Below are 63,440 nucleotides of genomic sequence, written 5' to 3'. Positions count from 1 at the left end.
GATTTCAATGGATAATAAACAAGTTATACTGAATCTTTATCAAACAAACCTATATAGCATTCTGCTCAGCTTCCCCTACTCTAGACCGGGCTGTCAATAGATCGGACAGAATGAATAGTGTCACAGGTGCCTATTTTTCTGATTCTAGTGTCTGACATTCTCGTGACCTCCTACCATGATCATATGTAAGATGCTGCAGGGCTGGGAGCCACCTAGTACACCTATCCAACCTGTCCCCTCCCAGATGCAAAACATCACAGTAATCTGCAAAATCTTGTTAAAGCAACACATAATATGTTAACATGATAAGCATTCACATCGCAGACACAAGCTAGGCGTAACCAACTATCCTAATTATTATTCATCTTAACCCCTTAAATGTATTATCAGAAAATTACCTATTATTTGGTGTTTGTGTTACATGGATTTTTAAACATTTTTAGCAATTTTTTTTCACATCACAATAAATAATTTAAAAAAATCTTGCAATTTTTACACAGGCCACTGGGGCTAATTCCTGTTTTTCTAGAAAGAATTTTCAGCAGTCTCCTTATCATCAGAGGCAGGATTTTAATGATCGGTAACACCTCTATACAGACATCTGATAACACAGGATCCACCATCACAATAGGCGATTTCACAGCTCCGCCTCCCTTCACAATGACCTTATTTGCACACACTTATTGAATGGTTCAGTACAGGCCCGGAATGCTAATCTACCCTTCCTGGCACTTTCCTGGTGGGCTGCGGTGTGGCACTGCTTAGGGGGCCGCCAGCCCGTTTTTCCGGTTGCCAGCCCCTTTATTTTCCCAGTGCCTTGCAGTGGTGGTTCAGTGTCACTGGGGCAGGGCGTGCGCACGCTGCGTTCATCAACTGAACGCTGTGACGCACAGGTGCCTAGAGCCGGGAACGCGCTGATGCTGTCTTATGTCAGCGTTCTCCTGCCCTAGCAATGCTGTAGCCGCGGACCTGCCGGGATAGCAGGGAATGAGGGGAGGTGAGTATTTTTTTAAATCAATCAGTACTTTGTTGGGGGCCATGATTCATCATACTATAAGAGGGATTATATGTGCAGGACTATATGGGGGATTATATGTGCAGGACTATATGTTTTTTTTTTTATATAGGGGATTATATGTGCAGGACTATATGGGTGATTTTATATAGGGGATTATATATGCAGGACTAGACTATTTGGGGGATTATATGTGCAGGACTATATGTGGGGCCATCATATTCCGTGCAGGACTATATGTGGGACCGTCATACAATGTACAGGACTGTATGTGGGGACGTCATATTATGTGCAGGACTATATATGGGGCCATCATACTGTGTGCACGACTATATGTGGGGCCATCATACTGTGTGTAGAGCTGTATGTGGGGCCATCATACTATGTGCAGGACTGTATGTGAGACCATCATACTATCTGCAGGACTGTATGCGGGGCCATCATACTATGTGCACGACTATATGTGGGGCCATCATACTGTGTGTAGAGCTGTATGCGGGGCCATCATACTATGTGCACGACTATATGTGGGGCCATCATACTGTGTGTAGAGCTGTATGTGGGGCCATCATACTATCTGCAGGACTGTATGCGGGGCCATCATACTATGTGCAGGACTGTATGTGAGACCATCATACTATGTGCAGGACTGTATGCGGGGCCATCATACTATGTGCAGGACTGTATGCGGGGCCATCATACTATGTGCAGGACTGTATGAGTTATCCTTAGGATAGGACATCAATGCCTCATCTGTGTGGCTGTGACACCTGGCACCCCGCAGATCAGCTGTCCTCACAGCTCAGTTATGGCACAGCACAGCTCCGCCTACTGTATAGTGGCCGCAGCCGGGTACTGCACATTTGTCACCTATTCAAATCAATAAGGGGCGGATGTACAGTACCTGCTTATGGCCACTATACAGTAGACGGAGCTGTGCAGTTCTGCAACTGAGCAGTTCCTGCCGACACCGATATCCGCTGATCTGCGGGGTGCCAGGTGTCGCACCAACACCGATCAGACATTGATAGCCTATCCTTAGGATAGGTCATCAGTGTTAAAGTAGTGTACAACCTCTTTAAATATTCATGTTTCCCTCCTCTGGTCCAGAACTGGCTGGTGGCTGACTTTTGGGGCTGATAATGATTACGGTTTCTCCCTACTAAAAATGGCCAGTCCTCCAGACAGTTTTTCACTAGGAGCTTATTTGTACATAAGTATGTGATCTGCCAAACACATTCTCATCACTTCTCGCTTACTTTTCTATTGAGGGAAGCAGATGAGAATGTGTTTGGCACAGTAAGACCTCGCTCACACTGGTGTATAACACGGCTGAGTGCTAGCCGATGTTTTATCGGATACAGAGCCAGCGCCCGGCGTACCTGGGCAAGTGTCGGGGCCCTGGACCATCAGAGTGGCCCCCTCGCTGTCGGGGCCCGAGACGCTTTCCCGACACCTGTTCAGAACCGCCGGTGCTTCACTGGAGATCACTTATTGAGACATAGCTATTGGTCATGTAACAGATGCCAACCATACTACATGGAGCGGGCTCAGCTACATACACAGGTACATATACATTGACTGATTCCAAAAGGTTAAAGTAACATTCCAGGGTCTGATAAATGTGAAGAAAGTTCACAAACACAAAATACGATGCAAATACAATAAACATGACTAAAATACTAAAAGGGAATCTGACACCAGGCTTTTGCTACCCCATCTGAGAGCAGTATAATGTAGGGTAAGAGACACTGATTCCAGCGATATATCACTTACTGGGCTGCTTCCTGCAGTCTTGATAAAATTTATTTTTCATCTGCTGTAGATCTAGCAGATCACTTTTTGTATACACTGTGCATAGGCAGAAAGCTGCCAATCAGTGGTGGTGGCAGGGTTATACAGAGCTCATGAATATGGAGAACACCTGGCAGCAGGTTTACTACTCTTCTAGTAATAATCCCCTACTGATAAAACTGTAATGTTATCAAAACGTCAGCAAGCTGCCCAGTAAGTGAATCATCAGAGTCTCTGCCTCTATATTATGCTGCTCTTAGATCAGGTGGTAAAACCCTGGCGATAGATTCCCTTTAATAGTTCCTGGCCATCCTGAAAGAGCTAGTTAAGATCAACAAATCTTAACTGGCAGAGAGCAAGGCGTCATCTTAATCACTTACGGCCATATAATACGGATGATGATCGCAATGCTCGGACTGGCCGGTGGCTCTCCTGAGCGGAGTTTGTATTCCTATGCAGCCGTCACGCTTGGTTCAGTAGAGTCGCCAGATCAGCACAATGTAAGTACAGCAATTTACAATTATAGATCTACACTGCGGAACATTGTGTTTTTTATGTTCAGCTCAGACGCGGGGGTTTTCCTTTATCTGTCTGTTACTTCCTTGTGCTTCCCAATGTAACATCAATCGTTACCTTAACTCTCATCAGTATCAAGTCCCAATGACAGATTATGTGTGAGAGGACAATTTAATGGGATTATTTGGCAATTTGCAGTAACAGGCCTGCAGACAATCGCTCTCTGCCATGGTGATCGGCTCAGACGTCATGTGGCTTTGTTTGTTGTGAGCAAACACCTGTTAGGAAATTCTCTGACTGGCAAAACCTAGCACTGGATATCCATTTCTGTGGTATCACCCATGTTCTCATCAGGTTTAATCTGAAGAATAATCTGGCCCATCCGTACACATGGCTGGCTCCTACCAGACACTTCTTGTTTGAGCAGTGATGGCTGACCTCAAGAGTCACAAATGCTGGACTAAGTGACCACACTTAGCCTGATTTACCTGTCCGAATATAGACTGCGATGTCTGGACGGCAGCTGTTCTCCTGAACTGAAATCAAGAGGCTTCATACATACCCAGGCTGTAATGTTTAGATCAGGAGACCCGCGGCCGGTCCGGACAGATATTCACAAGTGTGAGAGCAGCTTAACATATACAGGCAGTAGCTACCGGGGGGGGGCAAAGGGTGGGGACACCACCCAGAGCTGCGTTACTTTTAACTGGATCAGCCTGCGCCGATACAGTTAAACTCTGAGGCAGAGCAGGGAGACACGATCTCTTGCACCGCTGCTGGGAGGGCCCCTGCAACTTCAACTGTGTCAGTATCTGCCGATACAGTTTAAATCGATGGAGGAGGGAGCGTCAGCTGATGCTTCCTCCCCCATCATTCTTCTTCAGAGACTGATGTCTCAGTGTGATGACATCATTACATCCTCTATGCTGGGATGTGCGACGCTTAGAACTCAAGCTGCGTTCAGCGGGGAACGAGAAGAGGCATTGTATTTTTTTTTTTTTTTTTTAGAACATTGTGGTGGCCATTAAACTGTATTGATGACTAAGGGGGTGCATTATACTATGAGGGGGCACTATACTATATGGGGATGCATTATACTATATGAGGGAGCACTATACTATATGGGGGTGCATTATACCATATGGGGATGCATTATACTATATGGGGGTGCATTAAACTATATGGGGGTGCTTTATACTGTATGGGCTATGGGGGTTGTGACGACACAGCTTTTCTTCTTAATTATGCCAGACATACTTTCTGATGGCCAAGAGCAAAATACCTTTATTTTTATGTTGACTTTTTAACCTATGTTCTTCTTTGGTTGCTCAACACAGACTATTGTTCATATAACCCTGAATGCTGATTACTTGAGATAATATTAGTGATTGATGAATGGCTGTTATCTACATCTTGTATCAGCTCTTACAATGTATTGTCTGCCATACAGGGACTCTGCACAATGGATGTGTGGCACCCCAGAGGGTCTGGTTGCCACAGTGGTAGTAATATCATGTCTGGGAGCAAAACAGGAGTTTCCTGGTCAGGAACACATTAAATGCAACACCTCCTGCCCCAGACCAGAAAGGGGAGGGTCCTACCCTATATAACTGGATCTGGAGGTGGGGTTAGTGCAGTCAGTCTAGTGTCAGGAGTCAAGTAGGACACAAAGGAGTAAAGAGCCAGGGACTGGAGCTGGAGTTAGCTCGTCCTGGATAGTAACTACAGAGGACCGGACACCGGAGTCCGAGGCTGTGGGGATTACGTACCCAGCAGAAGATACCGCAGGGCAGGGGATTGCAGGTCTCCTGGCCCATCAGAAGCCCGGAGGCTCAGCCACACGAAAGGACCAGTACCGCCACAGAGGAGCGAGGAATACACAAGGCCCGAGTCGCCAGCCATACGGGTGAGCGCAGCACGTTACACTCAGGGACGTGGGCTACAACACGACTATAAGCGGGATAGCCAAAGAGTATAGTCAGAATGGCAGGCCTACAACTTCACCTGGCCAGGAGGACTCTAGGATTGTTCCCAGACTGATCAGGCCCTCAACACTAGCCGGTACTCCCGTTGGGGCCCATATAATTGCCAAAAGTAAAGACCCTGGGACTGCACTGCAAAGACTCCGTGTTGTCATTACTGATACCTTGCACTACCACCACCATCATCCATACACGCTGCCCTGAAGCTCCACTCTTCCTGTGGGGAGTCACATCACCTTGCTGCACATACCACCAGCTTCAGCGGACTGCTCCTCAGCAGCGGTTCCCAATAACCGCATTCCACAGGTGATGTAGTCGGACTATACATAACTGATACACATAGACTACCCTGGTTTGACTGCCCTGGGTCACGGACCGGGTCGCCGCCACGGTGACAACCCCCAGCATCTACAGGCCCGGCTCCAGGTACCCCACGGCCCAGGGGGCGCGTCAACTTTGGCGTTGTCGGCAGGATTGCGTGCCCGCTACCACCGGGTACTGCGCGCCTTCACAGACTGTGTCGCATACCGTGGTGAAGATTTCCCGTCATTTGTCGCCGTTTTCCCGCCATTGTCCGCCATTTTCGAGTCGCTGCGCGGGAAGAAGAGGGGCGTGATCGCTGGAAAAGCGCGAAGTCCAAAGCCCCACCCCAAGCAGCACCAGGTCCTGGAAGGAGCCACAGCGAACGCTGACGTCAGACGCGTGCGACGCCAGGTCCTTGACAGAGACCATCGCCTGCGGAACTGCGGCCTACGGAAGAAAAGAGAAGGAAGGTAGGCCACTGTTCACTAGGGGGGAGGAAGACGCCCGATATGGAGGGAACTTCAACCACCGGCGCGGCCGCTGCCGCGGTAATGCCATTCTCCATGCCATATATACCGGGGGTGGCGTGGTTGCCCCAGTACTCAGGAGAGTCGCACACCCTGAGTGACTTCAAGGAGAGACTCAACAGTTTATTTAAAGTATACCCCCTGTCCGAGGAACAGAAAGTGAGCATCCTCATAGGCCAGTTGATTGGTGCAGCCCAGAGAGAAGTAAAATCCTGGTCAGCCAGAGAAAAAGGGACTGTTAAAGAGATACTGGCCCGCCTAAAGGACACTTTTGACACCCGTACTATGGCAGAGATAAAGATGAAGTTTTATGGGTGCAAACAACGGGCACAGGACAGTGTACGGGACTATGCTTTAAACCTGCAGGAGGCGCTGAGGGCCATCAAACAGGTAGACCCTGACAGTGTGCGTGATGAAAACAGACTGTTAACTGAGCAATTTATTGAGGGTTTACTGTCCAGCGCCCACTTGGACCTTGCTCAATTTAAGGACAGGGCCATCCGGGTGCTACGGGAACCAGCACCAGGTGGCGCTACAGCTCACCGGCGCCCAGCTATCACCTACCACCAAGTGGTGGCACCCTTTTCCCCGGAGCCTGTAGGAGCACTATGCACAGACTCTGGACAATTCCCCGTCTACAGACCTGCACCATCAGGTCCAAGAGTTAACTAAAAGTGTAGCTGCGCTAACCAAAACTGTGCAGTCCTTGCAGGTGTATTCCAAAGGAAAGATCCAGCAGGCTTCCAGTCCAGAGGACGCCCCGTGGCGCCAACAGAAGAGGATTCCACCATCCAGAGGGAGGAACAGCGACCGCTACGACCAGGACGGACAACCCATCTGCCGCCGCTGCAACCAGCCAGGACATTATGCAAGGTACTGTCATTTAAACGAGCAAAACCTGGGGCAGAGGGCCAACCCCCAGGCGTAAGACCACCAGGCCCATCAAGCTGGCGAGACAAATATGTGGGAGGACGACCAGTCCTACCTATCGTGCTGGACGGCTTTCCAATGAGCGCGTTGCTGGACACTGTGTCCCAGGTGACCACCATCCCCTACATTCTTTTCAAACGGTACTGGACTGATTTGGACATTACCCGCCGTCCAGACGAACATTTAAGTATTTACGCTAGTAATGGTCAACCCGTACCTCAGGTGGGGTACAAAGAAGTGACCATAAAGGTTGGCAAAGTCGAACTGCCAGCACAAGGACTGATTATTGTCGACATTGATCGCCGAGAAAGTCATCCCATAATAACCTTAGGCACTAATGTCATTGAAAATTGTCTTGCAGAAATAATTGTCTTGTTACAGCAGGTTGCGGAGACCGCCAGTTCCAGCCAGCAGTGGGTCCTCCAAAGAGAGATCAGAGCCCTGATGAAAAGACAACAGGTAGAACTGTCTGGTGGTGAAATTGGCAGTGTCAGGATGAGCGACCCATTCCCTATTGCCATGCCCCCACGAAGTGAAATGCTGATATGGTGCCGGGCAGCAATTGGTCTCCGGGGTAGAGATTACCAGGCCCTGGTGGAGCCCGTCTACTCCGACAGTAGGCCCACCATTTTGACAGCCAGGGGGGTGGTTGATGTTCGCCATGGGAGAGTGCCAGTCCGCATCCTGAACATTGGGGAAAAAGAAGTCCATTTGCCCCCCGGTATGCCACCCTGGCCAAACTATTCACCGTCAGTCACAATTCTATAAAGACAGTGGAACCCTTGCCTCCATCCAAACAGGCGGAGGATAATGGCTCCAAGGGACAGATGGAGGACTGGTGTCAGAAGCTGCATGTGGGCACTGACTCCACCCCTCAACACCAAAAACAGGGAGTATACCGGGTGGTCCAAGAGTATGAAAGGGTCTTCAGTAAACACCCGCTCGACTTTGGGCAGGTAAAGGGGGTTCAACACCATATCCCCACGGGAGACCATCCACCCATTAAAGAAAGGTACCGGCCTGTACCGCCAGCACACTACCAAAATGCCAAAGGGATGTTGCGAGAGATGAAGGAGGCTGGGGTAATAAGAGACAGTTGTAGCCCCTGGGCAGCTCCATTAGTTCTTGTAAAGAAAAAGGATGGCACAATGAGAATGTGTGTAGACTACAGGCAAATTAACCGCATAACACATAAAGATGTATACCCGCTACCCAGGATAGAGGAGTCACTAGCTGCGTTAATATCTGCAAATTATTTCTCTACTTTGGATCTTACTAGTGGGTATTGGCAGGTTCCTGTAGCAGAGGCGGATAAGGAAAAGACCGCATTCACCACCCCGATGGGCCTCAGCGAGTTCAACTGCATGCCATTTGGGCTCTGCAACGCCCCAGGAACCTTCCAGCGGTTGATGGAGTGCTGTCTAGGGCATAAGAATTTCGAGACAGTCCTGCTGTACCTGGATGATGTCATAGTATACTCCAAGACATATGAGGATCATCTGAAGCACCTGGCGGAAGTGTTTGAAGCCCTGGCTGGCTTTGGCCTGAAGGTGAAGCCGTCAAAGTGCCACCTGCTGAAGCCCAAGGTACAGTACTTAGGACATGTGGTAAGCGCTGACGGTGTAGCACCAGACCCCGACAGAATCACCGTAATCAAGGACTGGCCGAGACCTTCCACCATTAAAGAAGTGCGGCAGTTCCTCGGGTTGGTAGGCTACTATCGAAGGTTTATACCAGGCTTCACCAAGATGGCGGCACCCATGCAGGACCTCCTGATAGGCCAGTCCAGGAAGGCCAAGAACCAGAAACCACCATTCAAATGGGGCAAGCTGGAAGATGAGTCCTTCACAAGGTTGAAGATGACCCTAACCGGAGACGAGGTCCTGGCCTACCCTGATTATGGCCAACCCTTCATCCTTCACACGGACGCGAGCAACGTGGGACTAGGAGCGGTGCTGTCCCAGATCCAGCAAGGCAGAGAAAGGGTGATAGCCTTCGCCAGCAGGAAGCTCCGGCCCACAGAAAGAAACCCAGAAAACTACAGGTCCTTCAAGTTGGAGTTCCTTGCCATCGTCTGGGCCGTGACAGAACGCTTCAAGCATTATCTCGCCTCCTCCAAATTCACTGTGTACACGGATAATAACCCGCTGACACACCTGGATACTGCAAAACTTGGTGCCCTGGAACAAAGATGGATGGCCCGACTGTCTAATTAAGAATTCACCATCAAGTACCGGGCTGGGCACAAGAATGCAAACGCAGATGCGCTGTCCAGAATGCCTAACTTGCCAGACGGGGGAGAAGACCCAGAGGAGCTGGAAGAGATAGAAATCCCCACGTTCCACCGCCATGGGATAAAGCAGTGCTCCATTGTGTGAAGAACAGGTGCTCTGCCAACAGAGAAGCCACGTTCAATCCATTGCCCCACCATAGATGGGCAGAAACACAAGACAGTGACCCGGCTGTTCGCCTAGTCAAAGAGTTGCTGACACAAGCTGACTTATACCCTGATTCAGATGCTCCAGAAGAGACCAAACAGCTGTGGTGGAAAGAAAAGAGCAAGATGTTCATCTATGAAGGGAAGCTGTGTCGAAGAACTGTCAACTACCGGACACATGAGCTGGTCTGGCAGGTGGTAGTCCCGAGGCGAGATGCGTCTATGGTCCTGGAAGCGTACCACGATGGAGCAGGACATTTTGGATGGAAGAAGCTGGAAGTCCTGCTACGTGAACAGTTCTATTGGGTTGGCATGAGGAAAGCAGTCGAGAGGTGGTGTCGAGAATGCGGACCATGCAACCTGAGAAGAAAAGACCGTGACAGCCAGAGGGCTCCCCTGCAGCCCATCATCACCAAGCAGTCACTCGAACTGGTAGCCCTGGACCATGTGAAGCTATCCCCGAGCAGGTCAGGCTATGTCTACGCTCTCACCATTGTAGACCACTACTCCCGGTTCCTGGTAGTAGTGCCAGTCAAGGACCAGACGGCTCAGACAGCAGCCAGAGCTTTCCAACAGCACTTCTGCCGCCTGCATGGTTACCCAGAACATGTGCTAACTGACCAAGGTCCGGCCTTCGAGGCAGAAGTATTCCAGGAATTCTGCAACCTGTACGGCTGCAAGAAGATCAGGACAACGCCTTATCACCCCCAGACCAACGGGATGTGTGAAAAGATGAATCAGGTGGTGATAGACCTACTGAAGACGTTGCCCTTGGAGGAACGCAGCCTGTGGCCAGAAAAGTTGCCAGACCTGGTGGATCTCTACAACCACATCCCAGTGAATTCCACCAACTGCACACCAGCTTACCTGATGAGAGCAAGACCTGGTAAGCTGCCCATCAATCTGGATATGGGAGTTCTGAAACCAGAGGACGCCTCACCGGATGTGGATTGGGACACTGAGCGGCAACAGCAATCCTGTAAGGTACAAGAAAGTGTTGAAAGAAGTCTGTCCCAAGCAAGAGAAAGGCAAGAGAAGACTTACAATCAACATGCACCTGCTGCCCCCTTGTCACCGGGAGAGCAAGTCCTAAAGAGAAAAAGGCGGCTCCATAAATTGGATGACCAGTGGGAAAAAGAGCCGTACACCATTCTACCATCAAGTCATGATAACACCAAGGTGTACCTCATAAGTAAGGATGGAGGAGAAACGACAGCAACAGTTTCCAGAGACCACCTGAAGAAATGTCCCGAGCAGCTACAGCATGCTGAAGAAGGCCAAGATATCCCTCAACCCGCAGAGGAAGTGGAAGAAATGGTCAGCACAGTACTCGGAGAATTTCCCCGGTCATTGACGCAAGTGAATGCCATTGTTGTGCCAGTCCTTACATTTCTCCAACCAGCCCCTCAGGGAGCAGTAGAAGTCCCAGTAGAGTTTGAAGAACCATTAGCCCCGGAGACAGAAGATTCCTCATCAGCAGACCAGGAGAATCTACTCTCTGCTATTAGAGAGCCTGTCGTACCCACGGTAAGCCAAAGGATCCGTAGGAAGCTGCCCAACCTACCAGAGACACCTCCAAACACCTGTAGTGAGGTGAACATTGAGCCCACCACACCAGGGGTAAATACAGGGGACCAAGGTAGAACACAGACAGACAATGTGTTACGTAGATCTACTAGAAGCACCAAAGGTCAAATCCCTGCCCGCTGGAGGATTTAGATGTAACCTATGACTGTAGTATTGCAAATGTTGAAATGCTGTATATGTATGTACTAATTGTGTTTTTCCAGTTACCCGACAGGGTCCAAAGACTTTCAGGTTATGGACAGTGAATAACCAAAAACTTTACCCTGTAAATAGTTGCACCTATAAAGTGCCCCTTTGTGCCAGACCACAGAACAAAAACCCATGAAGGTGGCTGAAGACGTGGTCCAACATACGGATCATCAATGCCCTGTAGCCACTCCAGGGCCCTCGTAGAGGGTTTGGGACGGGTCCCTCAAACTACATCTTCTTCAGTGGAATGGACACCTGGTTACGGATGATACCGTTACCTAAAAAGACAGTAATGCTTGTAAATATGTTCATGTATTGTTTTTGTTTTGCTATTGTTTATTGTTATCTGTTACATTTTTGCAAAATATGCTCAGTTCCGGAGTACTGAAATTTACTAGGGGGGAATGTGGCACCCCAGAGGGTCTGGCTGCCACAGTGGTAGTAATACCATGTCTGGGAGCAAAACAGGAGTTTCCTGGTCAGGAACACATTACATACAACACCTCCTGCCCCAGACCAGAAAGGGGAAGATCCTGCCCTATATAACTGGATCTGGAGGCGGGGTTAGTGCAGTCAGTCTAGTGTCAGGAGTCAAGTAGGACACGAAGGAGTAAAGAGCCAGGGACTGGAGCTGGAGTTAGCTCGTCCTGGATAGTAACTACAGAGTACCAGACACCGGAGTCCGAGGCTGTGGGGCTTACATACCCAGCAGCAGATACTGCAGGGCAGGGGATTGCAGGTCTCCTGGCCCATCAGAAGCCCGGAGGCTCAGCCACACGAAAGGACCAGTACCGCCACAGAGGAGAGAGGAATACACAAGGCCCGAGTCGCCAGCCATACGGGTGAGCGCAGCACGTTACACTCAGGGACGTGGGCTACAACACGACTATAAGCGGGATAGCCAAAGAGTATAGTCCGAATGGCAGGCCTACAACTTCACCTGGCCAGGAGGACTCTAGGATTGTTCCCAGACTGATCAGGCCCTCATCACTAACCGGTACTCCCGTTGGGGCCCATATAATTGCCAACAGTAAAGACCCTGGGACTGCACTGCAAAGACTCCGTGTTGTCATTACTGATAACTTGCACTACGACCACCATCATCCATACACGCTGCCTTGAAGCTCCACTCTTCCTGTGGGGAGTTACATCACCTAGCTGCACATACCACCAGCTTCAGCGGACTGCTCCGCAGCGGCGGTTCCCAATAACCGCATTCCACAGGTGGCGTAGTCGGACTATACATAACTGATACACATAGACTACCCTGGTTTGACCGCCCTGGGTCACGGACCGGGTCGCCGCCACGGTGACTACAACCCCCAGCATCTACAGGCCCGGCTCCGGGTACCCCACAGCCCAGGGGGGCGCGTCAGATGTTTGCTAAGATATGCTAAATACCATTCTAGGATGTTTGCCAGACAACATTGGGGGGATGAGCTGTGGATATTCCAGCATTGTAAATTAATATCATGATCCTTGACCCTTAACCTGTGAATGATGGCTTGAAAGGATAAATGTGGACTATAAAAAGGGGGTCTCTGTTTCTGTTTAGAGAGACATTACAAGATGAGAGCCTAAGGGACCACAGCCCTGGCCGGAAAGGTACAGAACTGCTTCACTGACCGTTGCGGAACTCTCAGAGACGATGTGAAGAATCCAGGTTGGGACAATCAGGTCACCTGGCCACATATCTCACAACTCTAATCCTGGCAGGCCAGCGGAAGGGTGAGACTGTGTAATTTTGCACCATCTTGGGTATTTGCTGGGACTGTTCTATGTGTTAGTGATTGCTGGTGGTTCAATAAATTATTGCCAAACTGTTTACCATCACCCTATGTTGTCAGAGTAGTGTTCTGTCTACGGAAGACCCCCGTGTCTTCACAGGGGAGCATTATGCTGTATGGATGACTATGTGGGGGCCTTTAAACTATATGCAAGCAATTATAGAGTGTAAAGGTTTGTGTGGGGTCCATCCAGCTGCGTGGAGAGGTATGTGGCAATTATACTGTATGTAGGCCTATTAGACAGTATGGAGGGCTGTATGGGAGTCACAGTTGGGGGATCATACTATTTTGGGGTCATCATACTTTTCCAGGGCAAGAAACAGTAGGGCCATCATAGATTACGAATGCAATGAAAGGGGAATCCAGGGTTCCAGTAGGAGGAAAATTAAGAGGGCACACAGTAGGCGCAGTACTAGGGACACATACCCCAATGCTGATCCACTGATGCCATATTAGTAGGATGAGGAGTTTGTGCAGGTTGGGGATAAATGGAGACGGTTCCTGAAATGTGAGAAGTCTTATGTGTCTTTGTTGTAATCTCTGCAGCCGAGTCCTGGCTTTAAGAAGTTGTCATGTCAGTCTGGGCCAGATGGAAAAGATGGGAAAAATTAACGACTATCAGAAAGAACATCAGCTGAAAGTCACCATCTATAATTGTACTGTAATCTTATATGTTCTGCAGGACTGGTATATACCACTGTATGTCCCCATATGGCGGTAATATCAGTGTTGGTCTTTGTATACAGGGAAAATATATATTTTTGTACCGTATTAGCCAGTGGATAGAAAAATATTAAGATTTGATGAAGAGACCTGAATAGACTCGAAAACTTGCAACTTGTTACCATCTTTTCAGCTAGCCATTAAAAGGTATCAACCACTGAGGTCTTTGTATAGAGATTATTTTAGTAATGGCATGGTCATCTGCTGAGGTTCTCCTACATCCACTATTAAGCTATATGCCCACGTAGCGTTTTTACGGCCGCAAAAACGCTTGTAACTGTCTGCCACGCAAAGCAATGTGAATTTGGATGTGCTGTGCACATGATGCGCTAATTAGCGCGCCGAATTCGCGTTGCAAAACGCAGCATGACCATTTCTACCGCGATTACGCCGCAAATTCGCGGCCATTGAGGAACATTGAAACGCAGCAAACCCGCAGGTATATGTGGATTTGCGGCGTTTCAGTTAAATTCAATGGCCGCGAATTTGCGGCGTAATCGCGGTACATGTGGTACCCAGGATGAAGAGGAGACTACAACTCCTCTTCATTCTGGCTACCACGCAGTGAAAAAAAAAGAAAAGAAATAAAAAAAACCTGTATACTCACCTCTCCAGTCTTCTCCAGGCCGCGTCCTCTCTCCTCAGCGTCCCGCGGTGTACTTGCAGGACCTGCGGTGACGTCATTTAGTCAGCTGCTGGTCACGCGACCACTCTCAGTGGTCAGGTGATGGTCGCGTGACCATCAGTTGACTAAATGACGTCACCGCAGGTCCTGCCAGTACACCGCGGAGAGAGGACGCCGCCGGCAGCACACCGGAGAGGTGAGTATACAGGTTTTTGTTTTTTTTTAACTTTTTAATTTTTTTTTACTATAGATGCAGCATTTAAAGCATCTAAGTTGGTCACACAATATAAATCCATGCCGACTGCATGGATTTATATTGTGTGACCAACTTGTCAAGCACTTTTCCAAGTGATGCTAAAAATTGCTAGGAAAGCGCTTGACAAAATGCATGCGAAAACGCATGTAAAAACGCTGAAAAAAACACTTCTCTCTGGCAGAAAAAAAACACATGTAAATCTGCGTTTTCTTTTCTGCCAGAGAGGCAAAAACGCTCTGCATCAAATCTGCTACATGGGCACGTAGCCTTAGGGTGCGCCACCATAGTTGTAATCAGGGTTACATGATAAGGAGCCCACTCAGAAGTTTCACCCCCCCCCTGAACCAAATCCCTAGCTATGGCTCCGTGTACAGAGAAGGGGAAATATGGAGAACAGGAATAAATGCACAAAGATTATTCACGTCTAAAAATGAATCCGCCAGACTGTATTAACAGTGTCTAGGACTATGTGAAACATTTTAAGTGTATGTGCACACGGAGTCTTTTCACAAAGCTTTTGGAGCAGAATCTACAGGTTTTTGAAAAGTTTTAGAGAGGCTCTGCTCCAAAACCGTTTGCACATAGCTTAAGGCTATGTGCCCACGATACAGAAATGCTCAGGATTTTTTCCTGAGCATTTCTGCATCTCCCTGGCAGAAAAAAACACATGCGGATTGTACATGCGTTTTTCCTGCCAGGGACATGTGGAAGTGAAGCGTTCTTCACATGCATTTCCGCATGCGGGTTGACAAGCGCTTTCCAAGCGATTTTAGCATCACTTGGAAAGTGCTTGACAACTTGGTCACACTATATAAATCCATGCAACCGGCATGGATTTATATAGTGTGACCGAAAGAATGTTAAAAAATAAATCTATACTTACCTTTTGATGGCCCCCGCAGTCTTGCTTCGCTCCGCCCTGGCTTGCCGGCAGCTCGCGGTACACTACACTGAAGGACCTGCCGTCACATGAGTGACGTCAGCGCAGGTCCTTCAGTCCACCGCAAGCTGCCAGCAAAGGAAAACAAGCACAGCGGGGGCCATCAGAAGGTAAATATATTTATTTTATTCTTTTTTTCACAGGTTCTATGGTACCCGGGTCCGAAGGAGTCTCCTCTTCTCCAGACCCCGGTACCATCTGCACATTGAAACACATGGAATCCGCAAGTCAATGGCGGCGAAAACGCAGCGTTCCGCAAAATAATTGGTAGTGCTACGTTTTTTCCCGCAATAACCCACAGCGGAAATTTCCGCAGCATGTGCACAGCACATGCAGATTATCATTGGGGAACATGGCAGGCCTTCTACCATGCGTTTAAGCGTTTCTGCCGCTGCGCAAACACTTAAAAAACGCATCGTGGGCACACAGCCTAATACTACTGCTTTTTATATCTGGGGTTTTTATGCCATCATTTTCCTTAAAAAAACAAATTTGTCACACAACTGAATAGATCTTAACGTGTTCGCAGATGCTTAAATTATTGATCTGACTCCACTTTCACAGGGTGCACAAATATTTGTGGCCAGCTTCTGCAGTCTCCCATCTATACAATATGGGCAACAGTATGTGACCGACCACATGTGCCTAAGATATTTATCCCATCTCAGGAACCGTACATGCAGATTATGGAGCTTGTCCACCCTTTTTAGTCCTTACTATATTGAAAAGACTTTACACTAGGTTTTGGCGTGTTTGCCGGGCCCTGTGCCCACTGAACCAAGAGGATTTACTTGTTAGGCATCAATAATTGCCAAGAACCAGACTCCTAATCAGCTATCAAAAAAATCTCAACGGTTATAGTCCATCGTTCCTCCATACTGAAGCATGTTCCTATGCACCTACAATTTCCATAGAAAGCAGACATGGTGAGCCTTCATAACACATTCAAGTTAATGGGGTTCTCTGGACTTATATAATATCAGTGGAAATTAATCAGCCATTAGGCCAAAAGACACTTAACAGAGCTGCATTTACTGTGTAGTGGCCACATCCAAGTGCTGCAGATCAGCACCTATGCAAGAGGACAGGAGCAGCTCTGCAGACCTCAGCAGCCACCCACAGAGCTATTCACAGCTGATTTTATATTCCTGACCTGAGGAATAAAGCAACATGTGACCAGAAAACCTTTTAATGAGCACCATGTAAGCCTAAGGCCGATTTCACAGTACAGAGCACGGTCTTCTGACATGAACCCAAAAGCTGCAGAGGCACAGGAGGCTGTGGAATTCGGTCAGGAGGCACACAGCCTCTCCAGAAATTAGTCTGTAAAAGAATAGCACATGAACATTTTGGACTAAACAGCTATACCCACAAGTGGATCATCATTAATTGTAATACTGCACCTGAACTTTTAATCTGAAAGCACAGCAAATCCAAGTGCAGCCTCAGCAATCCATGCAAAGCTTAAAGTTTTTGGGTCAAAAAGGTTTCTTTTTTAATTATGGTCCCCCATAGTGCAATAAAAAAAATGAATTTTGATATTTTCCATACTCGGCCATTTTAGATTCTTCCTATTGTTTCAGCAACCAGTGGTCAGACTGGCATAATCTCTTGCATTTGTGTCTATTGTCAGGGGGAGCAGGGTTGGCCATGACATCCCCTATTGTGATTGGAGGATCCAGTGTTATCAGAGGTGTAACCTGTCTGTGAAAATTGCACAAGATTACTAATTTCTTGAGCTAAATATCAGTGCACATAGTCCCAGCGCAGCTCCAAGGTAGTATTTCCTATAGTGGTGCAGTAAATACTTAACAGTTTCTGCTGTGCTCCCCATCACAAGGGGTTAAAGTTGCAGGACGCAGGCATCAGTACAGATGAGTGGTGTAGAGCACAGAATGAAAAAGCCAAAGTACAGGCGCTCAGTGCAGCTTTATCATGGCCAAACATTTATATGCACCTTCCCACCTGCTTGGTTTCCATCCAACTCTGCCCTTCTCTAGCTTTATAAAGCCAGAGCTGTCAATCAAAGGGGGAGGGGAAAGAGTGGAACCAAGCAGGTGGGAAGGTGCACTTATTTATTATGCAAGAACCAGCCATGTACAGGTGTGACTTATCCTTCACAATCTTTACTCTCCTTAAACACTGTTGTCGGCACGTGTGACAATTCTTCATAGATGTAATATCTGGGCTGTTGTTGAGGGAGTGGAGATTACATTATAGCCAACACCCATTTACTACAAAATAATTTATTAAGTAGACATTCATGCACAACACATAACCTCTATATACAACATACACAACACTCCCAACTTTCTGACTCAGGAGCTGTTTGCTCGTTTGCTTTTGGCCTTGCGGACTTCCTCCATCAGGTCTTTCAGATACTGGATCTCCTTTGCTATGGATTCGGCCTTCTCGTTGAGGATGTCATTCTTTGCTTCCAGTTCTCTGCACTCTGCAGAAATCGCATCTTGCTCTGCTCTCTTCTTCTGCCGGTAGCGAGTGGCTGCTGTTTTGTTCTGCTCCATCTTCTTCTGTTTCTTGTCTACTTTGGGTTGCCCTACAGTTTTTACCTTTGCCAACACTTCTCTATCATTTAAGGGAAGATCGTAGGGTTTGGGTCTCTCAGAGATAGGGGATTCGGGAGAAGACTGGACACTACTAGGGTACTCTGTAGATGTGGGACTGTGCTGAGGAGATCCTAGATATGATGGGCTCATACATATGCCACTGTCATTGTCTGAGGACTCTTCCTTCTCATGCTTCATAGCATCTAGAGTATATGAATCTGAGGATCTTTTGTCCTCCTCAGCAACATCGACCTCACTGCCTAAATCTAAAATAAAGGAATGGTCTGGGCTGGAGACCTGGGACTGTGGACTCACAGGGGCCACCTGATCTGCCTCCAGTGAAGGTTTTGCAAGAGATATTTTGTCTGGTGATGGCACATATTGGCCTAGCACCATAGGGAGAGGTGGGTCCTCTAGGAGATCACACGAGTCATCCAACGTGGCCATGAGCTCATCGGGAGAGACGGCGGAATCCAGATCTTCCATCCCGAGCAGGGAATCGAAATCAAACTCCTTCAGGTCCATTTTTTCCACCATCCAATCCATGCCGGAGAAGGCGTCTCCTGAAAATAGAAGAAACTCAGTCTACAGATACAAGTCTCATTACCTACTTGTGTAGCACTCTACATCAAGCCTGCACAACATCCAGCCCGCTAAAGTATATGCAGCCCGCAGAGGGGTCCAGGAGACTCCGCTCCCTTCTCCATAGATTCAAATGTAGTTCCAAGGATCAAGTGCCTCATTATTGTGGATGAGGGGTTTAAGGTACAGTGAGGGCACAATGCAACGTGACAGTTGTGAGATGGTGGAGTACTTTATTCAGAGAGGCAGTGTGTAAGGGGGAATATTTTGGAAAGGGACTGTAGAGGGGGAGGAAGGGAATATTTTGCAGATGGGATTTTTTTTTTTTAGCAGTAAGCACAGGTAATTTATTTAAGGGCAGCACATAGATATTTATGGGGCAGTGTAATGATACATGGTGCTCTTAAAAATTAAAGTAAGGAAGTGCTGCGTCTGTGCTACATGTTCTCGAAAAGATGTGACCTTTTAAGTTCCTGGATGTAAATGTTTCTGATACTGACAGCGTTTTATCGGTACTGTGGTTCCTGTACGATCCAGTGTCTGATGATGACTGGTAACTCCCAGCATCTCCTTACCATTGTTAAAGACATACTGAGAGCTGTAGGTTCATGTGATACAATGTTAAGTACCCCTTGGGATTGGTTCAGTATGGCATTGTGGCCCTTGGACAAAAAAAAAAAAAAAAAAAGAGAATACATCAACAGGAAGCGGTCACCTGACTTATACTACCCAAATCATAGGCAGCCTGGCGCACGATTGTAGTTAGGTATACATTTCAGTAAAGCGCAACTGCATTGGTTAGACCCATCAAGCATCTTGAGACTGTGCTGGGAAAAGCAGACAGACTAGTCTGGTCTCAAACCAGATATAAAGCATATCCTGCATTTCAGAAAAGACCTGACTACAAATGTGAAGCTACAGCATATAACCAGGTGACCTTTCATGGTAAATTCAAATTCTGGCAGATAGAAGTTCTGCTTCACATTGGACCACAATGATTATTAAAGGCTATTGGGCACGTAAGCTTCACGATACGGCTCACACCCGCGACCGGCCATTAATAGGGTCTGAGGGGAGATCCAAGTCAGTGCCACCCGGCAACATGAGGCTTATTGTGTGATGGGCCAGTCAGACCCCAGCATCCTCACCTCAGAGGGCCATTAACCCATACAGGACATGGTGTTCTTGGTTTATTACTGTAATGATGTGTACATATCCCCACATTCCTTACCATGGAAACTGCCAAGGGATTCATCCAGGAGCAGCAGATCAGAGACGCCATTCTTAGCCTTATCGCTGGACAACCTATGCGACGGGAGGTACCCGGGCACCTCGATGCAGTCATCCAAGAGACCCAAACTTTCATCAGCCGCCAAAAACGACTGGTTGAAGGGGGACAAGAAGTCCCCCAACAACATATCTTCGCCCAACAGGCTCATCTTTATCAGGTATTAAAGCTTTCAGGTAGAAAATGGATTTTGAGCTTTCTTTCTCGTATACAGCAAGGCTGCTGTGGGATACCTTGGAAAGCCTGCGGAGAAGAGAAGAAAACCATAATTGTAGATAGATGGCTCCACAGATCCGACCAACTGTCCGTCCTCATGATCTCCTCGGCTTGTAAGCTGCCGAGCTGACAGGCTGCAGCTTCCTCATGACCTTATATGGTCACGTCCCCGGACACGCCCACGCAGCACGAGGATAGCGGCCATTTCACAGCTCGCACCGCCGCCATTTTACGTCAGATGCGAGTACTAGTCTACGAGACATCCGCGGTAATGTCACCTCCCAGGGGCCGCAGCCTCCGCAGGGAGCACCCGAGCAGCTGCCACCACAGACTGACTGGACACTGACACCACAGGGAAACAAAAGGAATTTCTAGCAATAACATCGAAAGTCTAGTAACGTGCGCCACGTACAGCCTGCATACACCCCGCCATTATACACAGCAACCCGTGTACTTACGCCATGGTGGTGCAGATGCCGGGGTCTGACAGCGCCGCTGGGTGCTGCTGCCTTGCGCTGGCCTGGGGATGGGTGCCGCTGGCCGCTGCTGCCGCTATACAGCCATGGCTGCTGGCTCTGGTCCGCGCTGTGGAGTGTAACAGACTCTAGCTCCTCACTATCTACACCTAAGGAATCAAACGGAGTATAAAAATAGCGGAATGTACGAGCTACTCTATCTACGTCTTCTCCTTCATTACACCTGCAGACTGACGTGGCGGGAGCGCCGAGCTTTGTTTATATATAGACGCAGTACTAAATGCCATATCCCTCCGCAGGAGTGTTGTATCCCGTTATGCGTATTCCTCCGCTCACATTCCTGGAGTAAATGGGCGTGTGCTGCTCGCGAGGAGCGGAAGTCATGATAAATAGTGCATGTAGGGCCGTGCTGTGGTAACAGTCATATATACGGTGTACACACAGTCATTTTGCACAGTGACCTTGGCCGTGACACACGCCATGCCACAACACAAGAAATCACAATCTGCATGATTGTCAATGAGTTGTCATTTCGGGGTTACGATGTGCATCACTGCATCAGAGCATGGAAAACCTAAGGTGACACGGACTGATCAATGGCACTAAACACCTGCCGATGGGGAACCGGTTACCAATTGGGGCTCATTTAATGTCCTGCTCACACAGGCAGTGAATGATGCGCTGTGGAAGAGATCTGCACTAGATGGCTCAGTCACATAGGCCGCCATTGTTCTCAGCAGTGCGAGTCTGGACCACACACAAGTGATGGGTCATTCGCCAATGATCTTGTGTAAAGAGCCGGCACCCCTCTGCGACTGATGGCAGCCCGCTGTGACTGATGGCAGCCGGCTCTCGCTGTAACTGATGGCAGCCGGCTCCCGCTGCAACTGATGGCAGCCGGTTCCCGCTACGACTGATGGCAGCCGACTCCCGCTACGACTGATGGCAGCCGGCTCCCGCTGTAACTGATGGCAGCCGGCTCCCGCTGTGACTGATGGCAGCCGGCTCCCGCTGCGACTGATGGCAGCCGGCTCCCGCTGCAACTGATGGCAGCCGGCTCCCGCTGCGACTGATGGCAGCCGGCTCCCGCTGTGACTGATGGCAGCCGGCTCCCGCTACGACTGATGGCAGCCGACTCCCGCTGTAACTGATGGCAGCCGACTCCCGCTGTAACTGATGGCAGCTGACTCCCGCTGTAACTGATGGCAGCCGGCTCCCGCTGTAACTGATGGCAGCCGGCTCCCGCTGCGACTGATGGCAGCCCACTGTGACTGATGGCAGCTGGCTCCCGCTGTGACTGATGGCAGCCGGCTCCCGCTGCGACTGATGGCAGCCGGTTCCCGCTGCGACTGATGGCAGCCGGCTCCCGCTGTGACTGATGGCAGCCGGCTCCCGCTGTGACTGATGGCAGCCGGCTCCCGCTGTGACTGATGGCAGCCGGCTCCCGCTACGACTGATGGCAGCCGACTCCCGCTGTAACTGATGGCAGACGGCTCCCGCTGTAACTGATGGCAGCCGGCTCCCGCTGTAACTGATGGCAGCCGACTCCCGCTGTAACTGATGGCAGCCGGCTCCCGCTGCGACTGATGGCAGCCCGCTGTGACTGATGGCAGCCGCCTCCCGCTGTAACTGATGGCAGCCGGCTCCCGCTACGACTGATGGCAGCCGACTCCCGCTGTAACTGATGGCAGCCGGCTCCCGCTGCAACTGATGGCAGCCGGTTCCCGCTACGACTGATGGCAGCCGACTCCCGCTACGACTGATGGCAGCCGGCTCCCGCTGTAACTGATGGCAGCCGGCTCCCGCTGCGACTGATGGCAGCCGGCTCCCGCTGCGACTGATGGCAGCCGGCTCCCGCTGCGACTGATGGCAGCCGGCTCCCGCTGCGACTGATGGCAGCCGGCTCCCGCTGTGACTGATGGCAGCCGGCTCCCGCTACGACTGATGGCAGCCGACTCCCGCTGTGACTGATGGCAGCCGACTCCCGCTGTAACTGATGGCAGCCGGCTCCCGCTGTAACTGATGGCAGCCGGCTCCCGCTGCGACTGATGGCAGCCCACTGTGACTGATGGCAGCCGGCTCCCGCTGTGACTGATAGCAGCCGGCTCCCGCTGCGACTGATGGCAGCCGGTTCCCGCTGCGACTGATGGCAGCCGGCTCCCGCTGTGACTGATGGCAGCCGGCTCCCGCTGTGAATGATGGCAGCCGGCTCCCGCTACGACTGATGGCAGCCGACTCCCGCTGTAACTGATGGCAGCCGGCTCCCGCTGTAACTGATGGCAGCCGGCTCCTGCTGTAACTGATGGCAGCCGACTCCCGCTGTAACTGATGGCAGCCGGCTCCCGCTGCGACTGATGGCAGCCCGCTGTGACTGATGGCAGCCGCCTCCCGCTGTAACTGATGGCAGCCGGCTCCCGCTACGACTGATGGCAGCCGACTCCCGCTGTAACTGATGGCAGCCGGCTCCCGCTGTGACTGATGGCAGCCGGCTCCCGCTACGACTGATGGCAGCCGACTCCCGCTGTAACTGATGGCAGCCGACTCCCGCTGTAACTGATGGCAGCCGACTCCCGCTGTAACTGATGGCAGCCGGCTCCCGCTGTAACTGATGGCAGCCGGCTCCCGCTGCGACTGATGGCAGCCCACTGTGACTGATGGCAGCCGGCTCCCGCTGTGACTGATGGCAGCCGGCTCCCGCTGCGACTGATGGCAGCCGGTTCCCGCTGCGACTGATGGCAGCCGGCTCCCGCTGTGACTGATGGCAGCCGGCTCCCGCTGTGACTGATGGCAGCCGGCTCCCGCTACGACTGATGGCAGCCGACTCCCGCTGTAACTGATGGCAGCCGGCTCCCGCTGTAACTGATGGCAGCCGGCTCCCGCTGTAACTGATGGCAGCCGACTCCCGCTGTAACTGATGGCAGCCGGCTCCCGCTGCGACTGATGGCAGCCCGCTGTGACTGATGGCAGCCGCCTCCCGCTGTAACTGATGGCAGCCGGCTCCCGCTACGACTAATGGCAGCCGACTCCCGCTGTAACTGATGGCAGCCGGCTCCCGCTGCAACTGATGGCAGCCGGCTCCCGCTACGACTGATGGCAGCCGACTCCCGCTGTAACTGATGGCAGCCGGCTCCCGCTGTAACTGATGGCAGCCGGCTCCTGCTGTGACTGATGGCAGCCGGCTCCCGCTGTGACTGATGGCAGCCGGCTCCCGCTGTGACTGATGGCAGCCGGCTCCTGCTGTGACTGATGGCAGCCGACTCCCGCTACGACTGATGGCAGCCAACTCCCACTGAAACTGATGGCAGCCGGCTCCCCGCTACGACTGATGGCAGCCGACTCCCGCTGTGACTGATGGAAGCCGGCTCCCCGCTGCAACTGATGGCAGCCGGCTCCCCCTGTGACTGGTGGCAGCTGGCTCCCCGCTGTAAATGATGGGAGCCAGGACCCCAGTGACGGCCACTAAAGTCTACAAATGGCTTTCACTGGGGGGAAAACAAAGTTTGGCGGCGGAAACCCTAACCAAAACCATGCCCACCCCGCCATTTCATTGGCTGGCTGCAGGGATCCAGATGTGCTAATTGCATTTTAAACGTGTGTTCACCTGGGGTGATCTCATATTTAAAAGGAAATCCATTTGGGATCCAAAAGAGCTGGCTCATTTCGGTGTGAGGAGCCAAGTGATCCAGATCCAAAAAGAGCCGGACTGCCCATCCCCACCATGCAGCGTTGACAACAATTATTTTTTTGTGCTGCACAAAAGATCATTTCACCTGATGATTGAGCGTTTTGTTCATTTATTGAGTGATTGGCAGCCTGTTCACACTATGCGGAATTTCAAGAAATGCTTTAAAGAAGTGAGGCGCACTTACTCTTCTCTCACTAGGCATTTTTCAAAAGCTAAAGCGAAAAAAAAGCTCAAAAGACTGAACATATGACCACAAAGTTATTTTACAACAGAAATGAACAGGAAGAAGTGTTTTGGAAGCAATTATTCATTTTTCAGTGAGCTGGTTCTCACAGAGAGTGAACAACTCTTTAATTTGCCTAATCTCAGTTGATTTATGACCACATAAAAGTGCAGCTCAACATTGATGTGGTCTACAACCATAAATCAGCTGAGAGCAGCTCAGCTAAAGAGAAATAAAAAAAGTTACAAACTCCTCTGTCAATTTAACAGAAAAAAAGTGCAGGCTCTGACTCAAAAAGCGCAGGCTGTGACCCAAAAAGCGCAGGCTCTGACCCAAAAAGCGCAGGGTCGCAAATGTGTTTATAATCTGGTTTTAAAAGGAGACATAACACTTCCACCAAAAGTTGCACATATGTTGCATTCTGGAAGCAGAGCATTTTTTTTTCCAGTTTGCTTCCTACACATTGTTCATAGTCAAAGGATCGGACAGCTTTTTGGGTATGTATTTCTCTAAGCTTTGCGCAGTCTTACAACAATTTATGATGCCCATAACCCGTTCATTATACAACCCCTGGCAAAAATTATGGCATCACCAGGCTCGGAGGATGTTCATTCAGTTGTTTAATGTTGTTGAAAAAAATCAGATCACAGACATGGCACAAAACTAAAGTCATTTCAAATGGCAACTTTAGGACTTTAAGAAACACTAAAAGAAATCAAGATTAAAAATGTGGTACTCAGTAAGGGTAATTTTTTTTCAGACCAAGCAGAGGGAAAAATTATGGAATCACTCAATTCTGAGGAAAAAATTATGGAATCACCCTGTAAATTTTCATTTCCAAAACTAACACCTGCATCAAATTAGATCTGCTCATTAGTCTGCATCTAAAAAGGAGTGATCACACCTTGGAGAGCTGTTGCACCAAGTGGACTGATATGAATCATGGCTCCAACACAAGAGATGTCAATTGAAACAAAGGAGAGGATTATCAAACTCCTAAAAGAAGGTAAATCACGCAATGTTGCAAAAGATGTTGGTTGTTCACAGTCAGCTGTGTCTAAAATCTGGACCAAATACAAACAACATGGGAAGGTTGTTAAAGGCAAACATACTGGTAGACCAAGGAAGACATCAAAGCGTCAAGACCGGAAACTTAAAGCAATATGTCTCTAAAACAGGAAATGCACAACAAAACAAATGAGGAACGAATGGGAGAAAACTGGAGTCAATGTCTGTGACCGAACTGTAAGAAACCGCCTAAAGGAAATGGGATTTACATACAGAAAAGCTAAACAAAAGCCATCATTAACACCTAAACAGAAAAAAACAAGGTTACAATGGGCTAAGGAAAAGCAATCGTGGACTGTGGATGACTGGATGAAAGTCATATTCAGTGATGAATCGCGAATCTGCATTGGGCAAGGTGATGATGCTGGAACTTTTGTTTGGTGCCGTTCCAATTAGATTTATAAAGATGACTGCATGAAGAGAACATGAAAATTTCCACAGTCATTGATGATATGGGGCTGCATGTCAGGTAAAGGCACTGGGGACATGGCTGTCATTACATCTTCAATAAATGCCCAAGTTTACATTGATATTTTGGACAGTTTTCTTATCCCATCAATTGAAAGGATGTTTGGGGATGATGACATCATTTTTCAAGATGATAATGCATCCTGCCATAGAGCAAAAACTGTGAAAACATTCCATGAAAGAAGACACATAAGGTCAATGTCATGGCCTGCAAACAGTCCGGATCTCAATCCAATGGAAAATCTTTGGTGGAAGTTGAAGAAAATGGTCCATGACAAAGCTCCAACCTGCAAAGCTGATCTGGCAACAGCAATCAGAGAAAGTTGGAGCCAGATTGATGAAGAGTACTGTTTGTCACTCATTAAGTCCATGCCTCAGAGACTGCAAGCTGTTATTAAAGCCAGAGGTGGTGCAACAAAATACTAGTCATGTATTGGAGTGTTCTTTTGTGTGTGTGTTTTTCATGATTCCATAATTTTTTCCTCAGAATTGAGTGAGTCCATAATTTTTTCTCTCTGCTTGGTTTGAAAAAAATTACCCTTACTGAGTACCACATTTTTAATCTTGATTTCTTTTAGTGTTTCTTACAGCCCTAAAGTTGCCATTTGAAATGACTAGTTTTGAGCCATGTCTGTGATCTGCTTTTTTTCAACAACATTAAACAACTGAATGAACATCCTCCGAGTCCGGAGATTCCATAATTTTTGCCAGGGATTGTAGTCTGCGCCTATGGCCACGGCCCCATTATCAGTATTTGGTCAGTATTTTTTCTCAGGAGTGGAAGCCAAAACCAGGAGTGGGTGATAAATACAGAATTGGTGACTTGTTTCTATTATACCTTTTCTCTGATTGTTCCTCACCTGGTTTTGGCTTCAACTCCTGAAAAAAAATACTGACCGAATACTGATAATGGGGCCGTGGCCTAAGTCATAAAGTCATTTCTGTACATAATCTACATCATCTCTGATCACAGATAGCCGACCTGTGTCCACAAAATGGCTGCTTCTTGTCCTTTGTTACAGTACTAAGATCAGCCCAGACTTCATACTGTGACATATGGTGCAGACTATGGAAACAAGAGCAGCCATGATCACGTTATTATTTGGGTGGAGAGTAATCAGTATCATGAATATAACAATCCTGCTTTCTCTGAGAGACGCGTACAGGAATCACCTCTGTAATTATAGTTGTGCGCTTCTCCCTTTACTGAAGCTGCACTGCGACACGTAGGCACTTGTTTCACACGCAGGAGACAATTGTAAACTTTGTGGTGCCGAATTCCAAGTTTATACAGAGCAACAGGAATTTCCCAAATGTGAGAAAAAGTTAAATGTTATCCTTCGTTCCAGTACATTAACTTTGACCCAGAACTTGCAAAGCTGATTGTGCTCTCCAATAACATAGTCACACTCTGTCACTTGACCTAAATAACACAGCCAAATGTACCAAATGTTAAAGGGCTTGCCCAGGAATAGAAAAACATGCCAGAGCCACACCTGTTCATGAGTTGTGGATGCCATAGAAGTGAATGGGGATGAGCTACAATACCACACACAACCTGCAGACAGATGTGGTGCTGTTTCTGAAATAAAGCAGTCACCTTTTTCTTATTCTGGAATAGATCCAAATGGAGAAGCTCAGTGTTTCTTACTGAGCAGCGTGATTCAGAGCACATTCTCAGCAATCGGTGGGATCCTGGCCCTGAAAACAAAATAGATGGGTACTCTACCACATTCCCTAATCTGGCCCCTTATCTTTTACCCTCTTGTTTGAACGTGTTGCCCTCCTCCATACAGATTACCGTCAGTCGAACCAACCAATATCGACGGGTCCAGCTGACAGTCTGATGTGTAAGGCGGCCCCCCAACATATGATGTTGGGAGAGTTAGGCTCCGTGCCCGCGATGCGTTTTTCAAGCATTTATGCTGCATAATTTTTGCTGCGGAAACTCTTGGTAATCCGTCCCCCATGGTCCCCAATGAAATTCCGCAATTTCAATGCCCATGCTGCGGAATTTTCCCCAGCGTTTTTGATGTGCGGAAAATTCCGCAGCATGTCCATTATTTGTGCGTTTACGCATGCAGAATTGCCTTCTCAATGCATTAGAAAACGCAAGGCAAATCCGCATGTGCAAAACGCTTCAAAAACGCGTGTCAAATTCCGCACGCGTTTTTCCGAGAAAGGACATGCAGAAATTAAGCGGAAATTTTCCACTTCATTTCTGCATCGTGGGCACATAGCCTTATGGATCTGACATGTCAGATTTCAATCTGTTGTTCCTTTTGTTCTCAGACATAAGCCACCGCCAGAGATGTCTGCCAATGGCCCTCATAGAGGACACAGGAACACTCGGCCAGCTGAAGCTTCTTGTGCATAGTGGAACTGAGCGAGATAGCTGATGGCAGGGGCGCACAGCCCATAGTGGCAGACCACACCTGCACTATAGGGCCCGTAACCAAGGGGGCCTGGTTCACACAGGACCTGCCCCTCCCACCGTCATCATGATTTCAGCGGCATCCTCAGGGACGTGGATACCGTTCAATAAAGTGATGGATCGGGGCGTCAAAGCCGACTGTGTCATTGTAGACTCTCTCTGGCCTGGGAATCATCGTGTTTTTCGGACATGTACAAAAACTTGGTCTGTTTTTTGTGTACGACCAGCGACTCTATCGGGGATTCCAACAGAAACTTCAATGTAGTTCTCAGCAGAGAGCTCTATATGTGTGTGAAGCTAGCCTGCTGAGGCTTTCCTAGACGTCTTTTTCTGATGTGAGTTTGCTGGCAGTTTTGCTTTCCGTTATTTTTGCAGCGTCCTTGCCATCAGAATCTTTTTTTCTATAGTTTAATATTTACCTATTGAGAGGGGGAAGAATGAGTATATTAGGGCGCAGTCAGACGGGAATATAAATAATCGGAAGGCAATGCCCGGACTGGCCGGTGAATCTTGCGACCCGAGCATGACAGCTTCATCTATTTCTATGTAGTTGTCACGGTCGGGTCGGGAGAGCCGCGGGCAGTCCGAGCATTGTGGTGCGATTTATACGGCCGTCTGACTGCGCCCTTACTTCTTTTAGCTGCTTCACGGTTTCCAAACCCTCTAGCAGAAAAAAACAAAGTAACAAAAGACTGAACGTGTGCACAGCAATGTTATTTTTACACTGCTGTGCGTTATGTTTGCGTTTGTGGTGCTATTTGAGGCGGAATCCACCACAAAGAAGCGACATGTCACTTCTTTTCCAGAGCTAGGATTTCCAGGAGGCCATTATGTGTGCGCGTCGGCCATGTCAGCTCTGTACATAGGGGCGCAGAGTCTGGACAGCCAAGACTGAAAATCTCTATTAGAAAAGTCATGAGAATAAAAATCTGATCTCTAGAGAAAACTCTTCTAAACGTCATGAGACCCCTTCTTTTATTTCCATGTAATATTACCGCAGGTTTCATATTGCACAGAGGCAATGCCATTACTGCTGCCATTTACCTCACTTCCTCATTTTGCAACTTATTAACCAAGAGGAACCTATTAGACAGAGGATATCCTGCAGGACGGCAAAGAAAAAGCTGCCTCATATCACACACTGTACAACTGCTTTATTACACCCTGCAGCCAGATAAGGATTAAGGCGGGAGTCTGAGGAGGACACTTGTGAGGACTCCCTCAGATCAGGCGGGAAAAGCAAACCTGACAAGAAAGCAGCGAGCGCTACACGGGGCTATCAGGCGACGAGCGCGTGGACAGTTGTCGGTGATTGGTCGGCAAGGACGGCGCCTCGCTCTGTGATTGGCTAGAGGCCGGTGAGCCTCCAGGATCACGCGGAGAGCACACAGGCGCGCCTTGTTCTCACCGCATTTGTGGGTGATTGATGCTTGCCAGTGACGTCACTGCTGTGGGCGGGTCAGTCCTCATGAATCAGAGCTGTGAGCACACTCGTCATTCAGTAGCGTGAGGCGCAGCAGCTGCTGGCACCAGGTCACCTACTGACATATAAGAGCCTCACATTCAGGGTATAATGTTCCTTACAAGCGTTGCTTTTCCCACAAATTGTGCTATGCGCGACTATTCTCCTGCAGTACCAGCAGCAGCCTGCAGACGAGAGTGGCACTGTCTCTAATGAAACTACCTGAGAGGTGCAATTATTGCCAATGCTTTTATCTACAGTTCTGATGTCAGAGTGTAAAGCGTGTTAGTACGTGTCAGGACGCTGCACCCTACGGGGCCTATCAGCTCTCCTAAAGCGTTGCCTTTCCTACACTTTAGCGGCATGCATTTTCATTCTCATTTCAAGTATGTATTTTCACAAACCGGGTTTTTACTAATGCAACAATATTGCTTTTAATTTTGTTTTTTTATTTTTGAATTGGGAAAGGAGGGGGATTTAGTCTTTTTTTTAAAAAAAAAATGTATATTTTAAAAACCTCTTTTCATTTTTACTTCATTTTTTAGTCTCCATAACGAACTGCAACTTGTTTGTAGCATATACTACTGTATTTCTGTACATAGAAGAAATCTCCTCTGCAGCCCTACAGTAGTAAGTGCACAGTTGCCATGGTAACCCCGTCAGCACTCCACTATCCTGGCAGGGGGGGGGGGTGATTGGTGACTGAATGCTCATGATCATGACTCTTAGGCTATGTTCACACGTTTCCTTTTTGCTACATTATTATTATAGTACCATTTATTCCATGGCGCTTTACATGTGAAAAGGAGTATACATAGAAAACACAATAATCTTGAAAAAACGAGTCAGCGACTGGTACAGGAGGAGCGAGGACCCCGCCTGCGAGGGCTCACAATCTACAAGGGATGGGTGAGGATACAGTAGGTGAGGGTAGAGCTGGTCGTGCAGCGGTATGGTGGAGCGAGGGTTACTGCAGGTTGTAGGCTTGTCGGAAGAGGTGGGTCTTCAGGTTCCTTTTGAAGGTTTCCACGGTCGGCGAGAGTCTGATATGTTGGGGTAGAGAGTTCCACAGTGGGGGGAATGCATGGGAGAAATCTTGTATGCGATTGTGGGAAGAAGAGATAAGAGGGGAGTAGAGAAGAGGATCTTGTGAGGATCGGAGGTTGCGTGCAGGTAAGTATCGGGAGACTAGGTCACATGTATGGAGGAGACAGGTTGTGGATGGCTTTGTATGCCAAGGTTAGGGTCTTGAACTTGAGTCCCTGAGTAATGGGGAGCCAGTGAAGGGATTGACAGAGAGGAGAGGCCGGAGAATAGCGGGGGAACAGGTGGATTAGTCGGGCAGCAGAGTTTAGGATAGATTGGAGGGGTGCGAGAGTGTTAGAAAGGAGGCCACAGAGCAGGAGGTTGCAGTAGTCAAGGTGGGAGATGATGAGGGCATGCACTAGTGTTTTTGTAGAGTCTTTGCTGAGGAATGTGCGGATCCGGGAGATATTTCTGAGTTGGAGTCCTCAGGAAGTGGAAAGGGCTTGGATATGTGGTTTGAAGGAGAGATCAGAGTCCAGGGTTCTCCCAAGGCAGCGAGTTTGTGTTACTGGGGAGAGTGGGCAGTCATTAACTTTGATGGATGGGTTAGATGGGGGGGTTGAGTGAAGTGGGGGAAAGATGATGAATTCAGTTTTGTCCATGTTAAGCTTTAGAAATCTGGCAGAGAAGAAGGATGAAATAGCGGACAGACATTGTGGGATTCTGGTTAGTAAGGAGGTGATATCGGGTCCAGAGAGGTAGATCTGTGTGTCATCGGCATAGAGGTGATACTGAAAGCTGTGAGACTCTATGAGCTGTCCCAGGCCAAAGGTGTAGATAGAGAAGAGCAGGGGCCCTAAGACCAACATATAGGGGGCGAGACAGGGGCGGAACTACCGCCCGTGCAGCCGGTTCATTGAACGGGGGCCCCGAGGGAGAGGGGGCCCCTCCAGCCTCCAGCAGGGCCGCCATCAGGGCATGACTGCCCTGACTCTAGTATGGGGCCCGGCCGGTAGGTGCCCCCTCGGGGGCCCCCCTCTTGTGCGTCTCTCTCCTCATGGGGCCCCCGGCCCCATGCTATGCGCCGGGTCCGGGACATTTCAGCGCTGAGCTGCGCTGTTGCAGCAGCGCCTTCATGATTCCCCTGACTTCCGGTCATGTGACGGTGCCGTCACATGGCCGGAAGTCAGGAGAACCTGCTGTCAGCGATTTGGACGAGCGCCAGGATTCTGCAGGGATCGCATGGGGGTAAGTATAACAAGTTTTATTTTTTTTAAAATACAATTAACTAGGAGTGGAGAGATGGGAGAAGCACATGTGTGTGTGTGTGTGTATGTATGTGTGTGTGTGTGGGGGGGGAGATGGGAGATGCACATGTGTGTGTGTGTGGGGGGGGAGATGGGAGATGCACATGTGTGTGTGGGGGGGGGGGAGATGGGAGATGCACATGTGTGTGGGGGGGGAGATGGGAGATGCACATGTGTGTGGGGGGGGGAGATGGGAGATGCACGTGTGTGGGGGGGGAGATGGGAGATGCACATGTGTGTGGGGGGGAGATGGGAGATGCACATGTGTGTGGGGGGGGGAGATGGGAGATGCACATGTGTGTGTGTGTGTGGGGGGGGAGATGGGAGATGCACATGTGTGGGGGGGGGGGAGATGGGAGATGCACATGTGTGTGGGGGGGGAGATGGGAGATGCACGTGTGTGGGGGGGGGAGATGGGAGATGCACATGTGTGTGGGGGGGGAGATGGGAGATGCACATGTATGTGGGGGGGAGATGGGAGATGCACATGTGTGTGGGGGGGGGAGATGGGAGATGCACATGTGTGTAGGGGGGGAGATGGGAGATGCACATGTGTGTAGGGGGGGGAGATGGGAGATGCACATGTGTGTGTGGGGGGGATGGGAGATGCACATGTGTGTGGGGGGGGGGATGGGAGATGCACATGTGGGGGGGGATGGGAGATGCACATGTGGGGGGGGGATGGGAGATGCACATGTGGGTGGGGGGATGGGAGATGCACATGTGGGGGGGGGAGATGGGAGATGCACATGTGTGGGGGGGAGATGGGAGATGCACATGTGTGGGGGGGAGATGGGAGATGCACATGTGTGGGGGGGAGATGGGAGATGCACATGTGTGGGGGGGAGATGGGAGATGCACATGTGTGGGGGGGAGATGGGAGATGCACATGTGTGGGGGGGGAGATGGGAGATGCACATGTGTGGGGGGGAGATGGGAGATGCACATGTGTGGGGGGGGAGATGGGAGATGCACATGTGGGGGGAGATGAGAGAGGTGCACATGTGGTGGAGGGGGATGAGAGAGGGGCACATGTGGGGGGGGAGGGGGTGAGAGAGGGGCACATGGAGGGGGATGAGAGCTGCACATGGGGGAATTGGGAGTAGGGGGATAATGAGCTGCACATAACGAATGTGGGGTGGGGGAGAGTAAATGATAAATGATGATGGGGTGGGGAGAGCACGGACATGATATAATGAATTGGGGCAAGGGGTGCATGTAAATATTGAATGCGGGGAGCAGGAAGTATAGAGTAGGGGGCGTTGCGGATGCAGGAGTGTGACTGGTAACAAATTGGCGGAAAGAGTAGAGGTTCTAATTAAATTATATATTAAGTGCCTATTTACAGTTAATGGGGGCACAGTGGTGGATTACAATTTATATTTGGAATGGTAGGTTGCCTAATAACTAACCATATATTGATGGTGGATGCACGTCTGTATTCAGCTGCGTAATGTAGAAGTTGGGGAATGTGCTCTAGATAACTGTGTTATTTTATGCAGAGACGAGTCCTGGCTGGAAGACGTGATGGCGGTCTGTGCTGGATGAAGGAGAAAAGCGAAGATGAAGGACTTCACCTAGAGACGTCACCGGTGAGTCAGTCTATTACATGTACACTGTGTATAATGTCACTGGTGATCACTGTATTACCTGTACACTGACACTATATACAGAGCTCCTGTGTATAATGTCACTAGTGATCACTGTATTACCTGTACACTGACACTATATACAGAGCTCCTGTGTATAATTTCACTGGTGATCACTGTATTACCTGTACACTGACACTATATACAGAGCTCCTGTGTATAATGTCACTGGTGATCCCTGTATTACCTGTACACTGACACTATATACAGAGCTCCTGTGTATAATGTCACTGATGATCACTGTATTACCTGTACACTATATACAGAGCTCCTGTGTATAATGTCACTGTATTACCTGTACACTGACACTATATACAGAGCTCCTGTGTATAATTTCACTGGTGATCACTAGATTACCTGGACACTTACGTTATACATACCATGTATAGAGCTCCCGTGTATAATGACACTTATGGTAATATTAGTAATGTGGTGGTAATATTAGTAATGTAGTGGTAATATGTGGTCTGGTCATGGTGTGGCAGTTTTTCTCCCTTCTGTGTGGTATTATTCGGTCACTATGTTGTGGTAATATGTGGTCTGGTCATGGTGTGGCGGTATTCCCTGTATGTGGTATTATTGGTCATTTAAAAAAAAAATGTATATGACACATTCCCTTAAAGAAAACTAAATAAAAATATATCTAAAAAGAATATTGGATATTTTAAGAAAATTTTAATAGGTTAGAGTAGGGCCCGCCCAGAAGAGTCTACCTTATCGTGGTGGCGGCTTTAAAAATCTTTTGGCCAAAACAAAAGCTGATGGCTATGTATGTGGCGCCGTCACATGGCCGAACGTCAGGAGAACCTGGTGGCAGCGACGTGGACGAGCGCCAGGATTCTGCAGGGATTGCATGGGGGTAAGTATAACAAGTTTTATTTTTTTTAAATACAATTAATTAACTAGGAGTGGGGGGAATCAGAGATGCACGGGGGGGATGAGAGATGCACATGGGGGGGGTGAGAGATGCACATGGGGGGGTGAGAGATGCACATGGGGGGGTGAGAGATGCACATGGGGGGGTGAGAGATGCACATGGGGGGGTGAGAGATGCACATGGGGGGGATGAGAGATGCACATTGGGGGGGTGAGAGATGCACATTGGGGGGGTGAGAGATGCACATGGGGGGGTGAGAGATGCACATGGGGGGGGTGAGAGATGCACATGGGGGGGGTGAGAGATGCACATGGGGGGGTGAGAGATGCACATGGGGGGGATGAGAGATGCACATGGGGGGGATGAGAGATGCACATGGGGGGGATGAGAGATGCACGGGGGGTGAGAGCTGCACATGGGTGGGATGAGAGCTGCACATGGGGGGGTGAGAGATGCACATGGGGGGTTATGTTTACATAACTTTGTTGCCTTATGAAGGGCAGGGGGGGCCCCCCAAAATTTCTTGCACAGGGGCCCACTACAGTCTGTGTCCGCCCCTGGGGCGAGACGAGGAGGTGGTGTGTGAGTGGGAAACGTTGAATGTCCAGGCTGTTAGGTATGAAGAGATCCAAGATAGGGCCAAGTTTGTGATGCCGAGAGATGAGAGTCTGTAGTAGGAGGGAATGGTCCAGGAGGAGGAGGACAGAGTAGTGACGCTTGGATTTGGCCGTTAGTAGGTCGTTGGTGACTTTAGTCAGGGCAGTTTCAGTGGAGTGGTGCGGTCGGAAGCCTTATTGTAAGCGGTCGAAGAGGGAGCAGGAGGAGAGGTGGGAGGACAGTTCAAGGTGGGCGTGTTGTTCCAGTAGTTTTGAGGCATAGGGGAGGAGTGATATGGGGCGAAAGCTAGACAGAGGATGGATCAAGGGAGGGCTTTTTGAGGATGGGTGTGATTGAGGCATGTTTGAAACATGAGGGGAAGACACCAGTTGTTAGTGACAGGTTGAAGAGGTGGGTTAGAGTTGGGATGAAGACTGTGGAAAGGTTAGGGATTAGGTGGGACAGAATTGGGTCGAGTTCACAGGTGGTGAGGTGTGATCTGGAGAGTAAAGAGGAAACTTGATCTTCTGTAATGGTGGAGAAGCTGGTTTTGGAGGAGGAAGATTGGGTAGATGTGAGGAGGGGTGTGGGGACTTGAGGCAAACATTTTGTCTGAAGGTGTCAATCTTCTGCTTGAAGAATGAGGCAAAGTCTTCAGTTAAGATGAGAGGAGAGGGAGGAGGCACTGGGGGAAAGAGGAGAGAATTGAAAGTGTTGAATAGCTGTTTAGGGTTGTGAGACAGGGAGGATGTGAGAGATAAGAAGTAAGTTCGTTTTACTGCAGTGAGTGTGGACTTGAAAATGGTGAGGGACTGTTTGAATGCGATGAAGTGCTCATTGGAGCGGGACCTTTTCCATCTCCGCTCAGCAACCCTGGAGGCCCGTTGCAGTTCTTTAGTCCGGTTGGTGTGCCAGGGATGCCTATTGATTGTGCGAGCTTTGGTGTGTGTGAGAGGGGCGACCGAATTGAGAGTTTCAGCTGTTGTGGTGTTATATAAAGCAGCAGCAACATCTGCATCGTGTAAGGAATTTATGCCTGTAAGAGGGAGAAGGGATTCAGAGAGTGAGTGTAGGCCAAGGTGTTTGAGATTTCTGCGAGGATGTGTAAGTTTGTGGAGTGGGGTTTGTGAACCTGGAGAAGAAAGCGAAGAGAGTGTAAGTATGTTGTGGTCAGATATAGGGAGAGGTTAGATAGGGAACAGAGGTGGGTGAAGATGAGGTCCAGTGTGTGGCCATCTTTGTGATTGGCTGTGGAAGACTATTGAGCAAGGCCGAAGGAGGAAGTGAGGGATAGAAGCTTAGAGACAAATCAGTGGGAAGTGTCAATGGGGATGTTGAAGTCGTCTATGATGATAGTGAGGATGTAAGTGGAAAGGAAGTGAAGTAGCCAGGTGGTGAAATGGTCGAGAAAGGTGGTGGCTGACCCTGGGGTACAGTAAATGATAGCCAGTTGGAGGTTGGACATTTATTTTTTGCTGCTTTTTTTTAATGCAAATTTATGAAAATTTTAAGCGGTGTTTTACAGTACAGGCAAAAGCTATGAGATTTCAGAAATCTCATGCACACACATTGTTTATTTTCCTGACTAAGGGTATGTGCACACGATGCAGAAATGAAGCAGAAAATTTCTGCATCATTTCTGCATCTCCCTGGCAGAAAAAACGCATGCAGATTGTGCATGCGTTTTTCCTGCAGAATACATGCGGATCCACATGCAGATTCACATGCGTTTCCGCATGCAGATTGACAAGCGCTTTCCAGGCGATGTTAGCATCACCTGGAAAGTGCTTGATAACTAGGTCACACTATATAAATCCATGCAAACAGCATGGATTTATACAGTGTGAACCGAGAGCGTGTATATACTTACCTCCGATCGCCCGCGCTGTCCTGCTCAATCTGTTCTCCCGGCTGCCGGCAACTTTGAATTGAAAGACCTGCCGACGTCAGCGTCACGTGACCCGTCACATGACTCTGACGTCACCGCAGGTCCTACAACTCACTGCAAAGTGCCGGGAACCAAGCGGGAGCGCTGCGCGGGCCGACAGAAGGTAAGAATACATTATTTTTTATTTTATTCTTCTTTTTACAGCTTTTTTAATGGTACCTGGGTGTGGATGAGACTCTCCTCTCCTCCACACCCGGGTACCATCCGCACATTAGAACGCACCAATTACGCAAGTACAGATGCTGTCTTGCGGAATTGGCGCGTTCTAATGCAAGTCAATGGCGGCGAAATCGCCGCGTTTCCGCAAAATTAATTGACATGCTGCGGATTTTTGACCGCAGCGTTAACGCTGCGGAAAAATCCGCATCATGGGCACAGCACATGCGGATTTCCATTGGGGAACATTGCTTCCCTTCTACCATGCGTTTTTCATGCGTTTCCGCGGCGTTTACGCAACTGCAAAAACGCCGCGGAAACGCATGAAATACGCATCGTGTGAACACAGCCTAAATTGGAAAACTGCTGTGCAATATGTCACTTCTTTCATTGTTTTTTGCACCCATAGAAAGCAATAGTTAAGTGCAAAAACGCAGCAAAAAACGCAGGTATCAGGTTTTGCTGCAATATGTGAACATAGCCTTATATTACACTACAAGTATTTGCTAAAACAAGACATGTAAGGAGTGATGATGAGTCCATCCACTTTAAAGGGAATCTGTCACCGGGTTTTTGCTACACCATCTGAGAGTGACATGATGAAGGGACCAGAGACACCGATTCCAGCGATTTTTCACATTACTGGACTGCTTGCTGCCGCCTACACCACTGATTGGGAGCTGTCTGTGTACACTGTGCATAGGCAGAAATCTTCCTATCAGTGGTGGGGGTAGGGCTATACAGAGCTCATGAATACTGAGGACAACATGGCAGCACGTTTACTAGTCCTCTAGGGATAATCTCCTGCTGGAAAAACTGATTAAAAAAAACTACAGATATCAGCCCAGAAAGAAACTAAGATAGAATTGCCGTGTCTGTCTGTACATTATGCCGCTTTTAGATTAGGTGGCAAAAACCTGGTGACAGATTCCCTTTAATCACCGTATGGTAGAGATCAGGATCGGACTGGCCTGGTGGGGTACCGGTGAAATGCCCGGTGGACCCCAGAGACAGGAGAAGGAGAGGAAGAGGGAAAAAAAAATTTTTTAGGGACACGGGCCCTTTAAAAGCGTGGGAGGCAGGGACTTTGTATTCTGTGCAAAGTTGAATGTGCTGACAACAAAATCACGCAAAAATCATCAATGGAAATCAAATTTATTAACCAGTGGAGGCCTGGATTTGGAGTCACCCCCAAAGTTAAAGTGGACAAACGCACTACAGGCTGATCCAACTTTGATGTAATGTCCTTAAAACAATTCAAAATGAGGCTCAGTATTGTGTGTGGCCTCCACGTGCCTGTATGACCTCCCTACAATGCCTGGGCTTGCTCCTGATGAGGTTGCGGATGGTCTCCTGTGGGATCTCCTCCCAGACCTTGACTAAAGCATCCGCCAACTCCTGGACAGTCTGTGGTGCAACGTGACGTTGGTGGATGGAGCGAGACATGATGTCCCAAATGTGCTCAATCGGATTCAGGTCTGGGGAGCAGGCGGGCCAGTCCATAGCTTCAATGCCTTCATCTTGTAGGAACTGCTGACACACTCCAGCCACATGAGGTCTGGCATTGTCCTGCATTAGGAGGAACCCAGGGCCAACTGCACCAGCATATGGTCTCACAAGGGGTCTGAGGATCTCATCTCGGTACCTAATGGCAGTCAGGCTACCTCTGGCGAGCACATGGAGGGCTGTGCGGCCCTCCAAAGAAATGCTTCAGAAGACCAGGATTGGCAAAGTCGCCACTGGCGCTCTGTGCTTTTCACAAATGAAAGCAGGTTCACACTGAGCACATGTGACAGACGTGACAGAGTCTGGAGACGCCGTGGAGAGCGATCTGCTGCCTGCAACATCCTTCAGCATGACCGGTTTGGCAGTGTGTCAGTAATGGTGTGGGGTGGCATTTCTTTGCTGAGAAGTGCAAGAAGCTTATAGATAGCTACAAGAAACGTTTGGAGGCTGTCATCAATGCCAAAGGGTGTGCAACCAAGTATTAATTAGGGTGCCTTTATTTTGTTTCTTCTTTGAAATTGCAACATGGAAGTTGAAAAACAATGTTTTATTGTTGTATTACTTTGGACCACTAATTAAAAAAAAATCTGAGGATATAACTTTGGTACATTTCCATTTCTTTCTGAAGATATTGTACAGTCTATTAAAAAAAAAAAATGAAGGGATGCCAATAATGGTGACCAGCCCTGTATGTGGCTGTGCAGTACTGCTTTATGCTAAGTGCCCACGATGTTGAAATGCTGCATATTTTTTTCGCTTCTCCCTGGCAGGAAAAATGCATGCGGTTTTTAAATGCGTTTTTCCCGCCAGGTAGAAGCGTTTGTCAAGCGTTTTTGCATGTGACTCACCCCCTGGGCCGTGGGGCACTCGGAGCCGGGCAATCAGGAAACGATGGGGGTAGTAGTGGCAACCCGGTTCCGTGGCTCAGGGTGGTCAGACCATTGGTAGTCTGCCATGCGCTGTTGGTAATGTCCGACTACGCCACCCGTGGATTGCGGTCAGTGCGAACCGCCGCTGCTAGGCAGACCGCTGGGGCTGATGGTGTATGCAGCTGGGGTAGTGTGACTCCCCACGGGAAGAGTGCGGCCCCAGGGCAGTATAGTAGAAGATGGGGGTGATGGTGTAGGGCGTCCCAGCGCCGTTAGTGCTGGAGGAGCAAGGAGCACACAGACAACAGGTTGCAGTCCAGGGTCTTTACTAGAACAGGTGAACTGACCCACAAACAGGCCCGGCTAGGAGGGGGGCCTGGACGTCTGAGAGCAAACGGGAAATTGGCCCTGGTCAGGGTGAGGGTGTAGGCCTACCGTGCTCTCTGCGCTCCTTCTGGCTATTTCCTCCTTATAGGGTAACAGCCCACGTTCCCGAGCTCACCGTGTCTTCTCGCCCATATGGCCTGCAACTTGGGTCCCTTTCTATTCCCGGCCTGGTACGGCTTTGCTGGTCCCTTCTGGTGTGGCGGAACCTCCGGGCTTCTTAGGCCAAGGAACATACAGTCCCCTGCGGACTGGTTATCTGCTGTAGGACGTGGAGTCCTCACAGCCTCAGACGCCAAAGTCTGGTAAATTGGGTTCTTTGTCTGCCAGGACAGGCGCACTTCACCTCTTGTCCCTGGCTTGTGGCTCTCCTACCGCCACACGTCCTCTTAGGGTGCAATACAACTGTCTCTCTCTGCTCTAGGACACCTCTCAATCCAGAGACAGGTCGTCCAGTTCTCCCTAACCCTGCCCCCAGTTCCAGCTTTTATAGGGGCAGCCTGCTCCCCCTACTGGCCTGAGACAGGAGGTATTGCATGCTAATGTTCCCCTGACCAGAGAACCTCCCCCTTGCTCTCAGACACAGCTTTATTATATTTGTGGCATCCAGGCAAGGGTGACACACATGCTTTTCTGCATGCGGGTTGACAAGCGCTTTCCAAGCGATTTTAGCATCACTTGGAAAAGTGCTTGACAACTTGGTCACACTATATAAATCCATGCAACTGGCATGGATTTATATAGTGTGACCAAGTAATAGTTAAAAAAAAAAAAGAATAAGAATGGCAAAAAATTAAAGATTATACTTACCTTCCGACGGCCCCCGGTGTTTTCTCCACTGCGTCCGGCCTGTTGTATCGGTCGCGGTGGTGTTTAAGGACCTGCCATGACGCCATTTAGTCATGTGACAGGTCACGTGACCGCCGACGTCAGCAATCGCGTGACCTGTCACATGACTAAATGAAGTCATGGCAGGTCCTTAAACACCACCGCGAGCAGTACAACAGACCGGACGCATCGCTGAGGAGGCCGGGGGCCATCGGAAGGGGAGTATAATCTTTATTTTTTATTTTAAATTCTTCTGCTATGGGGCCCGATGATTTCTATGTACGCCCCTGTGTGTGGCCATTGCCCTTGGTCCACATAGGTCCTTGTTCACACATGCGGTTTTGGGTATTTTTAGTTGAACTTTATGCTCATGTTCTGATACTAGCTCACATCATGCTTCCTATACTATTATTTATTATTACCGTACCATCCTTTTTATATACTAGATCTATCTAATTCCTCTTACTTTGTCTATATTTTACTATTGAGAAACCAGAGCAATCTTAAAATTCTTTACAAACTTATACAGCCTGTGCAAGAGTGTGGGCATTCCCCAATCCAATATGTGAGTTATATAACTGAGAGTGCAATAGACATGCCCTGATTGTGAGGGCAGCTCCCTGGTCCAATATGGTGTCACACAACGTAATGGAGAGAAGAGAGCAGGTGCAAATTAGTCACTGCAGTGCAGGGGCGGACACTGTCAGCTTGGTGCCCTGTGCAAGAAATGTGTTTTGGTCCTCCCCTTTTTATGGCAACCAGGCCACAGAGTACACATATATATATATATTGTAAGGCGGCGGTGTTCACACCGTGCAGTAACTGTAGTCAAGGGACAATTAGCAACCACATGTCCCGGCCCCTGATACCGCCAGCACCTAAGGGTGGAGGTACTGTTAGGTCTTATGACAGTTTGGGAGGGAATCGGTATCCTGCCACTCTCACTCCGAGGTTCCCCTTCAGCACGGGTACGGTGCCAACTGTCCCCAGCAGAGGGACGCGGCCCCTTTCCCGACTCCTGGGTTGGCTGGGATCGGCGTGACAGCCGCGAGGGGGCAGAGTCCCGGATAAAGTCCTGAGTGGTCGAGTAGCGCTCGATCAGGCTGACCACCTGGTCGAGTGTGCTGGGGTCCCCTTGTCCCACCCAACGTTGGATAGCGACTGGCAGAGTCCTCACCAGCCGGTCAACCACCACCCTCTCCACCATCTGGGCTGGAGACAAAGTCTCAGGCTGGAGCCACCTCTTTACCAGCTGCAGGAGGTCATAAGCCTGAGACCGGGCGGGTCGGGTCTCCACATAGGCCCACGAAAACACACGATGAGCCCTCACGTATGTATTGACCCCCAGCCGGGCAAGGATCTCACCTTTGAGCCTCTGGTAGTCCTGAGTATCCTCTCGACTTAGGTCGAAGTAGGCCTTTTGGGCATCGCCGACCAGAAATGGAGCCACCACTTCTGCCCACTGGCCAGTAGGTTTTCTCGCTCCGCTGTGCGCTCATAAATGGTCAGGAAGGCTTCCACGTCATCCTCCGGTCCCATCTTCCTCAACGCTGAGCGAACCTTGTCCCGGGCAGCTCGACGTTCCGGGGCTGATGCCGTCGGTGTCTCCCGCAGGGCAGCAATCCGTTGCAGCAGCAGTTCGTTTGTTTTTTGCTGCTGCTGGTACAATAGCTGTTGCTGCTGATTACGCTGCTGTTGCTCCTCCTGCTGTTGCTGCTGAGAGTGCAGCAGCTGCTGCTGGGCGAGTGTCAGCTGCTTTAATAGTTCGTCCATTTTGTCCACGGGGTGGAACTGAAAGGTGGCAGGCCGGATTGTGGTCATGCAGCTGCCGGTGGGGTATGCCTCAGTCACAATGCCCGCATTCTCCACCAAGCTGTAAGGCGGCGGTGTTCACACTGTGCAGTAACTGAGACAATGACCCAAGCAAGTCCAACATAAACAGCTTTTATTCAGCAACTCACGGGTAAACAGGACCATCCTCCGGTTCGCAGCCGGGTTAACACAAGTCTTTAAACAACGGTTGCAGTGGCCAACGGCCGCGCCGGGCCGCTCAGAGCCTGACAGGTGCAGAGGCTTCCCAGGCGGTGGTTCAGCCACGCTCAATCCTGCTGAGCTTTCCTGGCAGGTTCCAACATAGAACAACACTAATCCTTAGTGCAGGGATTTTAAAGGACCTGTGGCAAGAGCCACTGGAAAACCCGGGTTGGAGGGAGGAGGCCGCCCCACTGCCTCCTGTGACCTCCTCCAAGAAATGAAGGCCCTGCCAGGTTTTACTTAATCTGCCTTAGCCAGGTATTCTGACCAGGTCATTGCTCACCTTCATTCCTGCATTGCAGCCGCAGCTGTGTCTGTGACTGCAATGCACTCCAATGGATTTAATAGGTCTCTGTACACATTCTGGGGGATATATAACGTCCCTCGTATATGATCCCAGTCACTGCCTCACAATATATATATATATATATTTATATATATATATATATATATACATACAAAGTATATGTGTGTACAAAAAAACGAAGACAGCACTCCTCTTTGAAAAAGTAAAAAAAAAAAGTGATTTATTAGCCCATAGGATCTGAATGCGAAGTGTGAGCCTTTCTCAAGCAGTGAAAGAGTGTACATGCTGGGTTTTTATAGATGCAATCAATCATGAATTCATTATACAATAAAGTGCATACAGTGCTGTGCAAAGTTATACAAATCCATGCATTTTATATATTTATACATAGACATTATATTGCAGTGAAATAAAGTGCATATTATAATAAACTTACAATGTGATCATGTACAAAATATATAAAACACATGTCGGTGTGTGCAACCAGGAAATAAACTAATCGGCATGCGCACTGAGCACATCTCCACCGGCAGCGCCATCTTTAGATAGGTCCTAACCGCACCACTCAGTCCGCAGACTCACGGCATGTCATGGTATCTCTGCGCCATCTTGGAAAAGGTCAGCACCATAACCTTAAGGCTATGTGCACACGATGCAGAAATGCTCTGGATTTTTCCTGAGCATTTTTGCATCTCCCTGGCAGAAAAAACGCATGCGGATTGTACATGCGGATTGTACATGCGTTTTTACTGCCAGGGACAAGCGGAAGTGAAGCGTTTTTCACATGCATTTCTGCATGCGGGTTGTCAAGCGCTTTCCAAGCGATTTTAGCATCACTTGGAAAGTGCTTGTCAACTTGGTCACACTATATAAATCCATGCAAACAGCATGGATTTATATAGTGTGACCGTAAAAGAATAGTAAAAAATAAATATAATACTTACCTTCTGATGGCGCCCGATGTCCTTGTCGTGGCTTTCCTGCAGCTTGCGGTAAACTAAAAGGACCTGCCATGATGTCATTTAGTCATGTGATGGGTCACTTGACCGCTGACGTCGGCGGTCGCGTGACCCGTCACATGACTAAATGACGTCACCGCAGGTCCTTTTAATCTACCGTGAGCTGCCGGCAAGCCACGACATGGAGATAATTGGTAGTGCTGCGTTTTTTTCCGCAATGATAATCCGCAGCGGAAATTTCCGCAGCATGTGCACAGCACATGCGGATTATCATTGGGGAACATGGCAGACCTTCTACCAAGTGTTTTTAAGCGTTTCTGCAGCTGAATTGCCGTTGCGGAAACGCTTAAAAAACGCATAGTGGGCGCACAGCCTAACTGCGCATAAACCATGGTATAATGCAATTCATCATACAACACTTGTTGCTAGGAAAAAGGAACGCTCTCATATGTAATTACACAGTAATGCCATTTAAAGAGCCCATACTATTTAAGATCTCAATACCAACTTAGATATTTGGGCAAATAGATCATTATTGAATCACATCATTAGTGTGCTGAAGCAGGCAAACCATTATGAGAAGAGGTGACACCCCCCATTTGCTGGGGCTGGTAAACCTACTGTATATCTGGAGGTAAGGGGAGCCACAAACCCCGTTAAGGGAATGCAGCTCAACCCTCTCCCTTAATGCAATATAAAGCCTGCATAATCATAGGACCCAAATGCTCCAGCATAAAAATCTTTATGGTGTTCATATCGCACAAGAGAGCAATACTCGTATATATAGCAATAAAACCATGGTTTTTGAGTAATCACAATGACGTGTGTTTATTTAATGGCATTTTATCATATCAGTTGGCAATGTTGAAGTGAGCTGTGCCATAAATGTCAGTTCATATTTTCAATCTGGAAAAAGAGAAAAAAAAAAACACATAATTAATAACCAGGATAACAAATCCTATCTATACTATTTAAAACGGAAAAAAAAAAATACAATCCAAGGGTCACCAGAGCAGATGCAACGTGATTAAGTAGCCAAACTTATTTTGTACTCAACATTTAATCCCTAGGACGTAAAGTATCTAGTCTATGATTCCACTGTAGCTCTTTAATTTTTAGCATTTTTACACGACCCCTCCCCTTCTCCCATCTTCTCAAAGATGGAACATGATCAATGATCCTGAATTTTACATTTTTCTCACTATGACCACATTCCACAAAATGCTTAGAGACAGGTAAGTTCATTCTTTTCTTTCGGATGGTATATCTATGATGATTAAGTCTAGTTTTTAGATCCCGAGTAATTTCCCCTACATATAACAAGTTACAGGGACACTGTAACAAAAATATGACATACTCTGAGTCACATGTTAAGTAGTGATTAATTTAAATTTTTTTCTGGAATTCGGATGTACAAACGTACTCCCCTTCAAAAGATTAATACAATTCACACAATGCAGACAGAGGTAGCAACCAGTTCTTTTAATTCCCGTCAATGATGGTTGCTTTAAACCCTTTAATGGCCCCACATCTGCATGCATAAGTCTGTCCTTAAGATTTTTAGCATGTTTGAATGAGAACAATGGAGGATTACCATACTGTGCAACTTCAGAAATACAATTACCTAATATTGGCCAATGTTTTTAATAATTTCAGTGATTTTTCCACTCTCTTCACAAAACGTCATGACTACCGGTATCCTATTTATTGTTTTATTCCTATTTGGAATTACTGCCAAAAGGCTATTACGATCCAAGGTATCAATGTTATCCTCCCATCTTTTTGAATTTTTTTTGATAATTCCTCTGTAAAAATTTAGCAGTCATATTCCCGAGATTTTGTTTTAACCGTGCTTCATCCACTGACTATAGGGTAGTGACTTTATCATTTATATCATATTTTTAGGGTGATAACTCTCGAATTTCAGTATATTATTCTTATCTGTAGGCTTTGTAAACAGAGTGGTCACAAATCTATCCTCCAATAAAACTAATACATCCAGAAATTGAATTTTTGGAGTTTTTTCCTAACTGCAAAAATACCTCAATCACGACACTTGAATTTTTTTTCCCGTTTTCCATTACACGATATGGTAAAACCAGTGATGTAGTTCAAAAGTACAACGTGTCCCGCAAAAAATAAGCCCTCACACGGCCATATTTACCGAGAAATAAATAAAAATTATGTCTCTGGGAAGAGGGGGAGCAAAAAACGAAAACGCAAAAACGGAAAATGCTCCTGTCATGAAGGGGTTATTACACGTGGCAGCAATTGGAAGAAGACGTTGGCTCAGTTGAAGGCAAAGTGTATTATGAAGATTGATTTTGACCATCTGAAGGGCCTTTTGTCACATGTATTGGTATTTTGTTATTTGTCTTGCAGGCTCTACCTGATTCCGGATCCTTTGACTTGCCCCCACTTTCATGTCGAAACTGGATTCCTATTAGCACTGTTGGAGGATGCCCTCACCATAACGCCACATCTCCCATCGTAATGGTCTTACCGTTATGTATTATCAAGTTAGAGCATGTCCATACATAGTGATGGGGCATGAATTGGTTGGATTTGTGCATCCATGTACATATTTTATATTTGTTAGACCTTTCTTGTATGGTTATCAACTTCTGCACCCTGGCTTATATGTCCTGTGTCATGGTTTAGGGATGGTTATTATATTCTTAGGGGAATATAAAAGAGAAACACAAAGACAAAGGGGTTTTAATATGGTCATATTTCATTATATTATATACGTATTTATATATCTGGTGTAGTTCTGCCTTATCGTATCCTATGTCACCTATTCACATGCTTTTTGCAACATATAACTTTAGTATTGCACATTGCACTTTACTCACTGCACTGCTTCACCTTAATACTGATTGATTTATGTAATACACACTTGTTGTATTATTTGCGTTGCACATTTTTTTACACGTAACTTGGCATCAGACAGTAGGATTAGTTTTAGTCACAAGACCTATAATCATATTCGTTATATAATGATCATGGTACAGACGCACAAACACTTTATCCATATTCACATAGTCACTTTTTCTTCAGTGAGGGTATATTATCAGTCACTCAACTGCTGAAATATAATATATATGATAAATGGGATTATTGTCTTCATATATACACATGAAATAATGGTTAAAATTTTCAACCCATGTGTTGTTTATGTATTTTAGTGTATTGTGATTGTTTATTAATAATTATTGTTATCTCATTTCAGGTTTAACGTTACTACACATTATTTCACTTTCACTGGGTTTGCACTTGGTCACTATTCACTATTTTTGCATGTTTAATACAATGTCACTTTAAAAGAAAGAACTCCGATATATATCCTCGTTAGTGATGATGAGTATGTTTCATTAACACCTTTTGGCAAGCACTTCTCCTGATCTTGATTGACAGCACTCACTTGTCTAGAGTGAGTGCTGCACAAACTGAATCAGTGTTCCTCTGCTTGAGCACTGACACTGGAGAAACCCTGCGGCACACCCACCGGTGTCAATGCTGGCGTGCACCCAGTTTGGGTGCGAGCGGGCTCTGATCCCTGGCTCCTGCCTGCAGCCAGCGACACTGATACATCCAGAAGTGTAGAAAGTGAAGTGGTTCTAAGAGTAACCAGGGATCAGTGCGTGCTGCTGTACTCCTCCAGTGTCAATGTGCATGCGCAGGAACGTGGATTGAGTTTAGGCAGATGAGGAAAGGTGTTCCATATGCAAATTAGAGCCCTCATTTGCAAATGTTCTCATTTGCACATGATATAAAAGTAGATTTCACTGCCACTAAAACACTAATATGTATACCTTACTTCTTTTTACTTCTTTTTAGGGGCTAATTTCCCTATATAAATGATTAAGTAGTTAAATTTTAATTTTGAAAGGGGCGTTAGGGGTTACAAACTCTGTTAAAGCCACCGCTTGGACTCCCAGGGATCCCAAGGGCAAGACTTTAGAAAACAAAGAATGTTGAATGGAGTGGAGGTGAGCAAACTCGGCCCTGCTCTATTCACTGTTTTTTGGACTGCTGGAGAAAGTAGAGTACAATACACAGCTTTGTACAGTTGTTCCATAGACAGGAGGCCAAGCATGTGAACCCCACTCCATTCAAGATGGAGGCTCATTGTTGGAATCACCAGCAATTGATAAATACCCTATAAGTAGGTGATAACTTTATATTTTGGTAATAAATATATTTTGGTAACATTATATTTCTCAATACCTAAATGTACTGCTTCAAGTAGTTGGCACTATTCCGTTAGTCTGTCAAATTTCTTAGGGTGGGATTACGGTAATGGGGTGTAGTTGTAATTGCTATGTACAGTCATGGCCAAATGTATTTAAGTATGTAAAGAGAGGAGAGAACAAGGCGCAATGGGTGACTCAGTATTGCAATTGTTAGAGGGGTGTGAGGATGGCTACTAACCTTATGAAGTTGTGCACCTCTGCACAACCCCAGTGTAAAGCTCCACAAGCTCCGCTCTGTTGGTGGCTGTCATCTATTTCCAGCGGCGTTCACAGATCCTGATCTCTCGGTGGTGGATCACGTGGTCAGGTAAGTTGCATGTAACGCCGAGATGGACGCCCAGCTTCACCAACACCCCCGGCAGCGTTCCGGAGGGGTTAGGGCAGCGCAGCTTGGAAAACCAGGGTAGTGATTCTAATTAAATTCCTCCCACAGGTGAAAGAACAATAAGTTAAAGGCAGCTCTACCGCACCCCAACAGGGGGAAAGGGACAATAAATGGATATGAATAGCGGTACCAGAGCGCCAATAACAGGGCAAAAATATTAAAAGGACTGATTTATTAATATACACACAACGCGTTTCGGTGGACACAGCCACCTTCATCAGGTGTGACAAGCAGCAAACAATTGATCCTTATATACATTTGACTAGGTATACAATTACTTAAAAGGGGCGGGGCCAGATACAGAGTAATACCTCTATATTAACCCCTTGAGTTCATATATGCTCAATAGAGTAAAAAGGATTGTTATAAAATAATGCCTAATGAAGCATATAGGGTTCTTATAAAAAGGATTCGCTGTAAAAAAACAACAACTTGTGAATCCTATAATCTTAATACTTCATAGGATATATTGTCATCTACCACCCTATATTTTAGATTATATAAAAAAATAATAATAATTTTTACATACAACATAAAACAATGCATAAATATAAAGTATAAAATTACAATCAGTTTCTATCATTATAATTAGGAAAAGTAGACGAAGAAAGGAAAGAGAAAAAAAAAAAAAAAAAAAAAAAATCCCCCCAATAATAATAAAAAAAAATAAAAAATTTATCTTTAAATTTTTTCTCCCCTCTCTCTCTCTCCTCCCTCCTCCCCTCCCTCTCTCCTTTCCCCTCTTCCCTCCTTCTCTCTCTCCTCCCCCCTCCTCCTCCATATAAAAGATATATATAATAAATTTGCTAAAATATGAAAACAATTATTTAAAAAGTTGTCTTCTCTATATTAAGGTTCAAACCTTCAGGAGACAAGGTTCCCATTTTGAAAATCCAATAATTTTCACGTGTAATGAGACGATTTAGTCTATCAGGGTGTGTATCAACTATATGATCAATGATAGTTAGTTTTAGGTTATTAGGATTTTTTTGATGTTCTTTTAAGAAATGATTAGAAACACTATGTAGGGGAAAGCCGTTTCTAATATTTTGGCGATGTTTATTTAATCTGGAGTGCATTTCCTGGATAGTGCGGCCAATGTATTGCAGGCCGCAGGTGCACTGGAGCAGATAGATCACATATGAGGACTGACATGTAAGTCTAAAGCGAATGGGATATATCTCTCCAGTGACCGCAGAGACGAATGTTTTGGCTCCGTTATCAATGGATTGACAGCATAAGCATTTAGGGACATTACATTTATAACATCCATTATTGCTAATAGGAACTGAATGGTTCGGTCTTCTACCAATTGTTGTATTGCTAGGGGCTATATAGTTTCCTAGATTTTTACTCCTCCGATATATGACATGAGGAAATTCCGGTAAATGACCAGTTAATATTGGATCATTACTTAAAATGAACCAGTATTTTTTTAATAAACTGGATAACACTTGCGTAGGTTTACCATAGGTAGTAATCAGATTTAAACTGAAATCGCTGTATGGCTCTTGGCTGGTATTCTTGGATTTGTTGATACACAGGTTCTGTGATAGGGATCTAGTTTTGGAGAAAGCATCCTCTAATAATTTCCGGGGGTATCCCTTAGCTCTAAAACGTTTTTGTAAAACCTTAGATTCCAGAAAAAAATCCGACTCAGATTATTCAACACATCGAGAGACGGAAAAATCTTGCAGAATCGTCAACAGATAAGAACTGTGTTTAAGACTTTAAAATCTAAATTGCTGGATCATTATGGACTTTTATGTGACCAATAGAGAGAAATTTAGATTATCTCTGATCATTACAGCCCTTAGTAAAGACTCTAAAGATGGCGACAGATGCATATATACTAATCCAACTATGCTGAATGATACAGATCAAAAAAGGTTACGTGGACTGTTTTTGAACTTAGAAAATAATAGCAAAATAGAAATAACTAATCACGTAGACACGATGTTTTTAGAACATTACATTAAGGATAACATAATACCCAAGGGATTGAGAATGAATCTCAACTCATCCTTTCCTCAGGATATTGTTTTTACTGAAAGATGGGACAGGTGTATTTCTGATTGCTCAACAACACTGATCAGATTGTTGATTGATAAAAGGAATACTCTGGCTATGCATGCTTTAGAAACAATAGCTAAAATTAAAGGGGATTTGGAGTTCTTTTCTTCATCTGCGGAATATTTTGCCACAGATAATGAGGTAAAACTAAGACTGGCTAAGTTTGAAAATGATTTAATAAATAAAAAAGCCAAAAAATATGAAAGAGATATAAAAGACTCTAAAAAAGAAAAAATCCAATCACCACTTCAAATTTCACCTGTTCCCATCATCTCTATGCAGAGAACAACTAGGGATAATCCATCATCCCCTATTCTAAGCAATGATCCTGATAACCATACAAAACAAGTGAATAGTTTTCAAAAACAGTTTTTTATGAATAAAAAACAACAAGCAATATATGAGACTCATAAAAAGAAGTTATCCATTAACAATAATTACAAGAAAAATACTGCATTTAATTCTAATTTGGAAAAAAATAATGACCTTATAATAGAGGGAATGTGTATGGAAATTACTCCTCCCTCCATACTGATTACTGATCCACCTATTTTATCCACACAAGCAGCAGATGTAGAATTTATTGCTAATCCGTCTACTATTTCCACACAAGTAGCAGATATTGATGAACTGAACTTCACATTACATATTAACACACAGGAGATATCCCATAGTGGATCTAATATCTCAGAGCTTTCTAGTGCAATACAGACTCCTATTGCTGGGGAGTCATCTGGTCAGATCCCGATAGCGGATACACTGAATATTTTTAATCAAGGGAGACCTTCTGATAAAACAAATGGTATAAACCACATAAAACCCCCTATAAACAGAATGACATCCTTGGAATTATCTCCGATTTTGAATGAAAATAGTATCTTGATAAATCCTCAAACACAGAATGCAGTTGCATCCCAAACTAATAAAACGAAAATTACACATTTTTTTCACGTGGTCCCCGGACGTTGTCCAAAACGAAAAAGAAATTTAGGGGATGTAGAGGGAGTGGAAAAACCCGAGGCCTCAATAACAAAAATAGTCCAAATGCCGAAATTGAGACACAATCCAAATATAAAGAAAATGAAATCTTGCCAATGAACCAGAATACAAATTCCCTGCAGATAGAAACCCCTATCGGTTGTGGGGGCATTTTTAATATTTCTAGCTATGTGCTATCTGAAGCTGAACGATCCTTGTTAGGTCGAGGATTATCTTTCTGTCCAGCTGTCCCATTTAATAATTTCACTTTGTTCTGTGATTTAAATGAATTTATAAGGAAATTGACACTAAAAAGACATTTTCTATTGGAAGATAAGAGAAAATCACATCCTATTAGTTCATGCTCAACAGTATCCCCCTCCATTCAAGAATCTAATATACCAGGCCCCCCATTACTGGACCCTTTCACTCATGTAAATGTGAAGGGGAAAAATAATTTTTATCCATTACATCACAAAGGTTCACACCTTGAAACTTTCCAACAATTAATTTTGAGGGACCTTAGGACATTCCCCCCAATTTCTAAAAAAGTGAATAACTTGAGCTACCAGGAGAAATGTGCATTAAAAACCCTTCAGGATAATAAAGAAATAATTATAAAGAGAGCAGATAAGGGAGGGGGGACTGTGATAATGAACAGAGGCTGGTACATCAAGGAGGGCCTCAGAATCTTAGACGACTCAAACTACTACGTGAAATTAGAAGCAGACCCATCTGTAACCATTTTTTTGGAGTACAAAGGACTTGTAGCAGGGGCCTCTACAGCTGGCTTCCTCAATAAAAAAGAAAAATCCTTTTTAGACATTAAAAAATTCAAAGTCCCTTATTTTTATTTTTTACCCAAAATTCATAAAGATAAATTTAATCCCCCTGGACGTCCTATTATTTCTGGTATTAATTCTATCACATCCAACTTATCCCACTATATTGATCTTTTTTTACAGAAGTACGTTTTATCCCTAGATTCTCATTTAAAGGATTCCACACATTTAATTAGACTATTGAGAGAATTACCCCCTCTTCCAGGCTGTCTTCTTATTACACTCGATATAAGCTCTCTTTATTCCAATATCACACATGTATTGGGTTTACAGGCAATTAAAAAATTCCTAGATGAGGACCCTAACTTACAAGATCCTCAAAAAAACTTTTTATTGAGGGGTATAACTTTCATTCTTGAGAACAATGTATTTTCTTTTGAGGGGGTGATGTATCGGCAGCTGAGGGGCTGCGCGATGGGGACGAGGTTTGCCCCCAGTTATGCAAATCTATATATGGGGGCATTCGAGTCTATCCACATCGCGCAATCCCTCGGCGCCGATAAATCCATCGTTATGTACCGCCGCTTTATAGACGATCTGTTTATTATATGGAGGGGAAATACTGTGGAGGCTGCCAAATTTATTGATGAATTAAACTCTAACGACTGGGGTCTTTCCTTTACCTCTACCATATCTGAGAGTAATATTCAATATCTTGACCTTCAGATAAATATAGACAATTCGGGTAAAATATCCACATCTACCCACTTTAAGGAAGTGGATGTAAATAGCTATCTTGAATTTGACAGTGGCCATCTACCCAGCTGGATTAGAAATATTCCATACGGTCAATATTGGCGTGTCAGAAAAAATTGTACACATGATTCGGATTTTTTTCTGGAATCTAAGGTTTTACAAAAACGTTTTAGAGCTAAGGGATACCCCCGGAAATTATTAGAGGATGCTTTCTCCAAAACTAGATCCCTATCACAGAACCTGTGTATCAACAAATCCAAGAATACCAGCCAAGAGCCATACAGCGATTTCAGTTTAAATCTGATTACTACCTATGGTAAACCTACGCAAGTGTTATCCAGTTTATTAAAAAAATACTGGTTCATTTTAAGTAATGATCCAATATTAACTGGTCATTTACCGGAATTTCCTCATGTCATATATCGGAGGAGTAAAAATCTAGGAAACTATATAGCCCCTAGCAATACAACAATTGGTAGAAGACCGAACCATTCAGTTCCTATTAGCAATAATGGATGTTATAAATGTAATGTCCCTAAATGCTTATGCTGTCAATCCATTGATAACGGAGCCAAAACATTCGTCTCTGCGGTCACTGGAGAGATATATCCCATTCGCTTTAGACTTACATGTCAGTCCTCATATGTGATCTATCTGCTCCAGTGCACCTGCGGCCTGCAATACATTGGCCGCACTATCCAGGAAATGCACTCCAGATTAAATAAACATCGCCAAAATATTAGAAACGGCTTTCCCCTACATAGTGTTTCTAATCATTTCTTAAAAGAACATCAAAAAAATCCTAATAACCTAAAACTAACTATCATTGATCATATAGTTGATACACACCCTGATAGACTAAATCGTCTCATTACACGTGAAAATTATTGGATTTTCAAAATGGGAACCTTGTCTCCTGAAGGTTTGAACCTTAATATAGAGAAGACAACTTTTTAAATAATTGTTTTCATATTTTAGCAAATTTATTATATATATCTTTTATATGGAGGAGGAGGGGGGAGGAGAGAGAGAAGGAGGGAAGAGGGGAAAGGAGAGAGGGAGGGGAGGAGGGAGGAGAGAGAGAGAGGGGAGAAAAAATTTAAAGATAAATTTTTTATTTTTTTTTTATTATTATTGGGGGGATTTTTTTTTTTTTTTTTTTTTTCTCTTTTTTTTCTCTTTCCTTTCTTCGTCTACTTTTCCTAATTATAATGATAGAAACTGATTGTAATTTTATACTTTATATTTATGCATTGTTTTATGTTGTATGTAAAAATTATTATTATTTTTTTATATAATCTAAAATATAGGGTGGTAGATGACAATATATCCTATGAAGTATTAAGATTATAGGATTCACAAGTTGTTGTTTTTTTACAGCGAATCCTTTTTATAAGAACCCTATATGCTTCATTAGGCATTATTTTATAACAATCCTTTTTACTCTATTGAGCATATATGAACTCAAGGGGTTAATATAGAGGTATTACTCTGTATCTGGCCCCGCCCCTTTTAAGTAATTGTATACCTAGTCAAATGTATATAAGGATCAATTGTTTGCTGCTTGTCACACCTGATGAAGGTGGCTGTGTCCACCGAAACGCGTTGTGTGTATATTAATAAATCAGTCCTTTTAATATTTTTGCCCTGTTATTGGCGCTCTGGTACCGCTATTCATATCCATTTAATGGCCAAATGTATTGGCTTCCTTGAAATTGTCCCAGAAAATTATTGCAATTACACATGTTTTGTTCTGCACATGTTTATTTTCTTTGTGTGTATTGGAACAACACAAAAAAACAGAGAAAAAAGGCAAATTGGACATAATTTCACAAAAAACCCTAAAAATGGGCCGGACAAAATTGTTGGCACCATTCCAAAATTGTTGGTAAACAACATGTGCTGCTCATTTAAGCTCACCTGTGGCAAGTAACAGGTGTGGGCAATATGAAAATCATACCTGAAACCAGATAAAAAGGGGAGAAGTTGACTCAATCTTTGCATTGTGTGTCTGTGTGTGCCACACTAAGCATGGAGAACAGAAAGAGGAGAAGAGAACTGTCTGAGGACTGAAGAACCAAAATTGTTGAAAAATATCAACAATCTCAGGGTTACAAGTCCATCTCCAGATATGTTGATGTTCCCTTGTCCACGGTGCGCAACATAATCAAGAAATTTACAACCCATGGCACTGTAGCTAATCTCCCTGGACGTGGACGGCAGAGAAAAATTGCTGAAAGGTTGCAACACAGGATAGTTCGGATGTTGGAAAAGCAGCCCCAATCAAGTTCCAAATAAATTCAAGTTGTCCTGCAGGGTCAGGGAGCATGTATCAGTGTCAGCGTGAACTATCCGTCGACATTTGAATGAAATTAAACGTTATGGCAGGAGACCCAGAAGGACCCCATTGCTGACACAGAGACATAAAAACTAGACTGCAGTTTGCCAAAATGTACGTGAGTAAGCCAAAATCTTTCTGGGAAAGAGTCTTGTGGACAGGGGAGATTTAAAATAGAGCTTTTTGGTAAAGCACATCATTATGTTTACCAAAAATGGAATGAGACCTACAAAGAACACAGTACCTACAGTCAAATATGGTGGAGGTTCAAATGTGTTTTGGGGTTGTTTTGCTGCCTCTGGCACTGGGTGCCTTGACTGTGAGTTAGGCATCATGAAGTCTGAAGATTACCAAAGGATTTTGGGTTGCAATGTAGTGCCCAGTGTCAGAAAGCTGGGCTTGCATCCTAGGTAATGGGTCTTCCAGCAGGACAATGATCCCAAACATACTTCAGGAAGCATCCAGAAATGGATGGAAACAAAGAATTGGGGGTAGGGTCTGACATGGTTAGCAATGAAGATTCCATAGATCACCTGTGGAGAGATCTTAAAATTGCTGTTGGGAGAAGGAACCCTACAATATGAGATATCTGGAGAAATTCGCAAAAGAAGAGTGGTCCAAAATTACAGTTCAGACGTGTAAGAAGCTTGTTGATGGTTATAGGAAGCTATTGATTGCAGTTATTTATTCCAAAGGGTATGCAACCAAATATTTAATTAAGGGTACCAACAATTTAGTCCAGCCCATCTTGGGGGTTTTGTGTGAAATTCTGTTTAATTTGCCTTTTTTTCTCAGTTTTTTTGTGTTGTTCCAATACACACAAAGGAAATAAACATGTGTATAACAAAACATGTGTAATTGCAATCATTTTATGGGAGAAATACTTCATTTTCTGGAACAATTTCAAGGGAACCAACATTTTCAGCCATGACTGTATATTGGGTATGAAAATACTGAATACAATATCCATGGGCAGGCACTGCAGAAAAAGAACGAATATTACTCAACTTCTACTTTTACGTCTAAGAGCAAAGATGAAAAAGGGTTTATTCTAAGTATTTTTATGTACTTGGGCAAATACAAACTGTGTTAAAAGCAGCACAGTTTGGATAAAAATATAAAAGTGACAGGTGATCTTTAAAAGATGACTACTTACAATGCACCCATTATTAAATATTCTAAAGATATATCTGTATACATAAAATGAACATCCATAATTATAGTTTCTTGAAATCTCCTGTGCAGTTATAAGCCACAGTGCCCCTAGCAGCTGTGTATGTTCTGCTTGGGAGGTGTAGATGTTGGGTTGATGCCACCTTCTTATTTTGGGATCTGACCACAGTTCACAGTTACTGAGCCTCCCTTAGAACTCTTATAAGGATGCTTTCACACTGTGTTTTGGCACACATTCATTGGTCCTGTCTGGGCTTACGTCCGAAACGGGATTTGGGCGTCTGCGCCAACGGGACCATGGACTATAATGGTGCCGACAAAGTGAACGTGTGCTCTGTCTTGCATCATTTCCGGGCATATACACCTACTGGAGACAGACACTCACACATAGTAGACTGCATCTGAGTGTCCACCTCCAGTAGGTGTACATGGCCGAAAATTATGCACGGCAGAGCACACGTTCACTCTGCCGGCACCATTATAGTCTATGGCCCCTTCGGTGCATACGCCGAATCCCATTTTGCAGGGGGTTGGGACGTAAGTCTCAACAGGTCCAACGAACGGGTGCCAAAACGAAGTGTGAAAGTACCCTAAAAATCTAGATTTGTTGATATAGGAATTAAAGACGTCACTGTTACCAACAATACAGCACAGATAACTCTGTTCTAGTGCTAGGGAGCAACAACTCTTTGTCACTTAAAATGAATTTTTGGTGACCTGGATTAACACAATATTTCATGGCTAAAAAAAAATTGTGCAAAAGTGCTGGACTTTGTTATGTTTAACCTGGAGAGAATCCTTGAAGCCTTTGGTCCAGAAGAGCAGTTCGTATGCAGCATGGACAGATGTAATTTGTGCAGCGGAGTGATCCACATGAATCTTTTCTTTTTTTCCCCTACATATTATGTTTATTATACTCTGTCTGTACAGAATGCAGAGGATAATAAGGGATATTAAATTCACTAAGAGTACATTTGCTGCAAATTGAATTTCCCGGTAAAACCTGTGCAATTTGGCAAATTAAAATCTTGTCAGATCCACTTATTCCTAGTGATTGCGAAATGGCTCGGTGAACAAAGCATTGACAATTTTGGGTCTATTGTCAGGAAAGTCTCCATCAATTCTCAAAAAGAGAAACAAAAACACAGAAATTGTGATAAACTCCAAGCACTGATTATACAAGAATGGGCGGCCATCAGTCAGGATTTGGCTCAGAAGCGGATATCCAGTTGCGAGGGCGAAGGGCCGATGTCTTGAATAATAAGGCTCAACACTGCAAATATTGAGTCTTTGCATAAACTTGATGTATTTGTCAATAAAAATTTAAAAACTAATGAAATGCTGATAATTGTAGAAACATGTGAGTAAAAGATTGAAAAACACTAAAGCAGAAAACTTGGTGAAAAACAAAATTTGCATCAGTCTCAAAACTTTTGGCCATGACTGTATTGTTCCCATGTTTGTGTGAGTTTTATCTGGTTTCCACTGCTATTTTATTGTACTCTGTTAGTTATTTTAGGTACTAAGTATTATTTAAATTGTATTTGATATTTCTGGGATTGTATGGCACTATCATTAGGGCAATGTGTGGTACAGTTACATATTATATCTGATCTTAAAGATTATGTCCAACTCACTTAATGAGTTCAAGAGAGGCCTGGACGCCTTTCTTGAGAACAATAAAATTACTTCTTATGCTTAGTGATAGTTAATTAATCCAGGGATTTAATCTGACTGCCAGATTGGAGTCGGGAAGTGAATTTTTCCTCAATGATGTAAATTGGCCTATACCGCATGGGTTTTTTTTGCTTTCCCCTGGATCAACGCTGCAGAATAGCTGCAGTGCACAAGAAATAGGCTGAACTGGATGGACGCTTGTCTTTTTTCGGCCTTATAAACTATGTAACTATGTAAATTTGCAGAAAGCTTCTGAATATAACACACTTACACACTGCTGCTACATACCACAAGGGCTGCAAAATCACACGGAAACAGAAAAACTTGTTCAAACAGTGTTTCACATGGAAGAGTCAACCTCTATATTTTACAGATGTCAGGTGAAGCTTTGCTAATAATATACATTCTTAACATTGCAGCCTTTAGGGCTGAGCTGCATTTTTTGTATTTTGGAGCACAGCTAGTAATTTGTTTGGCTGGAGATCATGGTGTTCACCACTGAGGACACTTTCTTCTTCTTACTTACTACCTTTGGCTTTGGAGCTGAACCCTGTTAGATGCATCACAGAAGTATAGTGCTCTTACATTGGTGGAATTGATAATTCTATCAAAATCTACGCAATAGGGTCTAAGAAGAGAGTAAACCGTTTGCATTTAGAATGTATATAAAATGTAATGAAGTTCTTGGGGCTTATGATATTGGTGACCTATCCTCAGGATGGTTTATCTATATTAGATTGTTGTGGGTCCGACACCCTGCACCACTTACCGATCTTCTGTTTTTAGCTCCTATTGTCAGCTGTACGGAGCTAGAACACAAGCACCCAATACACTGTGTATTGGCCATTGGCGAAAACAGTAGCACAGCTACCATTCAGATCAATGCGAGTTAAGCTGCAGTCTCAGCAATGGCCTTCACACAATAATAACAGTAATTTCGAATAATCAATGTCAGACATTACAGAGTAACACATAATTCTACAATCGATAAGGGAAAAGGGGTGACATAGAAGGTAAAAAGTGCTTATAGTGTATGGTCCAGCCATATTTATAATAAGGGTATTTACACAAAGCTGCATGAACCAGTCAGCAACAGGTCTTTACAGCAGTCCCATAGACAATGAATGGAATGGAGGTAAAGCAATTCTCTATTCAAAATGAGGTTCTGCATATCGTTCTTGGGATCTTTTGTAGACCTAGGCATGCGTCCCCCAGTGATCAGTAAGTTAACCCCTATCCTACGGATAATGGATAACATACTATATTGGGAATAACTCTTTAATTGGCCCTGGGTGGTATAAGTAGACAAAAACTTAAAGCACCACTCTTGATCTCTCTACTAGAGATGAGCAAACCCGAACTATAAAGTTCGGGGTTCGTACTGGACACCTAATGTCCAGGGCTGAACTCCGAACACGGACTTGTCCTGAAATTCCGTTTTAGTGTTCAGAGTGAGAGAGACTCCTTGTGGTACTCTGTTTCCTTTGACATCCCCCTAGCCCTTACTATGACCATTTTACAGCCCTTTTACAGCACCAAAGTTCGGGTTCCCATTGACTTCTATGGGGTTTTGGTCTAGATTCAAGTTCAGGAAGAGTTCTGGTACCTGAACCGAACTTTGAACTAAAGTTCGGTCAAACGCGACCATCCACGGGTTCGCTCATCACTACTTTCTACCCTGCGACTATGCAATCCACATCTTTGATGAAGGACTGATTAATACTAACATCACGTGTATATTTTGATTGCCTATCTATTAAAGTATCTATTTTTATTAATATGTAACCCTGGAGTGCAGCATTCTTCATAAATTATCATGTAAAGGATTGGTATCCTACCTGTGCACCTGATTGTGTAGATAATGTCTTCTTCAATGTAAGAAGACAAAAAAAAAACATATACTTGCTTCCCAAACTGGCGCCACTACTTTGCACTCCATACTGTGTATTATGTGACGGATGCAGTCAGGGAGCTCACTCTGATCGCCTGCAGCCTCCTCATTCTATTTGGAAGAGAAGATGCTGTAGGGACTGAATGTAAACGCTTCAGCAGATCAGGACACAGGGTTTTTTTAGACATAGAGAGAGGAAAAGTATAGCTCAATGTTATATTATCGAATGATTGTCCCATATATACTGAGCACAGGGAACCTGCCAACCAGCAGACAGCTCTAGCCGAAGTCCATAAGATCCAGATGGTCTCTAAAACACGCGATCTGGCACTTCTAAGTAAAATATTATTTTTTATTCAAATATTATGAGGCATCCAAAAGTGAACGGACTACAGTGACATAGCACAATGGTATGAAAAATCCCACGCGTTTCAAACTGTTTTATTTTTAGTCATCGCAGGATTTGAGTACATCAAATCCTGCCATGTCTAAGAATTAGACTGTTTGAAACGCGTAGATTTTTTCACACCATTGTACTATGTCACTGTAGTCTGTTCACTTTTGGATGCATTTTAATATTTAAATAAAAAATATTTTTTTACTTACAAGTGCCAGATCACGTGTTTTAGAGACCATCTGGATCTTATGGACTTCGGCTAGAGTTTTTTTTTTTTCACTTCCATGGGCACAATAAGATTAAATGTTTAGTAATGAAGAACGCCTATAATTTATTAAGTGGTAACATAAATTTTATGGTAGAATTATATTTTCCAGTCATATTGAATTACATGAATAAATCTTTTATCTAACGTGTAAAAAAAAACAACCCAAAATATTACATCAAATTTCGATAAATAGAATAGGTTTTCTGCATTATATATACAGTGCATTGTGAAAGTATTTGGCCCCCTTGAACTTTTCTACCTTTTGCCACATTTCTGGCTTCAAACATAAAGATATAAAATTCAAATTTTTTGGGGAAGAATCAACAACAAGTGGGACACAATCGTGAAGTGGAACAGAATTTATTGGATATTTTAAACTTTTTTAACAAATTCAAAACAGAAAAGTGGGGCGTGCAATATTATTCGGCCCCTTTACTTTTGGTGCAGCAAACTCACTCCAGAAGTTCAGTGAGGATCTCTGAATGATCCAATGTTGTCCTAAATGACTGGTAATGATAAATAGAATCCACCTGTGTGTAATCAAGTCTCCGTATAAATCCACCTGCTCTGTGATAGTCTCAGGGTTCTGTTTCAAGTGCAGAGAGCATCATGAAGACCAAGGAACACACCAGGCAGGTCCGAGATACTGTTGTGGCGAAGTTTAAAACCGGATTTGGATACAAAAAAATTTCCCAAGTTTTAAACATCTCAAGGGGCACTGTGCAAGCGATCATATTGAAATGGAAGGAGTATCAGACCACTGCAAATCTACCAAGACACAGCAGTCCCTCTAAACTTTCATCTCGAACAAGTAGAAGACTGATCAGAGATGCAGCCAAAAGGCCCATGATCACTCTGGATGAACTACAGAGATCTACAGCTGAGGTGGGAGAGTCTGTCCATAGGACAACAATCAATCGTACACTGCACAAATCTGGCCTTTATGGAAGAGTGGCAAGAAGAAAGCCATTTCTCAAAGATATCCATAAAAAGTCTCGTTTGAAGTTTGCCACAAGCCACCTGAGAGACACACCAAACATGTGGAATAAGGTGCTCTGGTCAGATGAAACCAAAATCAAACTTTTTGGCCACAATTCAAAATGATATGTTTGGCATAAAAGCAACACAGCTCATCACCCTCAAAATACCATCCCCACTGTCAAACATGGTGGTGGCAGCATCATGGTTTGGGCCTGATTTTCTTCAGTAGGGACAGGGAAGATGGTTAAAATTGATGGAAAGATGGACAGAGCCAAATACAGGACCATTCTGGAAGAAAACCTGTTGGAGTCAGCAAAAGACCTGAGACTGGGACGGAGATTTATCTTCCAACAAGACAATAATTCCAAACATAAAGCAAAATCTACAATGGAATGGTTCAAAAATAAACATATCCAGGTGTTTGAATGGCCAAGTCAAAGTCCAGACCTGCATCCAATCGAGAATCTGTGGAAAGAGCTGAAAACTGCTGTTCACAAACGCCCTCCATCCAACCTCAATGAGCTCGAGCTGTTTTGCAAGGAAGAATGGGCAAGAATTTCAGCCTCTCTATGTGCAAAACTGATAGAGACATACCCCAAGCGACTTGCAGCTGTAATCACAGCAAAAGGTGGCGCTACATAGTATTAACTCAAGGGGGCCGAATAATATTGCACGCCCCACTTTTCAGTTTTGAATTTGTTAAAAAAAGTTTAAAATATCCAATAAATTTCGTTCCACTTCACGATTGTGTCCCACTTGTTATTGATTCTTCCCAAACAAATTAGAATTTTATATCTTTATGTTTGAAGCCAGAAATGTGGCAAAAGGTAGAAAAGTTTAAGGGGGCCAAATACTTTCACAATGCACTGTAAATACTGTATAACCACAGCTGAACAACATCTTCACTGTATTCATGCTGAAACTCACAGGTGGAAACAGGTCTTAGAGCAGACGGCTT

At 45.8% G+C, this 63,440-nt stretch overlaps 1 protein-coding gene and 1 long non-coding RNA gene across 2 annotated transcripts; one reads left to right on the top strand and one right to left on the bottom strand.

Moving 5' to 3' along the window:
* Positions 1-3,059: 3,059 nt before the first annotated feature.
* On the top strand, positions 3,060-13,857 carry LOC141156516 (uncharacterized). The gene is made up of 3 exons (XR_012247652.1): positions 3,060-3,309; positions 12,836-13,008; positions 13,614-13,857. It is a non-coding gene; the product is annotated as an uncharacterized lncRNA (long non-coding RNA).
* Positions 13,858-17,841: 3,984 nt separating this feature from the next.
* On the bottom strand, positions 17,842-20,996 carry ATF4 (activating transcription factor 4). Its single transcript, XM_073644265.1, has 3 exons — positions 20,723-20,996; positions 19,992-20,291; positions 17,842-18,741 (listed from the first exon to the last, which is right to left on the bottom strand). Exons 2-3 carry the CDS (start codon positions 20,197-20,199, stop codon positions 17,930-17,932), a joined length of 1,020 nt encoding a protein of 339 aa, XP_073500366.1. The 5' UTR covers positions 20,200-20,291; positions 20,723-20,996; the 3' UTR covers positions 17,842-17,929.
* Between the last annotated feature and the right edge of the window lie 42,444 nt (positions 20,997-63,440).

The sequence above is a fragment of the Phyllobates terribilis genome, unplaced genomic scaffold (assembly GCF_046119375.1).
Source record: "Phyllobates terribilis strain yellow unplaced genomic scaffold, ASM4611937v1 Scaffold_8__6_contigs__length_399053987, whole genome shotgun sequence".
Classification (NCBI taxonomy): Eukaryota; Metazoa; Chordata; class Amphibia; order Anura; family Dendrobatidae; genus Phyllobates; species Phyllobates terribilis.
The sequence above is the reverse complement of the archived record's forward strand: the minus strand, read 5'-3'. Positions and strand labels throughout refer to the sequence as shown.

Bases quoted from the DNA above. Each gene is read 5' to 3' on its own strand.
- ATF4 (XM_073644265.1), bottom strand. From the start codon at position 20,199: ATGAGCCTGTTGGGCGAAGATATGTTGTTGGGGGACTTCTTGTCCCCC. The intron at 18,742-19,991 runs GTAAGGAATGTG...TTCTATTTTCAG, and splicing joins ATCCCTTGGCAGTTTCCATG to GAGACGCCTTCTCCGGCATG.